The sequence below is a fragment of the Epinephelus fuscoguttatus genome, linkage group LG22 (genome assembly GCF_011397635.1).
Source record: "Epinephelus fuscoguttatus linkage group LG22, E.fuscoguttatus.final_Chr_v1".
Classification (NCBI taxonomy): Eukaryota; Metazoa; Chordata; class Actinopteri; order Perciformes; family Serranidae; genus Epinephelus; species Epinephelus fuscoguttatus.
The window spans coordinates 23,637,215-23,708,694 of NC_064773.1; the positions used below are offsets into that span (position 1 = coordinate 23,637,215).

The window sequence follows — 71,480 nt, forward strand, 5'->3', positions numbered from 1 at the left end:
ATATGACGCTGAGAAAAGTGGCATTTGCCGGAGAAAGAGTAGGTGTGATGGAATACGAAAGAATATGTCAACCTCATATGTCCTCTGGCAATGCAGGGACTCAAACTTGAAATGACAGATCAACAGTGTGCATGTTGTAACAAGTGAGCTCACACTTGAGATGGGAATGAATGTTTATAAAAACTAGAATTGCCGCCTTGTTGTTGTATGCCTCCGCCAACCAGCCAAGTTACAGTTTACATCAATGTCTGTCCAGGTGCAGATGTAGCCATGACCATAGACAATGCTTAAAATGTAGACTTTGCTGCAAAGAAGCTACATATTCTAAAGTATTGAAGTTTCAACTTTAAGTGCTACACTGTTGGCAAATGGACTTGCTTGAATTTCTTGAAGACGTTCCACCTCTCATCCAAGATGCTTCCTCAGTTCTAACGAAGTAGTGTGTAGTTGCAGGTTTTAAACTTTGTGTGGGTGTGAACCGTTACAGAGTCGTTGAGGTCACATGTGAGCTCTGAGTTTCAGAGTCCTTAAGGGCACATGTGAGTCTTTGATCCACCCGGCCATCATGTGTTGTTAGGGTTAGATGGGTCCAGGCGTGAAGGGTGTTAAGTCGTCTGGGGAGGGATCTCAAGACTGCATTACAGGTGGGTGATAAGTGGTGTCGTAGGCCACCCCCTCTGTTTAACAATGGTCATTTCAATTTGACGTAAATGGGTTCTTTCATGCCTCTTTAAAACGATCTGTCTTCTCTGCCCAAGATGTGCACATTGCTGTCCTCGACTGTCCCTTGTCCTTTAGATGTAAATGGGCTGAGTCTTGACCTGAGGAGCTGGCTCTCCGGTGCTGTGCTGTGCCATGCGCTTGTGAGTTATGACCAAAAACATGTTTTGTGAGGTCATGGTGACTGTGGTGATTAGTTCATTCTTGAGCCCATGTGGACGTTTGTGCGAAATTTGAGGAAATTCCCTCAAGGCCTTCTTGAAATATCAGGTTCACAGCAATGAAATGGGTGCAAGGTAGCACTGACCTTCAACCTTTGACCAATAAAATCCAATGAGTTCATCCTTGAGTCCAAGTGAACATATCTGCCAAATACAAAGAAATTCCCTAAAGGTGTTCTTGAGACATGGCGTTCACGAGAATGGTGCAGATGTCAGTACACACAGACAACCCGAGAACATAATGCCTTCGGCCACGGTTATGGCTGGCACAGAGGCTTAAAGTAAAGAAGAAGAAAAAAACAGTGTCAAGAAGAGGTCTAATAAGTGATGGTCATATGTGCAATTTCCACACATATAGTCTTAGGGTCTTTCAGACCTAGAGTAGCTTGCTTTGGTCTGAATCAGGGACTACTTTAGTTACAAAGTTGCATAATTACCCAGAGTTGGTTTGTGTTCTTACGGCAGCATTTACAAGCGGACCAGATAAAATGACTTGCGTGAGAAAGCTGCTCTTGCACAGGCACGCAGGTTGATTTTACCGCTGCTCACCGTGGACTATATTGCTGTCATTGTTCATTTTAGTCAAACCATACAGTTTGAAAACGAGGCACGGCTCCAACTAGAAAACAATGTTTTGATGCACTGGATGTGCTGAATGTGCATATTAAGGCAGTACAGGAGGAGGCACACATTAATAATCCTCCAGGACTGTAACATGCTCATGTTTAACCCAAACAATGTGTCATGTGACTGCAGTTGGTTTGGATCCAGGTCCCAACATGTTCTCACCACAAATGAACCGCACCAGAGTTCGTATGTAACCGGACGGAGACCACCTCTTCAAGAAGGTCTCAGTCTGGTTGTTTTGGAGCACACCTGAGTGCGATTGCTGTGTTCACACCTGCCCAAACAAACCGCACTCAGGGGGCAAACGCACTTGAGTTTGATTGAGCCGAACCAAGCAGGGCAGGTGTGAAAGCACCCTTGGTCTTAACTTGATAAAGAAAGTAGTGCAAAGGTAACCAACTTCAATTACCAGAACAGTGTCGTCAGGACTATCTTTGTATTTAAAGCTGATTTAAATTCTGAACTTGTGCAACTATAAATTCTAATAAAAGTAAGGCTTGTTATTCTGATATTTACTATATTAAAGGCAGCAGGAGCAGCTGAGCATGATGATATACAATAAGTACACAGTGTTTAAATAGATGGAGAAGTTTAAGAAAGGAGGCAACAAGAGGGAGTCAGCCTGCAGCTAAATGAATGCGTCACAGTGCTCTACCTATTAATTAAGGTTTAGATCTAAAAAACTCTTGTGGGAATCTTGCCCAATAAACCATTTTAAATTATCAGGGCGATGTTGTGGCGTGCATTGCCCTTAGCAGGAATCAAACTCAGAACCTTGTGACCCAAGTCCTGATTGGGGTGATTAGACATGTGGCTACATTTTTAGGGTTACATTTTCTTGTCAAGTGAAGCCCGTGGAGCCGGGAGCAGTTAAGGACATGTTTTCTGATCTAGAAAAACACTGATTTACATTAGTTGATCACATCGCTGATGAACTTTCTTTACGGCTGTAAAAACAAGTCACTTTTTACTTAAACTGCTCCAAAACTGTAACAGTAATCAAGACCCTGATTACAACTTTGAAAGGTTAAAGTGTCGCAAGCTTTTTAAGTTTGAAAGGTTTCTGTGGCTGCACGTATGTCAAAGCAGCTTACACTCAAAACTGAATCACATTTTTCTGCTCATGAACTTCCATTATAACATCATATCTTCAAAACTTCAGATAAAATTGCTGGAATACTGCAGAAGCCCATATTACATACCTGGCAACGTATAAGACACAATTAGCTGTTTAAGTGGATAATCATCAGCTGAGGAGATGAGCAGGGTACAGTGCCATATGGCTGATAGGTTGAATTAGTCTGCCCTCTGCCAACCATGAAGGAGGTTCAGTCCTTTTGAGGAGAATTGGAGTCCTTGTGCCCAAGATGAGTCTAAAAATGTAAATTTAATGACAAATTAAATTAGAATTTTTTTTTTTTCATTTTAGTTACTTTAGCAGTGAGTTTGTGGATGTTTTGCACATTTATCTAAACCAAACCATGTGGCTCTGGAGCCCCTTTCCAAAACTCTTATGACAATGAATACATTTTTATTTATCATTGTTGGAGAGCCTAAATAAATTCATACATTCTTCAGTTCTATCAATGTGTAGCCTATTCACTGAATACAAAAAAAAGTTTTAACATTTCATCAGCTAAAATGTGCATCATACATCTAGCCTGGCACCTTAACAGCAGTGGCTAGTCTTGAGCTTCCCTGAGCTAGTCAATGGATTCCAAATCAGAAAAAGTAAAACTGTCTGAGGGAAAAAGAGAATTTAATAGTGCATGGACAGATTTGTTTGTTTTCATTGTAAATGTTGCAAAGTTAAAGTAGTACTAGGCTATGTTACCAAAAGGCTCAAGTATGTTTTTCGGCTCCAGGCATTTTTGGTAAAAAAAAAAAAAAAAAAGGCTCTATTGATAATTAAGGTTGCTGACCCCTGATCTAAACCATAGAGAGGAAGGTGAAGAATTAAGTAGCTACGAGATTGCCTGAAGAAAATGCAAAACATACAAAATGACAAAATTCTGACCAATTTTTGTACTGGAATGGAATTTATTTATTTACAAAGAGTGATTGCTCCTTCAGGTGACAAACTGATGTTTTAAGGTTATTTCCATTGCCTGCCTATAGTTTTAATATGGATAGAATTCAAAGTTCAAATTCAGTTTTTGAGACACAATTCTGAAATCCACGACTACATCAACCAAGACTTTAAATTTTGTCAGTTTTTTCATTAACTGTGGACATTTACTTCATGAGGATTTGCAGTAGCTGTTTACAATACTGTTTACACAAAAACATAGTGATGCACTATGCCCAGCTGGCAAAAATGACCTGGCCCAGCAGTGGCCTGAACTCGGCACGCAGGAAGAAGCGTGATTCCAGCTGTTGACAATGCCATCACTAGGTGGGCTCAATTTTTAATATTTTCAAAAATCTGATTTATTGAAAGCTGCAAAGTGGTAGCACATACAAGTGATTTGTTACGAATTTTTAAGTGTGAAACTTAAGATGGTTGCTGTAGCGCCACCATGAGGACTACTGGCCCAAAATTTTCATCAAGAAACTTTGGCACAGGACCGGACCTATGTGCAAAGTTTGGTTTACTTTCATGCATGGGAAGGCAGATTTTATGGTGGGAGGCCATTCAAACGTAATTCCCATTGATTATCAATGTAGATTTTAACATTTTGAAAATTATATAAAATTGAACAGATGTGAAAATTGGATGCTGCACATTAAACCTGGTCTTTCTTTCTTTGTTTAAGGTGAATTTATGTCCTTTTGAGTTATTTCATTTGTTATTGATTATTTTGACCCTTGTTTCTAAAGTGGTTAGAGTTTCATTAAAACACACGGCAACATTCTGGTTCATATGGAGTTCAGTTTCTTTTTTGTTTTAGTTTCTTTATGTTCATACCTATATTTATATTTACTTTATCGGTCCATTTTAGCTTCTGTATTACACATTGTGACACACTTTTATGTTACATTCTGCTGTAAATGACCGATGAAAGACCTGGCAAGATAGGGCTGGACCCTGAAGTAACTAAAAAGATAATAATAATAAAAAATATATATATATATAAAATCACGGAATGATGTTAGAATAAAGACGAAGTAAAAACATACATCTCCTGACAAAGTTTCTTGGACAAACAGTACACGAGCAGTTAAACGCCAGAAAACAGCTACTTAAAGACTAATAATGAAAAAGAAAACAATATTATTGTATTATATTGTAAAAGTGTGAGTCCTGCACTTGTCACCGAGATACCACATTAAAAAACAAAGCACGTGTTCATATTTGTATCTTTTATTTTTTTGCTAGAAAAAAAACAGTCCCAGCAATATTTCATATGACCTGATTAAAAAAACTACTACAGTTAAGTACAAAATGAAATATACCAAAACTACCCAATGCTACCCAGAAAAAAATAGGCAATAGTATAAAATGAAATGTCTTGAAGTCTACAACTACAAAAAAAGTTAGAAAAAGATTACTTAAAAAGAAGGCAAGTTTCCACCACAAAATGTGCCACTTTACCACAATCAGTTTGTACGTCTTTCCTTGGATATAAAGTAATGCAAATACTTTACAATAAGTTACTGCAGGCACGTCTCCCTACGACTACAGCAAAACCAAGTAACAGTCAGATGTATCACATAAAAATACACTTTACTTTTTTTTCTTTTTTGTATTCTTTTTTTGGCAACAATTTCACACGTCACACAGAAATAAATGAATCAGCAAAAAACTTCTGGGTAGCAACATTTTTGGTTTCTTGAGAACAATATACGTTCTGGGTCCACAACATCAGACTGCCTGTATGAGCTTCAGAGACTTACATACTGGATAACCGTGTATTCAAATCATATAAATATATATGAACAAAAATATACTAAAACTATTTTTAATACAAAAAGGATTAATGCCAAATGGAAGCTTATGATTATAAACTTCAATAACTTAAAAAAAGAAGGGAATACTTTCATACTTTTCAGAAACACGACATTTTTAGCCCTAATCTCATTAATACTAAGGCTTTTGCACCTTTTTTTTTTAATTCTTCTTGTTCATACAGCACTGTCAAAATAGCACTCACATGTTAGTGCCGAGAATGCATCAAGTATAAATACTAAGAAAACTCCTGTACAGTACCCATTGATGTCAAAACTACAAAATAAGTTAGTGTCAGGCAGCTGTACAGATTATTTACAGTTTAAATACAAAGGAAGGTATTTTCAAATGGAGAGGACCAGGATGCAAATGTGACCTTAACATAACGTAAGCTTTGGTTACAACTGAAAAGCCTTCACACGGGGCAAGAAATGTTGGTTTTTGTCCACATCAGTTAATTCAACAGCTGCTAGATACTTCTTTTTTTAATAACGTATAACAGAAATGACGATCAGCTACCTGCCAAAATAACGGACTGGTTAGCTACAGCCAAAATTTAACAGTCAGTGTTGAGGTGGCAGTTCACCCCAAAATCAAAAATACATGTTTCCTCTTACCCATAGTGCTACTTATCAGTCTAGATTGTATTTCTATTGTTACATATATGCTCAGTAACTTAGGTGTTTGTCCATTTGCGTATTTTCTTCCATTAATTTTGCCATTACCAACGGTTGTTTATATTCTGTGTTATCTGTTGTTTGCACGGCTAATGGGCTTTAAAAAAAATGGCGGTTGCCAGTGCTGCATTGGATGCGTTCAACCAATCAATGTATGTCGTCTGGACCAATACCTGTCCACTCATGTTGATCATGGTTCCTAAAGTGCCTACTCTAAGAGCTAAAAAAAAGTCCCTCAAAGCAGCGTTTCAAAAACTACGATCATTCCTAATTCTTGTGATACCGACACTACAAAAAGGGGGGTTCTTTGAAGAATGAAAAAGTTCCTGTGGTCCTGAAACACCCAATGTCTCTTGCCAGAAATTAGGACCTGGATACTCAAGGTAATGTAGGAACTATTTTCTTTCTACCAAATTACATCAGCTAACCGAGGCGTGCATCTACAGCACACTTCCTTCTGCCATAAATGTCAACATCTCATCCACGAGTAGATGCACACTTCCTTCTGCGCAGTTTGGTAGAAAGAAAATAGTCCCTACACGAAACTGCTCACAACAAGTTCAGTGGATTATCTTGAGCAACTGGGTCATGATTTCTGGAAAGAGACATTGCTGAGATTTTCAAATTTATTTTTGCCGCTTTTTGAGGACCAAACGCAGAGTGCCATTTAGTTCTGTTCAGTGTTGGGCAGTCGTAGTGTCGAGGTAGTTGGACTAAAACTCTTTCCACTGCGAAAAACACGTCCTCAAACCTCCGATCTGAAACACCTTAGCTACTGCAACCGAGAACACAACAACGTAACAGTTGGCTGTAGTCCTGCTCTGGCTAAACAACAACTAGATTTTACTTGTGGACAGCTGTAGCTAGGAAGAAGTAATGAAGCTTGTGGTGGATGAAATGTTGCTCTCTAGCCTTAGCTACACTTAACGGCAATTACCCTGACAATCACACCGAGGTACAATTTTGGGTAGATATGCAATTACCAATTTTATGGGGCGTAACGGAAAAGTATTATAACGAGTAGTGTTACGAATTACTGTTGTCAGGGAGTAATAAGTGACGTGATATTATTACTTACGAGTAACGGGCGCAACACTGGTCCCGTTATACTGTAGAGTAGGCAGACATCTCTACAGCTGATACCTTCAACACTCACAACGAAACGATCTAGACTGATAAATAGCACTACAGATAAGAGGTAACATCTGTATTTATTTCTTGTTCTACTACAAAGTCCTGATGCTATGACACCTTTGGTAAGGCTACCAAAATATATGAAATCAATCACTAACGTTTTTGCCTTGAAAAGATGAATGAAAACGACAGTCATGATTGGTGGAGTGAGTGAAGGAGGAAGGACATAAAGAGCAGTCTCTAAGCACAGTTACAAGCCTGGAGGTGGAGACGAGAGATAGACACATTCATTTCAGCAGCAGCCGTATCCCATCGGCACGTGGTAGGAGTGTGTGCGAGTAGGAATGGATGAGGAAGAGACACCACCTGTTACAGCAGGTGCCCGGTAAACATTTGAGTCTCCTGCAGAGACAGAGAGAGTGTTGGGGGGGGGGGGGCAGAGGAAGGTATTTGGTACAGGAGAGGTACAAGTTTGTGAGTTAGGAGAGAGAAAGTCAGCAAGTGTTATCAGTCCACGTCGCTGAGGTCGCTGACTGGCTCGTCCTGCACTATGCTCAGGTGGTTCATGGCACGGCTGAAGGCGATCTGGACAGCCTTACGAATGCTGGATGTGCGCCCCTCCATCATTTTGATTTTATCTATGGTCTTGTCCATTCCCAGAGGAACCATCTTGGATCTAGGAAGCCACTGCCTGAAGGGGGAAAGACAGAATCTAAGTTACAACACCTGAACAGTAGCTTGGATTGAATGTTTCTCTTGTCACCATCTAGAAGTATTGCTTTCCAGGAAATATCTCTCTCCTCACAAGAAAACTGGGATTTCTTTCAGTAAATTAAGTTTGATTTCTAAACAAAGAGCGACAGATAATTGGTCTGTATGCTCATGTTTGTTATTCTTTCATTTGAGGTGGGAAATCACAATGACAATCACCTTAAGTGTTACTATCCTGCTAACAGATTCTGCACTCAGCTTTGTTTTTGCTAAACAATTGTTTTTGTGTTAAATTGAAACGGAGGAAACCACTGCAGCTGACAAGATGATCCACTTATGACACCACAATAATGGTATTGTAGGTAGAGCTGCAAGGTTAGTTAGTTATCAACTAAATTAATACCCAACTAATTTCTTTTTTTTTTACGAAAGAAAAGTCAAAATTCTCTGATAACAGCTTCTTAAATGTGAGTATTTCCTAGTTTCTTTATTCCTCTATGACAATAAACTGAGCATCTTTGGGTTGCACACTCAAATGTAGCAGCCACAGAAGACAAAACAAGTCATTTTGGGCTTTGGGAAACACTGACATTTTATAGACCAAACAACAAGTCAAATAGCCGAGGAAATAATTATCAGATTAATAGACAGTTAGGATAATAGTAAGTTGCAACCCTGATATTAAGGTCTGACTTTATTAGATATTTAACTGCTATAGTTTTTTTTGGAATTTTACTGTCAATATCGATGTAGCTGTCAATTATTTTTTGGATAGTTTTGACTACAAAATCTGATGTCTTCCAAATGCTTATTTTGTTTGACCAATAGTCCTTAACCCAAATATATTCAATTTACAACAATATAAAACAGAGAAAAGCAGCTAATCCTCACATTTGAAAAGCTGGAATCAGCAACTGTTTGGAATTTCTCCTTGATAAATGACAATTGTGACATTTCCTGTCAAGTGCTTGTTTCAAAGCTTGTTCAGAGAAGAACGCTTCGTATGTGTTCATGAACACACAGGTGCACAAACACTCAAGCTACGTCTAATCAAGCTAATCACAGGTTTTCTGCAGGGAAATGGGAGAAAACTGGCAAACGTCACAGCCTCAGCTCCTGGTATTTAGCTTTCCCAATAGCAAAAATAACAAAAGTCCAAAAACACTACTATTGCTACTGCGGCTGCTACATTTAAGTGTGTGCAGTAGTCTACAGGACGGAAAACGGGGAAGATGAAAGATGTGTGTGCCAAGACAAACAAAAAGAACTAAAGAATATTTAATCAACTGATTGTTGGTGGTGGAGAAGGAAAAAAAAAAGCTTTATATACACTTGATTTCAATTATCTAACCCTACAACATGTAATTTTCTGCCACTAATGATTTCTAAATCAAAACAGCACAGATCATCATTGCAGTCAGTTTCTCCTGGTTAGACTTTCTTCAGTGTTAATCGTTCAGGAGGTTTTTATCAGGAGCCGAATTATCTACAGAGGTCTTGTCCTCTCTAAAACAAATGGACCCGGTGATTTAAACCTGCAGAAACACTGAATGAAGCAGTTTTATGTTAAAAATCAGTGTTTTTCCAATGCTGTTTGGCTTGTTACAGAGGGGTTGCTAGCCAGGATCCTGCTAATGAGCTCTCCTTTTTCTCAAATAACTAAAGATTCAGATGACCAGGAGGTTTTTTCCTTTAGCCGAATTATCCGCTCAGGTCTCCTCCTTTCCAAAACAAACAGACCAGGTGATTTAAACTGGTAAAAACACTACATAAAGCATTTTCACGGTAAAAATCTGTGTTTCTTTAATGCTGTTTGGTACAGCAGGGGCTTGGGCTGAGCTGCTGCTACATTTGCTCAGCTTCTTTAGGATCCAGACATCTGATAACTAAAATCCTTCACGATTGAAACGTTTGAGATATTATAAGTACAAGACTCAACAAAATATATAACACTGGCATTTTAATGTGTACGGTTAAATATTATATCTTTAGGTCATGATATGATTTATAGGTGTGATCAGCTATATTTTTGACTTTTCTTTTTATAATATTTTGTTACTTTCAGGTTTAAAGTGGTCACTCATAGATGTGTTATCGTCATTCAAAGTGGCAGACAGAAAGCTAGTTCCCACTGTGACAAAAGGCTACAGCACCATCATCACTGTTAAAGACTGAAAAACATTTTCCCACTGATGGGACTCCAGGTGAGATTCTCAAATGCCTCTTGTTGCCTCTTGTTCTCTCCCGACAATTGATGTGACGCAGCCACAAGAGAATAATGATCAGCTGACGGACATGTTGACAGGTTTACCCTTGTAGAGGCCTGCATCAGCTTAAATCATCCCCACAGATAACAACGGCGGCGGCGGCGGCGACACTCACCAGCTGCGCTTGTTGTCGAAGAAGAGGACGAGGTAGAGTTTCTCTTCGGCTTTGTACTGCATCTGTTCTCCAATGCGGAGCACGTCCATGGGGGGCATGGGGATGGACACCCCGTTGTGCTGGCAGCCCACGCGCGGCATGTGGGGGTCGATGATCTGCGCACAGCAGGGAGAGGCCAGGCCGTTACACACAGATGCTCATGAATGCAAAGGCATGGCAAACATACATCCGCCCACAGAATCACTCAAGCATAAAGTAAAGATGTCTCTACTGTATAAAAACACACAAATGCATGCACACTACCAGTTTGTGGCAATAAGATTCCTTTCCTCATTTGTCCTTTCATGCTAAGGTCAAATTGAACTGGTTAACAGTGAAAGGCTGCCACCTAGAGGAAGAAGAGGGAATTGTTCCCCCAACTGTCACACCTAAAAGAACAGCTGTAGTAAAACTATTACTTCATCCTGTGGGACAAGAGTGAAGAGAAGACAAGAAAACTTGAGAGTAAAACAGACTTCAGTCGGTGATTGCCGTGCTGTCTCTCCCACAAACACTCACCAAGGCAGGGTAGGAAGGGTATCCACTACATTTGGCCCAAACTAGCTTTAGGGGTTCCAATGCAACTGTTGCAGCACTAGCGGGCATCCAAATATTGCTGTTGCCAACCTCTATGGAAGCGGGAACAACACCAAACAAGTCACATGTGGGTTTGAAACACAGAAACACATTTTCAAAGCCGTGCTGTAAGTGCAAGAGCACACAGCGACAACAACAAAGACAACAAAAAATAAATAAATCAGGGTGGGAAATTAACTTTTCCCTTTTAAGAGCCACAATGAAGGACAGATATTAAAATTTACCAGCCACTTCTCGTGTTTTATCAGCCAAACATGAATTCTAGATGAGGAAAGAATCTCCAGCTGCTGACTGGTCACATGCCATGATGGCAGGAGGAGCATAAAGACTCACCGGTCACTGCCAAATGTCACAAGAAGCTGGCTGGTAGCTGCTGTTAATTTCCAACCCTGCTTTTTATGTGTGTATGAATACCAGGCATCCACAAGTTCTACTGAGTTAAACTTTTAGAAGCAAATATAAAGGCCAATCTTCGGTTCAGTGGGAAAACTTTAAGACATTATCAGCTTTTACAGCACCTGCAGACATCCAGGAATATACACAACTACTAAGTGTAATGTATTACCTCCTGGACACACTGATGTCTGGACAAGACTGACTCCAATGGGCTACAATGACTTTTGTGTTTTGTCTTAAATGTATTGATGATGTAGAGACGTCTGTCCTCTCTTGAATAAAATGAAATTAGATGGCATTCAGCCTGTGGTGCTCAAAGCACCAAATAAATACACCTGAAACACTCAACAGCAATGTCTCTTTCCAGAAGTCATGGCCCGGTTACTCAAGATAATCCAGAGAACCTGTTGTGAGCAGTTTCATGTAGGAACTATTTTGTTGAATCACAGTGCAGAAGGAAGTGTGCATCTACTCATGTACAAGACTAAAGAGGCTAGCTCAGTGATGCTAGATGAGCTAGCGGTAGATGCACACTTCCTTCAGCATGGTGATGCCTTTACGGGTGTAGTTCAGTAGAAAGAAACAGTTCCTACATGAAACTGCTCACAACAAGGTCTGTAGATTATTGAGTAACCAGGTCATGATTTCTGGAAAGAGACATTGCTGTTGAGTTTTTCAAATGTAATTTTTTGGCGCATTGAGCAGCACAACCTGAGTGCCATCTAGTTCCATTATACTGGAGAGAAGGCAAAGATCTCTATGGCTGGTATCTCCAACACTCTGCAACTCACACCAAAAAAAAACTAGATTGATAAATAGCACTACAGGTAAGAGGAAAAATATGTATTTTCTATTTCAGGGTGAACTGTCCCTTTAACATGTCATTATTGGTGTACATTTTGGCTCATACGCTTGAAGAAATTGCAGCACACAATTGTTATTTAACCTGCATTCTAATGTAAATTTTATCCTAATTTATATTAACTGAAAGTCCAGTGAGATTTTTTAATTTTAGATGTACAGTTTTTTTTCATACTTACTATTTTCTTTGACAAAATTACAATATTATACTTATTGATAGATCTTATTAATAATAAATTTGAGGGAATTTAGGTTCTCTTATTTATTTTCTGTTTACAAAAACAATAATGTGAAGTGAGACCAATTAAATATCAATATTTCACTGGAAAAATCCTGCATATTTATTTGAAATAGTGACTAAAACAGGTAGTCTGTATACATAATGTAAAGACCCTTACACATGCACGCAGAGTCTTTAGACACATAAAGCAGCCGACTCACCTGCAGCAATCCGTGCAGCTTTTGCAAAATTCCCGGTTTCGATGCAGGCGATTAATTCGCTCTTATCGTCCACAGTGTTTCTCCGGACCAAGGCGGGTTTCCCTTTCCCACATTTTGGAAGACTGAGAATTGTGCTGTACACAAAGAAAAACACACACCATAGTCAACTTTAGAAACTAAACATCTGGTGCTCTGACGACCAGCTAACTGAACAGAAGGATGGGAGAACAGACAGAGCAGCTTAAATTCACATAAGTATCTGACGGACTACCTGGTGCTTCCTGGCAGACTGCTACATGAGGAGATGGAGGACTCAGAGGCACAGCGTCTTCGTGGCTCCACAGGTCTACTGGCTCTACTAGAGTCTTCTAGCTCCTTCTCCTCTTCCTCCTCCAGAAAACCGCTCGACAATCCTGAATAGACACAAAACAATAGAATGCAAAAAGATTTAAAACTCATCTTGAAAATTTTTTAGTACAAATACTCCAGTGTTAAAGTGTCTGCATTGGTTACAGTTTGTTTAATCAGCCTCTGATGGAACAGAGTATACAAGTGTCTGTTGTTAGTTACCGCTGTGCTGTTTTGACTGTGATGACTTGTAAGTAGTGTAACAGCTAATTGCAATGTTTGAACTGCCAGTTTCAGGGCTTGGCAGCAGAGCTAAATGCTGCTGTACTAATTTAATCAGAGCCTTGAAGAAATGCCATTCAAATTCTGACATATGGTAACTCAAAGAAATGCAGACAACTGGGAAAATCTGCAACATACTGTGAGATGACGAAAATACTGATGGCACCAACCAGACACTGAGAATTTAGAATTACTCAACTAGACAATGCTTCAAATCTGGTTGTTGCAAAGAAGTGACACATTCTAAAATGTGGATGCTTCACACACATCTCAGACCCATCCTGCACAGACAGACATCAGTTTAGTCACGCAACACATGCTTGCTCGAGGAGGAGAAGGGGGCCGTCATTAGAGGCTGGCTGTGACTGGCGAGACCTCACCAATACCCCGTCTGTGGAGGCGACTGGGGCGCTTTTTCGGCTCGGCATACGTCAGTGTGGTTAAACTGACTAAGGAAACGAAAATCAACGAGTCATGGTTTGATTTGCCAAAGTTGCAATGGGAAAGCCCTGGTTCGCCTGTACTTGAATCAGATAGGGTTTGCTCCAATTTCCAAGTGTTTTGTTTGTTTGTTTTAATGTAGACCTTATAGTGTGTGTAAATGTTATAAATGTTTTTATAATTTAAAAATGTATTTTTTATAGTGGGAATTCTGGTTTTTAATTGAGGTCAGGCTCAAAACCGATGCTATGGTTTGGATCTTAACAGAAACTATGCAGGTTCATGTAGTGTTGGGACTGATTTCTGGGTCTTATCATAGCTCTACTTCATCCTTGAGTCCAGGTGGACGTTTGTGCCAAACTGAAAAAAGATATCCCCTCAAGGCATTAGTGAGATATTGCGTTTATGAGAATAGGACGGACAATCTGAAAACATAATGCCCCAGGCCGCGGCTGTCGCTGGCACAGAGGCATAAATATCACAGCCCACTTTTCTGTGTACACTTCTTACCAGTGTCAAGTCGTTTCACAGGGGACTCTCCCTCCTCTTCATGCTCCCCCTCTCCTCCCCCCTCCTCCTCGCTGTCTCTGCTGCCACTGTGCTTCCTCTTCTTGCTGTGAAGGAGCGTCTCCAGCCTGGGAATGACCACTGACAGGAAGGATTTGGAGCCCAGCTGTGCACCGTCTTCATCCTCCTCCGCCTTGCTCTCTTTTCTGTCAGCTCCTTCTGCCCCCTCATCTCCGCTCCTCGGGGGCTTGCGCGGGCTGGCGGCCTTCGACTTGCGGAAGAGCACGGCCGTCCGGCGGTTAACTGTGCCTGTGGGCTCCGCGAGGGTCGACGTGGCCACCACGCTCACGTCCCCGTCCAGCAGCGAGCTCTGGAGGCTGTCGTGGGAGTGGCCGTTGAGGCGCGGAGCGGAGGAGAGCAGGTCTGGTATGTCGCCGTCGAACTTGACACGCTTGCTGGGGTGCTTGTCTTCACAGTCAGGGGCGGCGTCAATTGGTTTGAGGGTGGGGGGCTCGGAGTCTGCGTCTGAGTGGATGAGAGGGGGAATGGAGTCTGAGGGCTCCAGTTTGGGAGGAAGAGACTTGTCTCCTGCAGGGGAGAAGAAGAAGAAGATAGAGACTGTTACTAATGACCACACAGCCAACATTAACTGCAACCACTATGGCCAACACATATTATTCATGCTATGGATCCAGTTATTGCAAAGTTTTTGATAATTATGCACCACAGTTTGTTTTCTTTGGGTTCTAGGTGCAGTGCATCCGTTTCTTTCAGTTTTATTATTTACATTAATGTATTTTTTCCTCTCTCTTCCATCCTCATTATAATTTCCTGGTGGTGCTGTAGAGATAGAATATTACACATTTTATTGTGGCAAATGATTAGCTATGCAGAAGAGCATAATGAAATCCCTGGCACACTATTTTGGAAGAACAACACCAACAAAAAAACTATTTATAATAAGTAAAACCATAAACAATACAACAAAAGCGCAGCCATGACAAAGACATAAAATACGACCTGTAGTATAATGCTATTACTAACAGTAAAGCGCTGCAACACCCACACTTTGTCCTTGTGTTTGCAGAAATGCTGACACCGCACACTATCGTATGGCTTTTGGGTTTATCATAAAAGTAAAACAAGGCGCTGTTTTGCATAACACAGAGGCACTTTTATAAATAAAAAATGAGTGCAAAATGACTTTTTCCTTTCTTTTTTTTCCCCCACTAGCTCATCATAATGCTATCTTCACCAGAGTTAATGTGACTCAGCAAGTGTGCTGCGAGTTAAAGCGACCGCAGTGACACAGCGTGATACTGTATTATGACCTTGTTTACACATTTTTTCCGTAGCGTATTCTAGTCTGGTGATGCGGACGATATTGGTTCTGAGCCCTAGGTGCACTCCCATTCAGGGATCAGTTAAACAGAGAGCCTGTTTACACTGCGTTAAAATGTGTTGTGTTAATCTGAACACAAGTGGACGGCCGAGACAAACCGCCATTCACACCTCTGTCTATCATGCGTCCCCAGCTGACCACTTAAGTTCAGATTTCTTACTGCACACGTCACTAAAGCTTGAGGGTCACGGCTTATTGTGTCCACACTCTCACTAGCTGGTCACTAGTGACATCAGGGGTTGTGTTGCTGGTCAGCAGAATTCAATACGTCTCCTTCCGCAGGGCAAAACGAGGAGCGGTCACGCAACACTTAATCCAGCTCATCGTAAAATGGTCAAGTTGTACAGTGTAAGCACACAGTCACCAAAACAGCCACCATGACCTGCACTGGTGACGTGTTTCCTGTAAACTACTTCTTGGGGACGCTTCAGGACGCATTGGCGTTTATACTTCAACAGATATGTGGTCAAAAATGTCGCAGACCACTTAAGCAGGTGGTTTGAGGGATCAGATCACGATCAGATCACAATATATCTTGGTGGTCGTTTATACTCTTTTTTAAGAATGTCTTGTTTAGACGTAAGAATGTTGTTGTTGCTAGTTGCTTGGAACAGTTTTCAGTCATACTGAAACTATGTGACTAATCTAGGAGGAGTTGTTACTCTGAGCTGAACTCCAGATTGTTATGACACATTCTCTGTGAGAAAGATAAAACTTACTGGTGCAATAAATATTCTTAAGTGTGACAATATCCCTAAAACTTTGTATTACACATTATGAAACAATATTACCAGTAATTATTCTTTAGACATTCAAAGGTTTTATCAGTTATCTGAGTTTTAGGACATCAAGGTTGATGTTCACAGCCATGAGCTCTGCTTTTCTTTCGATACTTCTATCATGTGTTTAGCAAATTTCCCTGAAATGGCAGACAGATCCACACCTCAACACAAACAGTACAGGCTTTATAATGACTATATGTTATAGCTGTCTTATAATCAGACTTAACTGCCATTTTGTTTTCTTTGAATCGCTTTAAAAAGTCTCTGCTGCAGGAGGCAATTTAGAGGTCTGGATGATAGCTTGTGTTGTAGTACTGAAATCGGGGAAGATGATTATAGCCGTGTTTCCATTAAACACTTTCAGTATAGTATCCTTAAAACTCTTAGGTACTCGTATCTAAACCCTTGATATGTCTCGTGTTTTCACCGCAAACAGTTCTATTATGTAAGCAGGGTTGTTAGTGGATGGTAACAGACATATCTCTGCTCCCATCCAGCTTTCACTGTATTTCCTTTTCACTGGTGATGCAGAGGAACGTCTGCAGCTCGCTGACGCGGACGCACGCCGAGATTTTCAGAACAAAATGAACAGGCTGGTTTGTGCATTGAGTCCTTGTGAAGCAAGAGTGATGATTCTCTACTGACCATTCGGCTGACTGCTGTGTTTCTAGCTACACCTTTCAGTATCAGATCAGTGTGCCAGGTGCTTCAACAGAGTGGTGACAAAAACAGGACAGAACAGAGTGGTTCTGTTGGTGCCATCCATGACTTTTGACTTCGAAAACACAAAAATTACTTTGAAGGTGTTATAAAGTGAACAGAACAGGACTGCGTGGGGTAAACAAGGCTTATACAACCAAGTTTCAGACACACTAGGTACGGAGAGCACCATGTGATTGCTCTGTGAGGCTATGTTTTGGGTTGAGGGCCTAATCCCTGACCTCTGACCTGTGCTTCAGGATATTAAGAACATGTGACTGTCTTTAAAATCCCAGGGCACAGCATCAAACAGATTATTAGCTTTCTAATAAAGCCAGATCCATACATACCCTCATCATCTGGAAAATGTCCATTGGGCTTCAAACTCTCTTCTTTAGCTTGACTAATCTCTGGTTGGGAGGCAGCTGCTGAAGATGAAGTTGAGGGAGCTGTGGAGGAGGAAGAGTGGTGGTGATGGTGGTGGTGGGAGGGTAGGACTCTCTTTAGGCTCATTTCGTTGCGCACGTCGTTGATGGTCTTTTTGAGCAGCTTCATGCGCTTGCTGCGGGAGGGGCTGGACTTCATGGCGCAGGTCAGGTCGAACTTTTCCAGTAGCTGCTGCAGCTGCTTGTCCAGAGACAGATGCCCCCGATTGGCTGGCACTAGTAGGCGGTCCACTGTGGAGAGAATTAAAATAATCAGTAGGAGACTGAGACATGTTTTGCTCAACACATTCTCATCCACTTGGCCTGACTCTGATGTCACAGACGCATGTGTCTGTGCTGCTAACGCCCTTACCGTCCTCCCAAGAAAAGGATGCTGGTGTTTTGATTTCAGGAGCTTCGGCCAGATGCATGCCGCTTTCCGAGTCGAAGCCGATTTTCTCCACGTCTCGCCGGGCCTTCCTGAGCAGGGACCCGCCCTGGTCTCGGAGGCGAACGGCAGCCCGGTAGAAATAGGTGTCCTTTGAGTTATATTTCATGCAGTTATCAACAATGAGGTTGAAGTCACTCTCAAACTGCTCAAAGTTGTTGTAGGCCTGTGCGTCAATGCGCTGCCGCATGGTGGAGAAGTCCATCGGGTGCTTGATGTGGTCGAGGTAGTCAGGCACCTACAGGAAACAGCAGATGAAATGAATTGTTTTCTGATTTATTTCACAATGTTTTTGAAAATATGAAGCAAATATCATTGGATGTTGCATGTCAAATCAGCATTCTTAATCAAAGATAACTATTTTATGGCGACTTACATCATTATGGTCGGCATGACTTTAAAGAAGATCTTTAAAGTCTCTTAGAGACTGTGAACAACATCAACACTGATCACTACTAAGTCTTAACACTTGGAAGCCTCAATGCCAGTAACACACTTAAAACACATGCTCGGTAGCCAGGACAATCTGCTAACACTATACAAGACTCCAGAGTCAAAAGCTGCGCCCAACGTGGGGCTCGAACCCACGACCCTGAGATTAAGAGTCTCATGCTCTACCGACTGAGCTAGCCGGGCTTGCACAGAGAGCAACCATCCACCTTTTTCGGACGTCACCATCTGCCAGTGGACCTTAATCTCAAGTTACACATTCCGCCTAACAGGAAGTCACATTGCTCAATACTATCCACACATGAGGTGGAGGTGGAGGGGGGGGGTGTTCATTTACAACCTGAGTCACTGAGCAGAGTGTGTGACATGGAGTGAGCAGTTGCAGAGCTGGCTGCTGTCTCTGCGGTGTGTTCAAGTGAAACTGTTTTAACACGTGGCGAGGAACGGGAAAGCAAAGGCTCTAACTACTCTTGCTTATAAGTGGTAGTTCTTTAGGTCTTCTTGGGGTGTCAGGGCTCTTATTATTTACTTGATATTTAACAAGATCACACTCTGTGTTGTCCTGTCCTAGATGCCAACATAGAAACCGCTATGAAGAAGCAGAAAAAGAGTTCAAATTAGGTAGCCTACTTGTTTATTTCAACACCACTGAAGCAGTTATCTGACAAACAGGTAGAAAAACAGGAACAACACTGTTTGGCTGTTAGTAGGCTTTTATCTTGACAATAGGACAAAAGCAAAATGCAAAGTCTTGTGCTGGAGTGTGAACCAGTAAGTCCAGTTTGGAGCCTTATCAGACAGGAAGTCTCTAAAAGACAGTGTAAGTCCTCGTACTTATTTAAAGCAGGACTGTAAACCTCTTAAAGGGACAGTTCACCCAAAAATCCAATCCGATCAAAAATATTTTTCCTTGTGCGTGTAGTGCTGTTTATCAGTCTAGATTGTTTTGGTGTGAGTTGCCGAGTGTTAGAGATATCAGCCGTAGAGATGTCTGCCTTCTCTTGAATATAATGGAACTAGATGGCACTCAGCTTGTGGTGCTCAAAGCACCAAAAAGATATGTTTGACAAACTCAACAGCAATGTCTCTTTCCAGAAATCATGACCTGGTTACTCAAGATAAGCCACAGGCCTTGTTGTGAGCAGTTTCATGTAGGAACTATTTTCTTTCTACTGAACTACACCCACCAACTGAATCACCGTGCAGAAGGAAGTGTGCATCTACTCATGTCAAAGAGGCTTGTGCTTGTTACAGCATGAGATGTAAAAATTAATGGCGTCCTCTTGGCGGAGCTGTGATGTTAGCTAGCTCAGTAATGCTAGGTGAGCTAGCAGTAGATGCACTCTTCCTTCTATGCGGTGATACAGCTGGAGGGTGTAACTTGGTAGAAAAAAATGTTCACATCAAGATCTGTGGATTATACTGAGTTACCGGGTCTTGATAACTAGAAAGAGACATTGGTGTTGAGATTTTCAAATGTATTTTTTTTTAGCTTTAAGAACCACAAGCTAAGTGTCATGTGGTTCCATTATATTCAAGAGAAGGCAGACATCTCTACGGCTGACATCTCCAACATTCGGCAACTCACCCCAAAATAATCTAGATTGATAAATAGCACAACAGGCACAAGGTAAAATATTTTGATATTGGGGTCTCTTGAAAAAGTTTGTCATGGCTGCAGTTACTTTCTTTCCTAACTCCCTGCCTGAGAGTCAAACAACAAATCGACAGAATCAGCTTTGTGCAGCACTATCTGTGTTTTCTTGGTGGAACCCCCACAATGAGCCCCCTGCTACAGTGCTCCACTTTTCCACTATTGCACAATAAATAAAATAACAGCACCACAGACTGAGATAAAGCACATCTTCAAAACAACAAACAAATCATTCCTCAAGAAATGTAAGAAATAAGACTGTACTACAGCATATTGTGCTATAGTATTAAACTTCTTCCAAAGGTAAAACATTAGGGTGAAAGTGTTGCATCCAACGAAAAAACAAACAATATAATAGTTCGTGTGCGGACAAACCCAACAACAGAACTTTAAAAAAGTGACCAAATATAAACTAAAATTCACCTCATTGACATCAACCGGCTGGGTGAAGATCTTGGCCTGGTCTTTCGTCTGGAGCTGGTCCAAGAGAGCTCGGAGCAAAATACTGAAGGGACTCAACTGTATCTCCAGGAGGGCCTCCTGCAGTTTAATCTACAACACAGCACAGAGGGAAACCATTAGAAGATCAAATTGTTTCATTTATCTGACCGCACTTTAAGTCACAAGTCTATCCACTGATCCCTCCGCTCCCTACCTCCTCCCTCTTGAGCTTCTCCCTCTTGCGGATTAGCTCCAGCAGCAGCCGGGCTCTCTCCAGGTCGTGTCGGAGACGATGCCATTCCTTCAGCTGTTCCTTCAGTGCCCTGCTCTCCTCCTCGCTCTGCCTCTGGAGAGAAAAATGAAATAAAAATACAATAATTACAGAACAGGACCGATAATAATCAGCTGGCTTTATGGCTTTATGGGTTTAGCAGGAAACTAGCATGTATACACACAGCGTTAGCAGCAGTAAAAAGATGCTGTAAAGCATACTAGGCGTATTATATTTAAATGTAAAAAAGCTTAAAGGTCCAGTGTTTAGGATTTATGGGGATAGATATGGTAGAATTGAATATAATACGTATGTTTTCCTCAGTGTATCATCACCTGAAAGTAGGAATCGTTGTGTTTTCGTTAACTTAAAATGAGCCATTTATTTGTACATAGATAAAAGGACTTCGTCCATAATGTCCTTCAAGTTGCACCACCATATTTCTACAATTGCCCAGAAAAAACAAACCGAACACTGGTTCTAGACAGGGCCATTCGCCATTTCCAATCGGGAACCACAAGCCCTTTTTAGATAGGAATTGTGCAAATTTGCAGGAAAGCCCAATCAGTCTTTTTTCAGCATTGGCAGTATAAAAACAAAATCGGGGAGTGCGGCAAAATGCCGCCTACCTACTTTTGTTTATACAGAATGCGCCTTTTTCAGGGCAATGGGGGGTGTGAGCAAGTAACAAAACGTATAGCTCAGTGTGTGACATAAACAGTGATGTGGGAGGGAAGCTGCGGTCAATCCTTCCCTCTTGTAAGTTGGCCCATTCTTCACCGTCTCGCCAATCCAGCTGTGTGTGTCTAAACCAAGGGTAGGCAACCTGTGGCTCCGGAGCCACATGTGGCTCTTTAGCCCCTGTCCAGTGGCTCCTTGAGCCTTTGAGAAAAGAAGTCTATGGAAATTCATTCTATGAATCCAAATGTTGCTGAACTTCGATAGCAGTGGCTGGTTAGCTATGGATGCCAAATCCAAAAAAGTAAATTGAATAAAATAGTGAATGTAGTAGTGCGTGGACAGATTTGTTTGCTCTCACTGCCAGCTCTGCAAAATTTAAGTACCAGATAATTATTAATAGTGCCCTGCACAGTGGCCATCTTGTGGTAAAACATATTAACAAATGCTTATTTAGACCATAAGTATACGCTAATTTAGACTTAATAGGCTATTTACCTTGATTATAAGGCTCAAACATGTTTTGCGGCTCCACACAGATTTTTTCAAATTATTTTTGGTCAAAAATGGCTCTTTTAATGGCAAAGGTTGCAGACCCCTGGTCTAAACACTCGCAACTTGCCGGCAAAACGGCCCAACATTCGCGTAAAATCTGGCAGTATAAAAGGGGCTACAGTTAGCAAACCTCCACGATAAGCAGTGTTTGAAAAACACTGATTTTTTTTAACATAAAACTGCTTTATACAGTGATTTTGCTGGGTTTAATCACCGGTTCTATTTGTTTTGGAGGGGAAGAGACCTCTGTGGATAATTCAGCTGCCAGTAAAAACCTCCTGAGCATCTGGATCTTAAGTTATCAAAAAGGTGAGCATAGAAACTGTCAAATATTTTTTAGCGCATGCCATTTTTGGCTTTTGTCTGTACGTAAATTCTTAGTATGGATCCTACACACTGTTTTATAGATGAGACCCCTGGTCTGTTGGTTTTTGAGAGGAGTTGCAGCTGCTTGGAATCTGCGATCCTAAGTGCTAGGTGCCACTAAATCCCCCTAAATATTACACACTGCTCCTTTAAGAAAATGTACGTAAATGACTGGCTGTGTGAAAAACATATTTCAAGTTCTAAAATCTTCTGGTGCTCTGGTAAAATCCTAACTAAATACTGAAAGTCTGCTGTGGTTGAATGACAGATAAACAAACCGGTTGTGCATGCTTCTGAGACTGTATGCTTGTCTGAAGCCGTCTGATGAGGGGAAGCCCATTCCTGGATTGCCTCTTCAGTGTCCAGTAATTTAGGACCAGCTCCACAAATGCTTTCTTCTTCTGGACTGACACCTGGTTCAGAATGGTTTGTAACCTGTGGGAGGCAGGGAGACGGGTGTGGGAACAGTGGCAGGTTACATGCGGTTGTGGTTTTCAGAGTAATATTACAACGAGCAGACACAGACAAACTTTAACCAGCAGCTGAGTGGCATTTAAAGCAGACCAAAATGCAGCCAGGCAAATCACTGAAGCTTGTGTTTGTAAAAGGCAAACATTCACCAGTGTCACAGGCGCAAACCCTGTAGACGTCGGTGTTTATAATCAACAACCGAATGTCCTTTCAGTGTCCTTCAGAAAGACAGGAAACCCCTCTCTGTACCACCACCCACATGCCAAACATCAATGCATTACAAACACTACCTCCCATCGTTAACACAACTCGTACCTGTGAGAAGGAAACGTAGGCACAGTAGCAGGGGTCGCAGCTTCACTTTCAGGTTCTGGTTCAGGTTCAGGTTTCTTACTCTTACTCTTCTTCTTTCCTTTTGACTGTCCTTTACCTCTTCCCTTGTCCACTTTCTTACATAGTCCATTTTTGGGTTTGGCATCATCGTATATTGCAACAGGCCTCCTCACACACCCGTTAGGTGTGTGAGCTCCACAGTAGGCCGTCTTTTTCACAGAGAACGTGGGTTCCCCGGTGTCCGTTACCTCTTTGATCGGCTCCATCTTCATATGGAGACCAGCCTTTTGGGCGCAGCTGACGTGGAAGGCGGTGTAACAGTTGGCCTTGTGGCACTGGATGCACGCCCCCACGCCTTTCTCCTTGCAGAGGTAGCAGGTGAGCTTCCAGCGGGCTGGAGGAATGTGGCTGACACCATCGATGGGTTCGATAAAGGTGGTGTTGGAGAAGCCGACCTCGGGGACCCAGAGGGCGCACACCACGTGACCCCAGCGGTCATCGTCTGTCTTTTTCACTGCCCCACCCTTGTTAGGACAAAGGATGCAGTCTGCAGGCTGGTTGGGTGACTGGAGGCAGTGTCTGCATAGCCACTGGCCCTCAGGAATGTAGGGCACACCGTAACATTCCTGGTGAACGGCCACATTACACATGTCACAAAACAGGATGGCATTGCTGTTGTGACACTCTCCGTCCATGCAGATGCAGCAGGCGGCGTCCTCATCGATGGGAGCTTGCTTTTCGCTACTTTGATCCAGACTCTCCAGGTGCAACTCCTTCTCAAAGCGGTCAATAAGGAACTCAAAGACGTTGTGAGAGACCTGACTGACCCCTTCGCTTCTCCGCTTTTCGTTCACCAATTCCAGCCAGGCATAATCTTCCTCATCCATGTCATACTCAGTTTCCTCGTCCAGCTCTTCCTCCGTTTTCTCCGTGTATTTGTAAAAGGCAGATGAGCGTTTGGGAACTGCTGGAAGGTTATACTCCACTGTACGAAATTTAGGTTCTTGAAGTTTTGGACCGGGATTACCCGCAGCCTGATGTCCACTTCCCTCTCCATGACTGGTGATGCCCAGCGCAGCGTTTCTCTTCTCCTGGTTGTTTTTTAGCCTGACGGACCTCAGGAGGACCTGCTGTGGTTTCTCAGTATTCTCCTTATTGCTGGTGCATTCCATCATCTCCTGCATCAAGGGGTCATCATCCGAGATCACGTCCAGCCTGTCGTATATGCTGATTCGATGGAGGCGGCCATCGACATCGAACTCCACCATGCGCTGCGCCTGGGCGTAAGTCAGGATCTGCTTGTTGGGGGAAGGCTTGATAGGAGAGGGCGGCCTCTGCTGCACCGCAACACGGTGCTGCCGAGCTTTCTTTTTCATCTTGGCGCTCCGTGTTGCTGTGGAGACACAGGGTAAACTGTTAGAGCTCGGCATGTAATTCACTGGGATGAAGAAGGAGGAGCTTTCCTTTCAGGGGTCAGTAAAAACGAAGACCATGATAATGTACTCATCCATTGACTTGACATGACTCAAATGACTTTAAATCAAGTCTGAGTGGAGACACAAATTCGATAACTTTGAGGATTTGATTTGACAAAATCAAAAAAGACTTCCCACTTGAACCTTTGACATGAAAATACTTGATACCTTCCCCCAAGCCCAAAGATCAAGAGTATATTATTTAATGAGTGCGCAATTAATCAATTTATTTCCCTTCATTTCCTGAATCGACTAATGTTAACCCTATTAATTCCTTGCAAGTCTAAACTCAATTCCCCAGATCCACTTAGTTTGAACCAATCTGACAGCAGTCAATTAAGTTGCAGGAGAGAACCATGAAGAACTAATTTTATGTTACCGGGCGCAACATGGAAGACATTACACTCAAGATAATAAAGAAAAAAGAAGGGAATGTCACACTGGATCAAGACACTGTGTCACTTAAAGGTCTGATCCAAAAATGCATCCGAGGCCCTCTGATTGACATGTTGTTCTATCCATGAATTAATATAGAATTTTTTACCTCCATCAGCCTACCTTGGATGCATTTTGGACTGGCTGGCCCGTACCATGGACTTTCATACTAAGTAAGCTGACCTGTCACTGCCTTGTATCCTGATAAAACCAAAGATAATTTCATTTGCATCCAAAAACTATGCAGTGAACAAAAAAAAACAGCAGAATGCAAAACGTGCAGGTTGAAAATTACCGACAGAGACTAAACAACTTCCAACAAACTTATTTTAGCAAATAAATACAATTAATTCAACTTTATAAACTTAATGCAATATAACTCTGATGTTAAAATGACATTACATTTAATAAAGAGTGCATTATCATGTTTAGGATTTGTAGCTCAAAGTAGAGGATCTAGGACTTGCATGCAAACTAAAAATGTATCTTTCTCACAAGCTTTTAGTTAGGGTTTTTTTTAATGATTTTTTTGGTTTGTTTGTTTTAGGAATTAGTATTATTATGGTTAGTATCTCCCCTCTTTTAAGAATGACGATAATAATAACAACTTATTTTGTTTGTTTTTATCATGTCCTGCTTGTTTAATGTATGACGCTTGTTGTATGAAATGTGCTATATAAATAAAGCTATGACTTGTGAATCTTGACTATGGATTTTATTTGGGACTTGTCTGTCTTGGGGACTTGGATCAGGACTCAAGCACACACACTTCTAACTTGCAAAACAGTGACTTGGTCCCACCTCTGCTGACTGCTATGATAATGTACCTGCATTACACTGAAAGATAAGGTCCTGTAATTTAACCCAATGTCTCCTGGATCACTACACACGGAAAGTTTAACTGTGTTAGATTTTAATGCATTTCACTTTAATAACTTTAAAGTTAACCTGGTGACCATGAAAGCAAAGTAAAGGTGGTTCATTGATGCTTTACACTGCAGACACTATCAGTGTAGTAAATTGATAAGGGTTGCAGCCAGCTGTACGTTACAGTTTGTCAATGAGCTGGTGCATTTAAATGCAGTGGGAGGCGGCCACACAGGCCACTATCAACATGACTGCGCAGGAGTTAGCACTTGCCCATTTGGTGCAGAGATGAAATTCCCTTTAACGACTCCCAGTCAAAGTAGCCAAGTTGCTAACAATAACATTAGCTCGCCTGCTAACTAGCTAAACGAGCTAGCCACCCCCTATACGGAGCAAATGGCGTCAAACAAGACAAGAGCGCCTTATAATTCAAACCAAATGTGTAAAATTAAACACACATTTTGCACATGCACTGAACGCTTTCTCTTCCGTCACCACACAAAGCACAGAAAACCAAACAAAGCCAAAGAACATACCTCGGGTTCACGCACAGTTTTGCTAGTTGAGGAAGACGGTAGCTACCCAGCAGCCGTACAAAGCAATGGCGATATGGCCTGCTAAGTGGCTCTAATTCCGTACACAGTGTTCTCATCCAACGGGCGATACTGGGCTCTGTTCAGCTACTAGTAAAATAAGAAACAGGCCAGCTTGGTGCCCGTGAAGTTTCGGTTTTGGATTCAACAGAGAACACACGGTTATCTGCTTTGTGGACCATTCATAGGCTAGAGTCGCTGGCTAGCCACAGCCGACCAGGAGCACTCAGCAGCGCGAGCAGCACGGACGGCTCATCCCCCAACACAACAATGCGTTTCAGCAGACAACTCCCACCCGTACGCACTACTCTACGTGTGACGCTGGAGGTCATGTTGGTGGTGAGTCGTAGATTTCACACAAAAGCCCATCTGTCACAATCAATGCGTTGCCTTTTGTCGACCCTTACTAGCTGTACGCAGGCAAAGCTCCGTACAAAGCGCAAGTAGCAGTGTCTGGGTGAAAGCTGAGAGACACAACTATCTCGGATCGGGAAATGAGTTTCAGACTGGTCTGACTGTCTGTCATGCTCCGGGCTATTGATTCAGCATTTCTCGTCTCGTCACAGAGGATTGTCACGGGACACAGGCAGAGCAACAACAAACCAGTATGCCCCACCCTGGTGACCAGTTCGCCCCAAACGCTATTCTTAAGGTCACGAGAGCCGTCGGTTAGAGCAGTTTAACGAACTGTGGTGATACAATCATATAATTACTATGCTGCTGTTTCCTGTTCCAGAGTGACCGTGAATGCAACACACAGCAGCAGTAACTGAGTCAGTGAGCAGTAATTACTCTGTAGTAACAAGCTGCATTATGGGATGTCGATTTTTATTGTTTTAAATAAACAAATAATCATCACTTAAGTTATTTTTTTGTTACGTTCCCTAATATTTCTAATAATAATAATAATAACAATAATAATTATTAGTAGTACAATTATTATCATTATTAACTGTTAATAATAATAATTATTATTATTACAATCATCATTATAAACTGTTACTACTACTACTACTACTACTAATAATAATAATAATAATTATTATTATTATTATTATGCTTCAAGCACGTAATTTCATGCTTTTTAAATATTTTTTATGCAACAATTTATTTCTTTTCTGTATCAATTTATGGTGTATATATCTCTAATGTTCTGTTTCTTTGTTTGCTAAGAATATGACTGTATATTAATAATAATAACAATTATTATTCTATATTTTTAGTGAACGTAACTATTATGCTTCAAGGGTGTAATTTCATGCTTTCTAGAAATTTTTTATGCACCAATTTATTTCTTTTCTGCATCAATTTATGGTGTAAATGACTCTAATTTTGTCAAAATAAAATTCCTGTGTGACTCTCGTGTTTACATGTTTGTTTGGTTTTTCTTTTGTTTGTTTTTTTTGGGTGGGCAAGTGGGGGAGTACACTGTTATAGGCTATAACATTTGTTACTTGTTAAAGTAACAAATCACAATAGACCAATTGGTCTTGTCAGGTCAGTAATTCTGATCTTATGAGTGAAAAGTCAAAGTAATGCACCATTTCATGTAGCATAATGCTTTATTTACACAATGAAAATAAAAAAATGTACATAAAAAGATGAAGAGATAAAAAATAATGGGCAAACATAAATTCAATTCAATGTAGTAGAACTTAATTTATCCTGAAGGAAATTCTTGTGCCAAAGAATGCTTTAAATTACAGTAACACTAAGTATGATAAGCACAGTTTAACGTTCACAACCAGTAACAACCGGACAACCATGGGGTTCCCTGGGTCAGGGTCACTCACTGGGCCCAGTTTTAGAACAATAGAGTATTAAATATGTGGCAAAATATACAATATAAGAAGTGTTTTCAAGGAGCAAAAGCAAAAACCAGCGCCTTATAGAGTAATAATAGGAGTAACATACGTAGAGGAGTTACTAAAAATGAACTAAAACAGAATGCACCCGATAATCAATGTTATATTGAATTTGATATAACAATCAGAAGTAGCATTGTATTATATATAAACAACATTAAAATAAATTAATTGCAAATCAAACTCATTACATGAGGCTATAGTCTTCACAGATTTTGAGTCTTATATTTTTATCTATAAAGCAATATTGGATAAACTTCCTGCCTACTTCTGCACCCTTCTGTGTATCAGCTCTGGTAGTTTCCAGCTACGCTCCTCCAGGTGGATGCTTTTTAATGTACCCAGGTTTTAACAGATCTGGGGAAAACTGCTACTCTGCACCATAAACATGGAACAATCTCCAAATGCATCTCAAATAAGAAACACTTATATCCATTGATGAATTTAAGGGCATCATAAAAAATGTGGTGATAGAGACATGTGCTTGTGTTTCTTGAGAGGCCACTATGTTTGAATAGTTGTTGTTTTATTGTGGGTTTTTGCGTTGTATGTTGTATATGCTGGATTTAAAATGTGTTCTTCTGATTGGCCTCGACCAGGTCTCTCTTGTAAAAGAGATTTTCAATCTCAGTGGGACTGTCTAGTTACGTAAGTAAGTAAATAAATACATAAATAAATGAATAAATAAATACAAATAAAGTAAATTAAATTTTGTTGTATCAAATGTGAGCATCTCATTTTCTTAAAAAAATAAATAATAATGATAATAATAAACAGGTCATACCCCCAAAAAGGTCTGACTAAAGGTACATTCTCCAAATAAATAAATAAACTAATCAAGTGAATTAAATTTTGTTGTATCAAATGCGAGTATTTCATTCTCTGTGAACTACTACTACTACTACTACAACTACTACTACTATTACTAATAATAATAATACTAGTAAGAAACAGGTGAACCCCCAGAAAGTCTGACTAATGGTACAGTCTCCAAAAAGATGACTTGTCTTTCCTCTGTTGTGGCATATGGAACAAAAATAGTCAATATTTAGCTTAAAAATTGTAAATTTTTAAGGTAAATTCAATTGTGTTGTATCTAATGTGAGCATTTCATTTGATGTTAAAAAAAATAAATAAAAAAATAAATATTACTAACATTAATAATAATAAATAGGTCATACCCAAAAAAAAGTCTAACTAAAGGTACATTCTCCAAAAATAAATAAATTAATAAAATAAATAAAATAAAATAATGACGTAAATTAAATTTTGTTGTATATAATATGAGCCTTTTATTTTCTGTAACAAAAAATAAAATAAATTAAAATTATAATAAAAATGACATTAATAATAATAATAATAATAAACATGTCATACCCCCCAAAAAAGTCTGACTAAGGGCACATTCTCAAAAAATAAATAAATACATAAAATAATGAAGTAAATTAGATTTTGTTGTATCAAATGTGAGCATCTCATTTTCTTAAAAAAATAAATAATAATGATAATAATAAACAGGTCATACCCCCATAAAAGTCTGACTAAAGGTACATTCTCCAAATAAATAAATACATTAATTAATTAATGAAGTGAATTGAATTTTGTTGTATCAAATTTGAGTATTTCATTCTCTGTGAACTACTACTACTACTACTATTACTAATGATAATAATACTAGTAAGAAACAGGTGAACCCCCAAAAAGTCTGACTAAAGGTACAGTCTCCAAAAAGATGATTTGTCTTTTCTCTGTTGTGGCATATGGAACTAAAACCGTCAACATTTAGCTTAAAAAGTAAGTAAATTCAATTGTTGTATCTAATGTGAGCATTTCATTTTATGTTAAAAAATAAATAAAAAAATAAATAAAATAATAATAATAATAATAATAATAAATAGGTCATACCCCCAAAAAGTCTGACTAAAGGTACACTCTCTAAAAATAAGTAAATTAATAAAATAAATAAAATAAAATAATGAGGTAAATTAAAATTTGTTGTATATAATATGAGCCTTTTATTTTCTGTAACAAAAAGAAAATAAATTAAAATTAAAATAAAAAATGGTTATAATAATAATAATAATAATCATAATAAACATACCCCCCAAAAAAGTCTGACTAAAGGCACATTCTCAAAAAATAAATAAATACATAAAATAATGAAGTAAATTAGATTTTGTTGTATCAGATGTAAGTATTTCATTTTCTGTCCAAATAAATAAATAAATAATAATAATTAATAATATTAATAATTATTATTAATTAATAATAACAATGACACCTATGTGAAACAAAAAAGAAAATCCTGGTTAATAATACCCATGTTTTTCCCCACACTATACCAATATACAAAATATTCCAAACAAAAATAGAAGCAGATTTACCAATCGTGGCCCTCTGTATTGATTCTCTTATCCATGTATTATTAGTTTTTATAGTAAAGAAACAAGGATGTGTGGGGACACATCCTCCCCGTCACCATGCTGAGGACCCTGCGCCCAGTGACATCATTAAAACATGTTCCTTCCGTCCGACGCTGTGTGGAGCTGCTCCGGCCGAACGTGAACTGCTAGCTAACCAGGAGACAAAAGCAACAAAGTGAACCCCCCCTCCGGATCAATCAAATGTGTCATATTTAACTGTTTAGGAGCCGAAACCCTGCGATCCCACCGTCGCACTTCACAGTAAGTACACCGAGCACATGTACGTGTCCGAGGCGGCTTTAATGTGGTCGGGTCGTCGTGGTGAGAGCTGGTCTGATTCGGATCCCGTGTGGTTCGTGTGTTGCCACGGCTGGGTTCTGCCTCGCCAGGTTAGCTAGTGTGTCCTGTGTGTGGCCTAGCTGGCAGCTAACCAGCTAGCAGTCGTGCTGTGGTCCGAAATGAACCCAAACTGGACATTGAAACGTTACTTGGATAGTTATAGAAGTTGAATTGTCTCGAATATTTACGCTAAGAATCCATGTGACAGAAGTGTTGAAGCCCGTGTGTTGTTTTTGTGTGTTTATTTGCTTTGCGGCTAACCCAGTTAGCACCAGGATAGCCACCGTGGTGTTTACTGATGATGTAGCGTAACTGCCAACAATGTCTAATTGTAACGTTAAATATTAATTGCTGTGAAGGTCGCACAGCTTTGGGGGGTTTTGTAGCTGTTATTCAACGAGGGTAAAGCGAAAGCCGGTGTGTAGGTGACCGTTTACAACTTGTGTGTCATGTGAAGATGAAAGCTAGTGAGCGTTGGCTATTTTCTGCTGTCCTCTCGCATCTTCCTGACTAGCACTTAAGCCAAACCCGGAAAACTGCTCTCTTAGGAAATGGCTCCACGCTACTGAGTGCCTGTTTAAATGAAATACTGTTTTAATACTAAAGAATTAAGTTAGATATGGCGGCCACATTCATGCTGATAGATTAAAATGAATGACTTTTTTTTATAGTTATTTATTAGTACAAGCCAGTCTGCAGTTGGGTGTAATTGTGTGTTTAGGCTAATATTCCCAGAGCTAATGTGTCTTGTATGTACACATTCTGTATATTGAGCAATGTTAACCCCCTTGTAGGGCTTGCCTGTGTTGTTTGTTCTTGTATTGTAAAGGTTAGGCTAGATGTTGTTGTTGAAAAGGAGTCTCCATATATTCCCTTACTTATTTTATCCTGTATGTACAAAAGGCTTGGTTGTAACTGCATTGGTTTGAAGTAACACAATACTTCCTGACATAAAGAAAATAATTGTACGTAGACTTAACATTGAGTGCTGAGTGAGGCACCGGTCATTTGACCTGATCCCACAGCCAGTGGTGTACCTGCGATCAAGGTACAAAGAGATTTGTTAACAAAATACACAACATAGTCGCCTAGTTACCAGTGTGTTTTGTACACCTAGTTAAAACTAATGTGGGCTAGTTCAACAGCCCTGTCATAAAGACTACTTTTATGACGATTACAATGTCTTTTTTTATATTCAACTCAGTGGTCATTGTGGAGGCTGTAGATTGTGGTGCTGTTATACTGTTTTGCATTACATTTAGGTGTTTTTAATATTTGAACACTGCATTTGTATCAGTGAGGGTCGACAAATATTAACAAGACCTCGCTATAGCAGAGTATTTTAATCTTCATTATGGCAGTGTTTATGAAAGGGTTGTTGTAAATGGATTACTACAGCGAGGTGGAACTAATGATCTGGCATCTGAATATATGATTTTGGCACATTTCACTGTGTGTATTGATAAACGTTGTAACAAGGTGCCGATAATGCACTAATAGTCTAATAGGTAGAGTGATATAAATATGCCAATATTGGCCTATCACAGATCTATAATAGTAGTAGGGCTGCAACTAATGATTATTTTCATTGTCAGCTAATCTGTCCATTATTTCTTTGATAAGTCAACTAATCATTTTATCCAAAAATGTGATAAAATGTTGTTCTGTCTCTCCCAAGCCCCAAAATCATGTCATCTAATGTCTTGTTTTGTACTCACACCAAAGGGTTTTAGTTCACCATCATGGGAGAGTGTGTAAAGCTGCCAATATTTGAACGTAAGAAGCTGCAATAAGAGTATTTTGGGGTACTTTTACAGTACTTTCATATATTATTTTAATAGTCGATTAGTCGACTGATTGTTGCAGCCCTAAATGGTAGCGGTGAATATGTTGTCCGATACGCACCGTTGTGAAAGAAAAAGCTGCTTTGGATAATTTAGAATTAACAAATCCCCAATTAAGTTTATTGTTTCAGTGAACTCATGTCGTTTTTAACAGTTAACCTTAGTGTTACACTGTAAAAATTCCTGCCTCCATTACATATCTTTGTCATGTGTTTGATTGCAAAAGAAAACATGTTTTGCATATATTTAGATAATGTACACGTAATATAGGCCGACTTGTCAATATCGATGGTGACCCCAAAAACTCAGTAAAGGTTGGGCCTTACTAGTAAGATCTTAATGTTACGGCAAAACATAGCAGACTGCCTCTGCAAATATGAGTCACTACTGCAGGTTGCTTCTTTTTCAAACAGATGCTATTGCCTAAGACGTGCTAATCAGTGCGATCAGCTGCTGAACTGTTATGGTGTTTTACTGTGGTTCATTTTCAGTTGTGCATAGATCTGCTGTTCATGAGGCAGTTAAACATAACGGAATGTTACAGTTACAGCATACAGATAAAATCTCAAAACTGAAAATTCTAAATTAACAGTATAAAAATTGATTATTTCTGTGGTAAGCATGACTGTTGCAGTACACAGGAAACAATTTGCATACCATTTGAAGAGGAGTAAAGATAGAGCATTAAATACGTGATGATAAGTGGAGGCTGTAATTAGTCAGAAGGCTTACCCATTGAGCAACAGTTCCATGGAAGACGCTTGGAGAGGTATTCCAGCTCTTGATGGATGGGCCTGATTTGCACATCTAAGCTGTGAGCCAGATCCTGGAGAAACCCACGAAGGTGGGGGACCTGAAAGCTGGGCTGAATATGTACATGTAAATGAGACTGTAGCCTCATAATGACTACTTAATACTGTGTTCAGGCGGTGCTTGACAACTTGTTAACATGGCCATGTTTGTTATTACCAAAATTAGAGTTGTCAGTAAGGGCATTTTACGGAACATGATTTTAGAGCAGGAGTTGTCACTTTAAACGCACCTCATCATTTGTTGTTGCCAAACCTCGTATAAACAACCTGTTCAACCAGTTTGGAAAATAAGAAGGAAAGTAAAATGTCATGTACAGGACTTCTGTGTAATTGCAAAATACTTGTATCACCTTGTTGTGGAGTCTTGTTATTTCCAAAGAATACACTTTGATATATTCTCTCTGTCTCTCTAGGTTGTGTGCTGAGAGGTGGGACTACTTCAGTCATAAATGGGGAGGGACAAGCAGGCACCCTGTGTCCCAGAGAGCCACACACTCACCACAACACCTGCTTGAGAGTTGCAGAATTGATGACTACACCTAAAAAAGCTGATCACATTTGACAACGCAGACCTGACTATTCTACAGAAACCCTTGGGCTGCTGCCATGGATGGGGAGGAAGAGGTGTCTCACATGAGTGAGGATATGGTCAGTGAACCTAATGGCTCCATAGAAAGTAAAAAAAGAGAAGCGAAAGGGACCTGCCTGAAAATTGAGGGCCAGGATGGCTACGTGTTCAAATCTTACAGCATTAACCCTCACGATGATGCAAAGTCACCTGCTTGTTCCTCAATAACACTGGATAAAGACTCTCCCCCTTCTCTCCATTTATCTCCTCAGGATGACAAACAGTTGGAATCAGACAAAGCAAGTGAGGCTGATCCAGCTTCTCCCGCTCTTTCAAACAAATGCCTAAACACTGATACTGAGGGAAATGCGGAGAATGAAAACTACGAAAATGGGAATGAAGAAAGTGAACATATCAAAGAGGAGACTGTGGATGCAAATGGAATGGAGGATGAAACCCAGGATGATGAAAGGCTAACATTTGGTAGCTCAGTTGGCCCTTTTGCGACTAGAGATGTTGATGAGTACAGTAACATACTAAGTGGATACACAAGCACCCTTTATGATGTTGCCATGGACGCTGTCACTCAGAGCCTTCTGTCGTCTATGAGGAGTAACACCAACCCGAGGAAAAAATCTCCTGCATGGAATCATTTCTGCATATCACCACGAGACAGTACCAAAGCAATCTGTTTATACTGCATGAAAGAGTTCAGCCGGGGTAAGAATGAGAAAGACCTCAGTACAAGTTGCTTAATGAGGCACGTACGAAGGGCTCACCCCACTGTGCTTTTACAAGACGGAGCAGACGCGTCCTCGAATAATCTGGCTGGCTCCCTCGCCTCATCTTTGATACCTCCATCCCCAAACTCACCAAAAAACGGAGACTTGACAAATAACGTTATTTCTTCTGCCTCAAAGAACACTTCACCGTCCACCTCCTCAGCTGAGAATTCAGATCTGTCATCCAAAGAAGTGTTACCCAAAGTCGAACCAAAACTAGAACTGTATGCCAACGCTGACACAGTTAGCAGCACGCTCTCATCTTCACATTCCAATGACAACAACCTTGAAGACATGTCAGACGGTGGGCCCGAGCGCCTCCCTGGGACCCCAAAAGGCTCGAGTTCCCGCCGGAGATCAGCTGTATGGAAACACTTCTACCTGTCACCTGCTGACAATTCCAAAGCAGTATGTATCCATTGCATGAATGAATTCAGTCGGGGTAAAAATGGGAAGGATTTAGGGACAAGCTGTCTTATTCGTCACATGTGGAGGGCCCACAAAGAAGTTGTCATTGAGGAAAATGGACAGGGCAATCACATTCCCCCACCCTACACAAACCCGCCCTCTCTACTGCCCCGCACACAACTACAGGATCCACTGGAAGTTAAAAAAGAATCACCCCTTCTTCCATCCTCCCCAGAAACCATATCAGATGACTTACCCCAAAGCATGGAGGAAAGCATGGATATAAAAGATGAATCTGATGAGGTGATGCATCTATCAGGGCCAGAATCCTCTCTAAATCTCTCCTTCAAAACTCAGGGGGAGGATACACCCCTAACTTCCTCACCATGCGACCTCTCTGAGGGCCCCAGCCTCAATCAGGATCACTCAGTTTTCCAGCAAAACAAGAGGATCATGAAACGGGTGAAATCTGAAGTGTGGCACCATTTCATAGTGTCGCCAGTTGACCAGTTAAAAGCACTGTGCCGTTACTGTCCATGCGTCATCAGTCGGGGGAAACGAGGTGACTTTGGTACAAGCTGTCTGATGCGGCATCTGATGAGACGCCACCCAGACGTCCTCAAAAACCAAAAAAGCACAGATGAGAAGGAATCCTCCCCTCATCCCTACACCAGTCTCACCGCAACGGACGCAGTTTCAACCAAAGAAACTGAGAGCCCTGCCAGTGAGAAAAAGCCACAAACACTGCCCGTTTTCAGTAAAAAGACGTCAAAACTGTGGAACCATTTCTCTATTTCACCCGCTGACCCCACAAAAGTGGTTTGTTTGCACTGTGGCCGCACAATTAGCAGAGGCAAAAAGACCACAAACCTTGGCACAAGCTGCCTCTTCAGGCACATGCAGAGATTTCACGGTCATGTTCTTGAAAGTAACAATACTATCTCAGGTGATGTGCCGTCTGCTGAAATTCATGTTAAACAAGAGCTCATGGACACTTCTGTTTATGAAACGGAACAGAACCGTGAGAGGTTTGATGAACACCACCCGGTTGCCAAAAAAATCACCAAACTTATTGCAGAAATGCTCGCACTGGATCTTCAGCCATCAGCTATGGTGGAGAATGCTGGACTGAACAGACTACTAGAGTACCTCCAGCCTCAGTATTCTCTACCACCTTCTTCTTACTTTACCAGCACTGCCATACCGGATATGTACGAAAGGGTGAAGGACGTTGTGCTGACCCATCTGAAAGAGGCTGAAGGTGGTGTCGTCCACTTCACAACTAGTATTTGGGTCAATAGCCAGACAAGGGAATACCTGACCCTAACTGCCCACTGGGCGACTTATGAGTCAAGTGTCAGACCCCAGGGTCAGGACTTTCACTGCTCCGCTCTCCTAAGTGTCTCACAAATAGACTGTGATCATGATATGCATGACATCCCAAAGCAGCTCGAGTATCTGTGGGATTCTTGGATCACCTCATCAGGGCTGAAAAAGGGGTTCACTGTAACTGATAACAACACCATCAGAAACACCTTGGAGGACCATGGCCATGTCACCATGCAGTGTTTCGGACACACTATAGACCTCATTGTTAGCGAAGCCATAAAGAGCCAGAGAATGGTTCAGAACCTTCTGAGTATTGCACGAAAGATCTGTGAACGTGTGCACCGCTCAGCAAAGGCCAAGGAGAAGCTGGCTGAGCTTCAGAGGGTCCACCAGCTGCCGGAGAACCAACTGATACAGGATGTTCCTTCCAAATGGAGGACCTCCTTTTTCATGTTGGAGCGGCTGGTGGAACAGAAGAAAGCCATCGATGAGATGTCGATCGAGTGCAATTTCAGGGAAATGATAAGCTGCGATCAGTGGGAGGTAATGCTGTCGGTCTGCAATGCACTGAAACCTTTCGAAGTCGCCTGCAGGGAGATGAGCAACCGCACTGCCACTCTGGGACAAGTGATACCACTCATTCACATTCTCAACAGAAAGATAGACCTGCTGTTTGACGAAACCGTGGGCATCGACAATATGCTCAAGTCACTAAAGGAAGCCATGGTGAGCAAAATGTCCACAACTCTGCACGACCAACGATACACCTGGGCAACCATGCTGGACCCACGGTACAAGACTTCGTTGTTCACAGAAGAAGAAGCTGAGAGATGTAAGCAAGATCTGATCCGGGAGCTGGATTTGTCCTCTTCTACCTCAGTTGCAGTTAAGCCTCCGCTGCCCAATGGCTGCAATGAGGCCCCCGTTTCCTCCAACACCTCCCACTCAAACAAGGACAACCTCTGGTCCCTGATGGCTGACATCCGACAAAAGATAAAACACGAGGAGAAGCCAAAGTCCTCAGAGCTGGCAGTGCTGGAGTACCTTGAGGAAGACATACTTGATCAAAGCTGTGACCCCCTTGACTATTGGAACCTGAAAAAGTTCCTGTGGCCCGATCTTGCCAAAGTAGCCGCCCGTTACGTGGGCTGCCCTCCCAGCATCGTCCCAGCAGAGACACTGTTCAGCACAGCTAGCGTCAACTGTGCCCTGAATCAGCCCAGGCCTTTACTGGAAAACATGGAGGGTCTGCTGTTCCTCAAGGTCAACCTCCCTTTGATTTACTTTCAGTACTGATCATTGTTGAGCATTAACTTGAAAACCCTTTATCAAGGACCAAGTTGCATAGCTGTGAAATGGGGGATTTCTGTCGGGCAAAATGTAAAATAACGATTTATACACTGATTGATTCTCACTGCAAAGGCCAGATTTGGAGGTTTTATTTTATTCTGTGTACTACTGTCAAACACTTTGGAGCTGTTGTGATGAAAAGTCTCAGTCAAAAGTGTATCAGGGAGGGAGGGTTTTTCTAGCTGTAGGGGTTGGTGATAACGTGTGTGCTTGTAAATCAATGTTTTTTTGTTTTCTGTGTCTACTCTCTCCTTGTGCCTTATCCAAAACTACTTCAGGTCAAAAATGCTGTAAATATTTTTTGTTAAATTGCGCAAATCACGTCAGGATGCTTTTTTTTTTTTTTTGATTATTATGTATTAAAGATAGATGCAGAGTTGTTTTCCGAATGAAAACATGGCCCAAAAATAAATGCTGTGACTGAAAGATGTTTTAAGTTAATGTTATTTAATTTTCATTGTGAATTTGTGGCTCATGGTACTGTCAGTTAGAAATAGACTGTTTTTTGTTTTCTTTTCTTTTTTTACTTGAGGAAATGTTTTTAATAAGATCATGTATAATATTGCTGTATTTTCAGAATAAGCAGTTTGTTTGGAATATACAATTTGTCTCTTAAGCACAATTTAAGTTTATGTCCAGGGGATTAAATTATGGGTTTATTATTGAGTAAAACAATGTACTGTACATTTTTATATTAAATGACTTCTGAACCTAATTTGATAAATGTTTTAGCATTGAGACTGGAACCATGCAAATTTTGTGGTCATTTTTAAATAAAGGTTTTCCTTATGCAATATTGTAGCGGCTTTTCTTCAGTTAGCGATTAGAGAGATGTTTTAATGTACAGACCAGAGATCTGTCATGTGCAGGCTTGAAACAAATGTCCAGTTTAGGAAACTGGTTTCCTCCTTCAGTTACAGTTTTATTCATCTATGAAATATATCTACAAAATGTACAAATAACAGCCTGAGGTAAAAAATATAACATTGTCTGTAGTTGCCTTGTCTGCAGGAAACAGTTTCTTCCTATAATTATTCATGAGAAATTCATTACACATCAGCATGAGAGTAGAGAAACATTCAGGATTCCCACAGTCATTGAAAACACATGGAATTTCACAATGTTGTTTCCAAGCCTGGGGAAGTCATGGAATTTGTTTTTAAAACAGTCATTGAATTTAGTTCGTTTCTATATCTATGTTATGTCTGGCAGTTACTTTGAAATTGTACTGGATTTTTGAGATGGAGCAATGTGAATGGTCATGAAAATGTTGGAAAAGTTTCAAAGTTTTGTCCACAAAAATGTGTGGGAATTCTTTTTAACATCAGGAAAGATGTGACAGTTCAATTCAACATACTAATCTACTTACGCAGCATACATCAGCAGTCAACCTGTAATGGTAGACATGCAACAGACCTGTGTTATTCTCTTTGTACCATCTATCCCACCATAGCCTTCAAGAACACTCATTTTGGTCACCTTTGGTCTTATTTTCTGGTCTCTAAGAAACACCTTAATCCAACACATTCCTTTTAAAGTCACTCTTTGTGTTGCCTGGTTGCAGTCTTTCTCTCCATGAGCACAGTTTTCCTCTCTAATCGCACACTGACAGGTGGGAAGTGAAACATGTTGAAGGCAATGTTGCTGTAACCTTCCACGAAGGCCAGAGGCTGATGAGTGTCTTGGAGCTGCTGTATCTTTGTGACGTTAGCCTCCATCAGTAGGTGCGAGTACATTTTGATGTCAGGATGCGAGAGACTCAGGTCCTCACGTTTGTCGTATCTGTTAAAAATTTGTAAAAAGGATTGCATTACAAAGGTAATATTAGATAAATCCCACATAAGTTATGGAATTACAGCAGTTTTCCAGGCCTGGAAATGGTTTGGAAGTAATGGAATGCTTTGGAAAAGTTTTGATTATACATTGTTTTTGGGTGTTAAATTAAAATCACAAAACATGTCTAACATTAACATGAAATACATTAATTTTATCACTAATTTAGAATCTCTATTCTTGCATTATAATACAAGATGATTATAACGGGTACATTATTTTTGGACACATTTTACTTCAGAACAATGAAAAAAAGCACTCACCTCCAGTTTCTGTTCTGCTCTAGGAAGCGAGATACTCCAGTTTCAGCAGCGTAGGTGTCAATATGCACAAAGACATCTGAGGGGACAAAGGCACTGAGTAAAAATGTGTTCTCCAAACAAACTTCTTATGCACAAATTTGTCTTATACACAATTAATAGAGTTAATCATACTAATATGGCTCGCATACATGCACACATAAATTCAGTTTAGCTGACGTACTTGCTTGACACCATTACACAAACTTCAAAAGAGAGCAAAAGGGACAGGGAACACATGAACGCGCTGTTTTTAAAGTCACATGCATTTCAATTCTTAGATCTGGTCAAATTTAAAACTGCAAGAATCATGTTAAAAGCGAGAAACAATTCACTCCTGGGCAACATTCAAAAAATGTTTTATGACAGGGAGGAGGGGGTATAATTCAAGAGGAGAATTTAACTTTAAAAAACAATGTCCATACAACTGAGAAGAGTCTGTGTATCTCAGTGTATGGTGTGGACTATAAATCAATCAATAAAAAATAAAAAGGTATAAATCAATAAACAGGTATTTTTGGCAGATACATAGATGAGGAAAGGTTGTGTCAGGGGAGTGCATATTTATTTTGTAACACTGAGATATACTTGGACTGTAAATAAACTGGGATTATTACTTATGTACTTAATTGGGTGGTCAATAGACTGGGGATATTAGTTGTAAATAAATTTGGGAATTTGTTGAAATAATGTATGAATTAAAAAAGGAAATGTAGGAAAGACACACATATACATAGACATGTAAGTTTTACTTCTACCTACTTGTTTTCGGACACTTATCTTGTTCTCGTTTGTTTTTTTATTATGTCTTTTACCCCTAAACTCACACACTACATGCACATTTGATCAAGTTTCTCCATACTTTCAATTGTTAAATCTTCAATATGTATAAAGTTATTAGCTCCTCTCAAAGGTGGCAAGCATTAAACTCCCTGCAAATAAAAATGTGCTGAAGAGACACTGACCTGCTGTGACTGGCAGCAGCCTGTGTAGTTCCTGCATTCCTTGGCCGCCCGGGTAGTTGTGGTGGGACACGTAGAGACTAATACCAGAGTATGTGGCATTGGTCAGCAGCTGGCCAACCACAACCGCAGAGCCCAGTTTGTACATCCAAGATTTCTGGTAGTTGCACAAACTGAAGCACAGAGGAAAAGAAGAGCAATAGCTTTTGCAGTCTATAATGTGAAAGAGCAGCCATGACATAAACCCACATTGACGCAAGTCCTTCTTATGATGGCACTGGTATCAATATCTGGAAAATAGCTGCTCTGTATCTATTTTAAGAGCGAGGAATAATCAACATCCACCAGCCAAGTCTAATGTACAGAATGCAGCAGCTGGTCGTGCACTCCAAACTGCCCTTTTAGCATCGTAACTTTCTCATCTTTCAAATTATTTCTGTACTCCATGGGTCATATTCAGCTTATAAAGCAAAGAGTGTCTGGTTTGTATTGGTGTCTATCAGACATTAGATAAAGTGTCAATTTCCGAGCATTTGGATTAATATTTTTTTACTTACATGAAAGAACAGCCTCGGGCAGCCACCAAGCTGAGCACAGGGAACGTGTATATGATGAAGCGCAGCTCCTTGTGGGGCAGCAGCGAGTAGATGAGGATGAAGCCGACGGTGGGTAGCAGCAGCAGCCTCATCCGCCTGTCGAGGAGGCCGAAGGGGACGAAGAGCAGCGTGCAGCCCAGGGCGCGGGGCACGGCGGAGTAGAAGTACCACAGAAAGGGAGAGGTTTACTGGGGAGAAGAGAGTCAAGGAGAACTGCAGGGTGGAGATTCACAAACAGTTAACAAATGTGTAAAGGAAAATTCATACACATAAGTGGGAGAGTACTCGAGTAAATCAAAAGGATATTCCCCAGTTGGAACTTTTGTTGAGAACAGTGTTGTACCACAAAACCTGACCTTCAGGCCACAAAAGCTTCCTCCAAAAGAAGGTGTCAACGGCCACAGTCAGAGCTGTGAAACACAACCGAAATCAAAACTCGTTTGGACAATTTATCGAGTATGTACTTATCATACACTGTACATTCACTACTCACCGAGCGACAAGATCCCAGCAGGAACAGCATAGTACAGCAGCTGCAGCAGTCCCAGCTTCCTGCTCAGCAGTGATATCAGTAACATGAGTCCCAAGAAAATGCAGAGCTCTGACCGGAACACAATGATGACCAAAGCAGAGAGGCTGACGAATCGGCCGTATTTCTGAGCCATCCAAGATGTGAATGCAACCAGAACTGGGAAGGAAAATGTATAATGTCATCATGTAGATACAGAGTATCTGTTTTATGATGATTATCACCCATGTGTCTTACCTATTGGCAGTGCAAATACATTAGGGAGCGTCCTAGTGCTGTAGAACATCAGGTGAAACTGAGAAGCACACGTCAGACAGAAAAGACTTGCAACCGTGGAGCCAAACTGCTTCCTCACCTCCTTCTGCATGTGCCACAGTGCACCGACAACACACACTCCCAGGGAGGCTCGGACTGCACACAACACATCAACAGAATGGATTTGTTTAAATTGTTTGAACAGGCAACAACGTTTATAGAGCTGCAACTAACAATTATTTTCATTAACAATTAATCTGCCCACTATTTTCTCAATTAACTGTTTTATAGTGAAACATGTCCTGTATAATTTCCCATAACCCAAGGTGACATCATCAAATGGTATGCTTTATCCAGCCAACAGTCCAGCGATCCACAGCTGATCAGTTTATAATCATGTTTGACAATGACAAGCATCAAATTCTCACATTTAGGAGGCATGAAAAAAGAAAGAAGACATTGAATTTGTGAAAAAAGAAGCATATTAAGTATTTCTGATTGTTAAACATTTTAAAGATAGATGAGTTAGACGGAAGATTGTATTAAAAGCTTGTTTTACACAAACTTCTGCAATTATTACGTTCACTATTTGAGTTAATTGTACAGTTTATCAGTTTGTTTGTACAGTTATTGTTATGCATTGACTATAATATCAAATATCCATAAATATGTCACTCGGTCAGGGGTTGTCATTTTACTTAATGATAGAAAACGAGTTCTTTGAGGACAAAGGTTGGAATTCACTGGGCTAATCGATGAATCAACTATAATCAACTATTGCAGTTCTAATTGTTTTGAACATATAGGTAGAGGGCAAAAGTACCAGTTAGTTCGACAGTAGCGATTTACCTATCAGCTGTGAGTAGAATTTTGGTGTGTCCAGCAGAGACGACAGAAACACAACAGGGCAGCTGAGAATGGAGAGGAACAGGGGGCCGAGGAAAGTCCGTGGCACCACACCAGGGAACTCATGATGGTCATACTGAAAGACAACACAGATACACTCAGACCTTATTACAGAAAATGTTATTTTTACTTGAATTCATTGCTGACCTTGGAAACAACAGTTGGCAAAATATTTTCATGTCAAGATCTATTTAGGAGTCAATCTGAAGATCTCAATCACATCACATGGTTTTAAATAGCAGATGGAGGACGTGTAGATGTTGAAATTTCTATGTTCCTCTCATAGCCCCGATTATGAGTCACACATGACATGGTTACTAATGGCTGGTGGCTCCAAACTGTCTTGCATAGAAGGGACTAGAGAGAGTGTTTGGTTTAACTCCATTTGATTAGTCTTTATACTCATCTGATTGTATGTGTTTTTGTTTTTTTGTTTTGTTAATTTTTTTCTTATTATCTAATCTTACTGAAATACTGTCAATACATCAAGTCTGATTTCTTTTATTTATGGCCTCATTTTTTATTATTTTTTTTATGTGCTGTATGGCTGTCTGGGGTATGTATGTTGCTCTGTCTGTTTAAACTCAATGAAAAGTATTAAAAAAAAACTTCTTTTTTTTTTTATCTCCATCTATGGATGAAGATTGAAAACTCTTCAGAACAGCTACTAAATTGATCTGGTGCTGGGATTGTTTTGACAACTGTTTCTCAATTATTGAACTGGTATTGTGTGCATAATTATGGTCTATATTTACATGTTTTTGAGAACAAATACAAGATGTATGTATCAGCACACACTGCAATGTAATGTATTTTTATGACTTGGCTACACAAGTAAAGCTGAAACAACATTTTGTTTCGAATATAAAAGGTACCTAATTTAATCTAATATGATAAAGATAAAGCATACTTCTTATGAAAGCAGTAAGATTACATTTAAAAGTTCAGCAGATACAATACAGCATTCATTTATCCACATAATACTTCTGTAAACAGTACAAAAACATGATATTCACTAATAACAAGAGCAGTCCATCTCAAAGTAAGAAGACAGGGCATGCTTAAACATACCAGGTGTTGAAATGAATCTAATATCAACAGGCAAATTATTGCAGTCTGTTGGGGCTTTAAACATAAAAGCTCTTTTGCCCACTGTTTTCTTACAAGGGACAGTGCCACATTTGATAATATGAAGCAAAAGGTACAAGATACTGTTGTAAATAGTGAGGACAGGTGAATTAAAAACATGTAAATATAAGCTGAAGCCAGTGAATGCGTCTTCTTACATTTAAAGATGGCGTATTCACAGACGTTTAATATTTCTGATAATTATTTAATTCACTGGTGTTGTGCAAAGTTAGCTTGTTAGCACATAGAACAGTATGGGAGGACATATAACGCCTGCTTACCTTGTCAAAGTTAAGTCTGTGATACAAAATGTCGTGCGCTGCTTGTAAATTAAAGCTTTCCTCAACTTTAGTGAACGGACAAATAAATAAATGCAAAAGACACACTGCTGTGAGTAAAAACAGCAGTGGCAGCCCTGAAACAGTCCTTTTTTCAGCCATGACAGCTGAGTGACTTTATCACTTCCTGTCAAGACAGGAAGCGAACTATTCATGCTTTCATCTCGCTGAAAAATATTTTTATTGTAATGTGACAAAGATATTTTTTAGAAATTACCTCTAACACGTCACCAAAAGGGAAAAAAATAATTATTTTACATAATATAATTATATTCCCGAATTTTCCACGTGGGGAAGCAGCGGTTTGTCCCGCGCGTGGCGGCTTGTGATTGGTTGTACATTTGTTTGACAGGCCATCCGAGCCAATCAGCGCAAGCCACAATTCGATCAAGAAGCTGACGCGGAAATCCGAACCCGCAGCGTTTTTTTTCTTCAGCCGGCATGTAAATACTACTTTGTTGCGCTTTGCATAGATAACGCAGACTTAGATTTAATGTTAGGAACGGCTCATTTAGATGTGTTCGACCCGTGCAGCGCTTTACTAGCTTGTGTGTGGCTTCAGCGTGTGTCCTGATATGAAAGTGTGTCTGAATTGATCGGCTGAGATGCTGTCCACCGGTCCAGAGCTGCGGCTATTGTCTTGTTTAATTGTTGTTTTACTTTTTCAAGCCACTGGCGCCAAGAGGGACTTAAAAAGCGCCTGTTCTACCTGTCAGCAAATCACTGATAACTTCAACAAGGTAGGAAAACACTACTTTTGTTTGTTGTGACATTATAATATATTGCTCAAGTATTGTTAATGATTCCTGTATATTCAGTGACACTGTTTTGTGTTTAGGGCTATGACAGAACAGCAAAGCAGAACTTTGGGGGAGGCAACACAGCCTGGGAGGAGAGAAAACTGTCCAAATATGAGACAAGGTGAGACAGTGCATCCTGTCCTGTCCAGGTCACCCTGCCACAGGGGCCGGTCATCACACCTGTGTTTGCTTTGCACCAGAGCTGCAGGCAGTTGTACAGCAGGAAGCTTATCTTAACTTCTAGACAAACAGGATGTATTTGAATACATAGCAGACTGCATGGTGTTAATTTGCCACGACAAGCAACAGTTTCCTTTCCCAGCTTTACACAAAACCATGCAACAAGCACTTCCTCATATCAAACAGTTTATGTGACATCCATTCATCTTGTCGCTTCCTTTACAGCGAGATCCGTCTGATGGAGATCATTGAAGGGCTGTGCGACAGCAGCAGCTTCGAGTGCAACCGCATGTTAGAGGAGCACGAGGACCATTTCGAGACTTGGTGGTTCAAGAGGTGGGTGCTGGTTATGTAAATGTTGTCAAACTTTGATGCCAGCATGGTCAGCGACAATTGCAACTATCAGTTTCACAACATCAAGACGTCACACAGCTTGTGTAAAGTAAAAGACTTGCAGTGTTATTTGTGTATAAAATGATTGGTTCACAGCTCACCTCTTCCTGTTTTGTTTCCTGTTGCAATGCAGGAAAACGAAACACCCCGATCTGCATAAATGGTTCTGCATTGAAACTATCAAAGTGTGCTGTCCGAAGGGAACGTTTGGACCGGACTGCAATGGTGAGGAAAATCCTTTCAGCATTTAGTGTCCATGTTGGTTCTATTTCTGGCAGACAAGACATGTATGTATCTCAGCGTGTGGCAGTAGCATGGATGTTAAAATTGTTAACTATTTCCTGATTTTATTTGTGAAGCCTGCGTTGGGGGCTCTGACACTCCATGTCACGGAAATGGAAACTGTGATGGCGACGGGACGCGCGGTGGGAACGGAAAGTGCAGCTGTGACCATGGCTACGAGGGGGAGTTCTGCCTAGACTGCATCGACGGCTACTTCAACGAAGTGAGGAACGACACCTTCTCTCTGTGCACAGGTACACGTCGACACAGAGAAAGTGTTGCACCACCAGCTTTTTCAGTGACATGTCTACATACGTATATGTATATATGGTAAGTGTTCTGAATTCTGAATGCAAGCTTCCCCTCTCCCTACAGAATGCCACTCCTCCTGTAAAACCTGCACTGGAGCGAGCAGTCAGGACTGTGACGAGTGCAAAGACGGCTGGGAGGAGGACGACCAGGAAGCTTGTGTTGGTAATGCTTACCATGCATGAGTAGACTTTGAAAAGACTTTAAAAGTACTTTTAAAACAGTAAACTCTGACACCCTGTGATATGTTGAGAGTGTGAGGTTTTAGTCACACACTATAAATAGATTTTGCAAGGACCAGGGATCTTGCAGGGTCACTATTTGCAAGACTACAACTGGATTTTCCTTTTGAGGTTATTTTCCATCCTGCTCCTGGTGGAAAACATTACGCCAAACTCCCTTTAAGAAATGTGACATTTTAACTATTCCTCATGTGTACACAAAACACATAACTCTAGAAACACAGGATAAAAGACATCATATCTTGACAGTATTCTTGTCAATTCGGCATCAATATAATCCATAAAGATAAACTGCATTTGTGTACAAACATTACATATGTGGATTTTAATGCCTCAACTTGCTACCAGTCTCTGTGCTATTTTAGTCAGAGGATAGCCATTTTCAAAATTAAGATTTCTCACTAAAATAAGTGCTGGTTGGTGGATAAGATACACAATGAAGTAAACTCCAACTCTTGTTCACTCCACAACTCCACCAGTTCTCCTCCTACTCCACAGTCCCAAAAGATCAGAGACTTGTTTATGCCTCCCCAGAGTCCCCTCCATGTTTACGGTCTACGCGGTTTGCTGCTTCTTGTTTGGTGCCGGAGAGAGTGCAGCTATTGGTTGTTGACTATGTTCACGTTATTGAACTTCACTATTTACACGAGCCAAGACTGAAAAGTGTCTATAATATTGAACATGTTTGATTTTGTTGAAATGTCAAGACAAGAAACAGACATAAGACAGCTCAGGCTGAGTTTTAAGACCACCTTACACCAAACTAACAAGATCACTGGGGCACACACCAACTGAGGTAAAACTCTCGTGACGATCCCGGCACTAGAAATTTTCATATTTTCATATCTGTCTGCGACAGTCAAATTGCTGAAAAGTAGTTTGGTGCAAGGTTGGCATAGGAGCACCGGTGTAAAGTCTCCATGTTGTACACGGGGGAAAAAATGGCAAAAATATACGTTCTATGTGCACCACTGTCGACCTCACTGCAGTCTATCTTACAGATGTGAACGAGTGCTCCAAAGATCCGTCTCCATGTGGAGAAGATCAATACTGCGTTAACTCCGAAGGCTCCTACTCCTGCAGGGGTAATTACTCACAACATCAGGGCACAACAGTATCTGCTGCTTGTTTTACTTTGGTTGGGGAGAAATTATTTACCAGTGGTATACGAAGCAATTCCATAAAGTGTTTGATAACACGTCATGATGATTTCACATATTTACAGCCTGTTTACATCAAACAGGAAAATAATTTTCTCTTTCTTCATGGGAATATTTTTAGTGACATTCATCTAATAGTAAGGTTTTTTTATGTATTTGTCCTTCCTAGCCTGTGACAACGTGTGCTCTGGCTGCACTGGGGCCGGGCCTGATAACTGCAAGGCTTGTGCCAGCGGGTACCAAGACACAGAGGGCACCTGCACAGGTAAGATGTGAATAATTCACTATATGAAGGGTTTACACTCTTAAGGTCAGAGGAAGGTTCGTTTAGGTCTTCAGTGCTTTAGTAACATTAGCCTTGTACTGTTTATGTGTTATTTGTGATGAAAGCTTTCTGTCCGACCTCATCAGAAGAGAAAACTGTGTTTCAGTCAGGTCGGTGTATCAGTGTCACATTGTGTTTTCCAGATGTCGACGAGTGTTCCCAGCCAGAGCCAGTGTGCACCAAGGAGCACAAGGAGTGTGTCAACACTAAAGGCAGCCATGTGTGCATCTGCTCAAGTGGCTATGAGGAGCGAGATGGCGAGTGCGTCCAAACGCAACAGCCAGCTGAGGGTTAGTGTTGCTTTAAAGCTGTAGCAAAAACCGTCGAGCAAAGACCAAGCACCACCCACTGTCCTCTGCAAACTTTCTCATTTAACAGCTAAACAGTGCACTAAAATGTGTTTCTGAAAACATCTGAGGAGAATCTTAATTCTTATTTGATCAGCGCTGCCTAGTGAGACAGACGGCAGTTTACAAGGAGTGATTGACATGATTGACAGCTGCTTTAGAGACTCCTTGGCTCTGATTGGTTGTTTTCGTTCAGCCACAGTTTCCAGCAAACGCCATTAGAAGCACTACAAGGAGGAAAAGGAGCAGAATTTTTTTCACAGACCATTTGTCTCATGTCCAACTGTGAGGATGTGACAGCTATAGCAAATATGACAAAAAGTACCTTTATTCAAGTTACCAATTGGAGCTTTTAGGACTCTCTTCATATCATTTGTGCTGTACAGTTTGTGTGTATTACCTGTATTCACCTTCTATCTGAGACGCTCGTTTTAGGGACGTTCACATCTGCACTCTCAGTGTCTCTGCACCATCATTGCAGCTGAGGAATGACTGTAACAGCACTGTAGTGGCAGTTTTTGTCTTTCTATAGAACAGTTGTGACATCACAAGTTCATGGAAGTTCTGATGGCTCATTAAAAGCCCCCATTTTTGAAGGTGGATTGAGTGTTTTGATACTTTCACAGTATTTATAAAGCACTAATACCTTTTTTTTATTACAAAAAAAGACATGGAAATCTGACCTTTTTTTTTTTTTTTTTTTTTTTTACAAAATGGGACCTTTAAGTTTCATGATCGTTTTATGAATATCAAAAGTGAATATATTATCATTTGTATTATTAATTCATGTTTCCATTCTCATCAGAAAAAGAAGAGGAGTCAGAAGCATCAGAGACAACCGCAAGCTCGCACGGGGAGCTTTGACGTAAAAACTAGGAACAATGGGAGCGAATTCAGAAGATCAGTCTGAACTAATGCACATCTGAAGCCGCCCATTTTTAGATCATTGACTACACGCACTTAATGTACCAGCTGCACCTAGAATCAACAAAAGCTGGCAAGACAGTGTTTTCCAGCAGTGGACCATGGATTAAAAAGAGACATTTATGCTGTACGCTGGTTATTGTTGCTTTTCTCTGGTGTGATCAAACTACCACTTGTTGTCTTTATTTGTTGTATGGTTTTAAATTGAAGTTGTTTCAATAAAGGTTAATTATGTTGGATTTAAGATAAACATGTCAGCAAAATGCGTATTTTTTTTACTTTTTATTATTCTTGAGGAGGAAATGTAGTGCAGTTAAGTAAACAGGTGGAAGTTAGATTGTGTTGCAGTGATATAAAATGGCCACACGATGGCAGTGTAGCCATATGAAATAAAGATGCTCACTGCTGTGTGAAGAATGAGTGCCTTTCCTAGACTGATCTAATAAAGACCACATAGTGTGTCACTGTTTTCCCTTAAGTCTTACCTTTTTATCTCAGCCATTTTGATACAAGTTCATATTCAAGTGTTTTACCACAGGGAATCATACTCTATAGTGTATTTCTTCATACCTACATGTTCTATATCCTCAGTCTTGGATTATTTTCTCATGCAGCCTGGACTTCACCAAAGCCTTTCTATCACTGACTTGAAAGTCTGCAGCGCCGTCACCACTCAGGTGTTAGGAAGCTTTTTGGAAAGACCTTCCCGTGGCCCCGTCTGGATCAAAGCATATTTTTCTAACCCAAGTCTCACCTTGCAATAAGGCTTCCCGGCTTCCTGCGGGATGATGTCAGCTGTTTGGACTCACAGGCTTGCCAAGGTGGAGGTAGCAGCCAGTTGAGACCTGTCTGAGCTGGTGATGAGGGAGCAGAGCCGCAATCATACCGCAGACTCCCCTCCCAGCCACCCCTACACTTTTCACCCCTGGATGTTGACTCCACTCTGTGGAAAGGTTTTTATCAGGGAGGATGGAAACAGGTTCTTTCCCAGATGTACAGGGTTATCAATTTTCTGGAAAAGATGGAAAAACCAAGACTGGAAATCTTTGACATTATTTAGGCCCAATAAATCACATTTGCTTATCCCCCTCACAAACTCTATTTTTTTTTGTCAGACATATATTATTGTGGTCAAGTGTATCTTTATACATACGCATGAAACCATACAGTAGAAACATAACCAAAATGATTTAACAAAAGCAGAATAAGACAGTTTTTAGAATTGTGCTGGTTCAATTTCTTTCCACAAGTTAGATGAGAATATTGATAGTAGCCTACTCTCATGTCTGTACAACAAGGGTGCGCTTGCCCTGTTGTTCAAAGAAATGGAGCGTTGTAGAAAGCACCCTAAATATGAAGCTACAGAAAAAAAACAGTTAGCTTAGCATAAAGACCAAAAAACGGAAACAGCTAGCCTAACTCAATCAGCTGGCCTCAATCAATCTTTATATCTACTGTATGTCAAAGAAAGATAGCAACCATATTTCCCAAAATATTGAACTGCTCTTAAGTTTCTTTATACCTTAGCTTAACATGAAGACTAAAAACAGAGAAACAGCTAACAGGTAACAAAATCCACCTACCAAACACCTTTAACACTAAATTAATTAATACACTGCATTTTTTGTTTATGTATGAATTTAACAAAGAAGACTGGGCAAAGCCAAGCTAGATGTTTTCCTGTTTCCAATCTATGTGCTAAGCTAAGCATCTGCTACCTGTACTTGACTGCTTAGTGTACAAATAACCATATTTCCCCAAATATAAAAGTGTTTCTTTATTTTCTTTAAAGCTTTAGCTTAGCTTAGCTTAAGTTAGCTTAGCTTAGTTTACCTTAGCTTAGCTTAGCTTAGCTGAACTTAGTTTAGTTTACCTGTTTCCAGTTTTTGGGCTAAGCTAACCGTCTGCTAGCGATACATTGATATTTAGCGCACAGACATGAAACTAGTATCAATAATCTTATCTAACTCTTAGAAAGATAGCATTTAAGCATATTTTCCAAAATCTCAAAGTATTTCTTTAAGTGTCTTTATAGCTTAGCTTAGCTAAGCATAGCTTAGCATAAAGACTACAAACAGATAAAAGGCTAGCCTGGCTCTGTCTCAAGGTAACAGAATTAATTTACCAAACACCCCTAACGCTCACTCATTAACACACTGCACCCGATTTTCGGTACAGATTAAATAAGCAAGATCTATAAGTTACCTTTGGACAGAGCCAAGCCAGATTTTTTCCCGTTTCCATTCGGTCTGCTAAGCTAACTGTCTGCTAGCCACACTTGCTAGCTGTACATTTGTAAATAACCATATTTCCAAAATATCTAAGTATTTCTTTAAAGTGTGTTTACCACCACACAGTGTGTAGAACAGCAGCCAGCGATGAGGTTACAAATTACAACCACTGAAACCTCTCTTGTGTGCCAAGCATGTAGGAAAACTATGGTGGCACAGAAATGTGAAGATATGAATGGTTCTATCTAGAGCCAGAGTTTGGTTTGTCTGTTTTGGCTTACCGTAGAAACAACATAGTCGAGACTATGGTTGGGGACCCGCTCCTGAAGTAGATGTAAAGGGCTCATTCTAAGGTAACAGAACAGTTATTAGTTTCAGGTGATTATAAACTGATGAAAACATAGTTAATAATATTATATACCATTTTTACCAATATATCCTCCTGAAATCCTACAGACTGGACCTTTAATGCGACAATGTAATGAGTGCAGGAAACAGAGCAACAGTGCCAAAGGAACAAAATGAAAAACAACTCCCAAAGGCACCTGAAAAATATGTGTATTATCAGTAGCTCGAGGGAGAAAGTGTTTGTCTTTCTAAGAGATGATGAGAGTCCAAACAGCGGAAGAAGCAAGCGAGAGCATTAGCATGAGTCAGCATACTGACTAATGCATGACTCAGTGTACCTACTCCTGATGCTACAACACCCATCTAGGTGAATTTAGCTTTTATTGTAGCAGTGATAGAGAGGAGAAGTATTTCATATGATGCTTCATCCGAGCAAATGAGGTAGACTCTCCACTTGCACCACCTCGGTGATAGGAGCAGCTCAACCGGGAGAGTTTGTGATCATGTCGCAGCAAGCTGGTGCTGAGTGACTGCGTACCATGAGTAATCACTACACATTCACCTGGCTTTTTCTTCTCTTCAAAGGGCTTTTCTCTCATTTGCTACACACCCACACTGCAGCGGCAGAGATTTGGTGATTCAAGCCTGAATTAAGATAATATACTCCACCCGACTTATCAGCCTAAACCACAAAGTTGGCCAGCAATAGTGTTCTGTTTCATCTGGAGAAGCAGAGTCACTCTGTATGCCATGGTAACTTTTTGGAGTCAGGCATTTTAGACTTGGTTTTTTTTTTTTAGCATTCTAAGGTAATACGTGTGGGTTAAAATTTACAAGAAGAATTTTATATATATTCAAGTATTCAACTGGGATTTTGTTTACTCATAATTGTGGCCACTCTGTGATTTTGCAGTCATGTCTGCTTTAGAGATTTAGGAAACACATACTCCAGGAAGGCTCCCTGGAATAGATCCCTATTCAGTTACTTACGATAACCAATCAAGATGGTGACTTTCTGTGTTTACTTTTGGTCTGACTTGGACTGTAAATTACTTATTTGGATAGCTGTAGCTTCCCAAATCTCTATGTGGCAATTACCAACTCAGCATGCCCCATTAGCTACCATAGCTAACTCTGGTCGCTATTTTCTATGTTTATGTTCAGAGAGACTCAGAGACAAGTATTGCAAATTAGTCATGTAAAACTGATTCACTTTTTTTTTGGGGTAGTGTTTTTTTGTTTCTTGCCCTGATATGCTTGTTTTTCCAGAGTTATCATTTCTCAAGTCTCTACAAAGGAGGTAACAAGTGTTAAGTTAGCATGACTCATAATTGAAATGGACACAGTTATGAAAATAAGAGCCAGGCTGAAAAAATTCACCCTGAAATTTTCTTTAAGAGTTAAAACTAAGCAGAAATGAGCAGCTTCTGTTATTATTCAATCTTTTGTGTGTCTCATCAGTCTGGCATACAAACATCACCTAATGTTTGTAGACTCCCATTTTAAACACAGGTGTATAAAGAGAACTGGATACAGCGCTGGAGGCGGGGCCCCATTCATTCGTATGAAAGTTGCTCTGAGGTCAAGAAGCCAAAAAAGCTGAATTTCCATGGTATGAAATTACCTGTGTCTTCTGCATTGTGGGGCCCGTAGAACAGGTGCACTAGAGACTTAGAGTGGCCAAGTGTGGCTAAGCGTGGCAGAGCCGCTAAGTTCTGGTCTAGCACTCTGCTAACTGTAATGGGGGGGGAAATTATTTAATTGAGCTGCTCTTCTAGACTTTCAAAATCTTATTGGACCAAATGGATCAAATCGCAATAGTGGAAAGAATCATTTCAAGTTGTAACGCTCAAAAAAATGTATCCACTGATTTACAGAAATCTCTTTCACAATGTACGTCTATGGGAGAAAGTCTTTGAGTCAGGACCATTTTGGTCAAAGAAAACTTTATTTCCAGTTGAAGTATTGTATTTGGCAGTATGGCTCTGTTCTGGGGCCTCTCTGCCTTTCCTAGGCCTACACTGCAAGCTTAAGGCGGAGAGAGCACACCTGCCTTAGGCTTTCCATGTAGGCGCATGGAAGGGCAGGGAGCAGCAGCAAAGACCTCCCAGGAACAGAGCAGAGCAGCATCAATGACAAACAGAAATGACATTGAGAAGTCAGACACAACACGAAAAGGAGGAGCTGGGGTGGAGGCAGGTTGCAAAGCGGCTTGCAGAGGAAGCAACAACAGTAGACAGGCCAGAGCAGTTTAAATAGGGTGCCCTGAGCCTGATATCATGGTCTGCCAGAACTGTACGCTGTACTCAGTTTCAGGCACCATGGCATTACATGACGGACACGGTCATTGTAATTCCAGTTTTGGATACCAGTTTTTGTAACACTGAATTCAAAGCTTGGCACTGTTTCTGGAGGCTTGGTTTTAAAGCCTCAAGGTTGGCAATTTAACCATCGCCATCTTGGATATTTGGGAGCCAGAAGTGAGCATATTTGGACGAGAGGGTGGAGTTGTGGAAGAGCAGGGGGTGGATCTGACTGAGAGCCCAAGGACACTATGGGCAGACAGCTTGTTGTTCAGAGCCCTTAATTCTACATAACTTTAAGACTTGATAAAATTGAAACTGGTGAGTCATATAAATGTCCACCCCACCTACAGTTGTCATGAATAGGGTAATTAACTATAGAGACCAAAAATATTTTTGTACCAGGCTGTAAACATGTTTATTTCTGCTGTAAAGTGGGCATTTTAATATGAGGGTCTATGAGGATTGAATCTTTTTCCTGAGCCAGCCTCAAGTGGCCATTAGAAGTACTACAGTTTTTGGCACTTGGGCATTAGCTTCATATGTCACCACCAGGTTTATGCTTGTATAACATCAGCGACTGACTCTTTTAGTTAATTCCGATGAGGATGTGCACAGTTTATTGATTATATGGCACATGACAAATAGGTACTGAAGTTAAATTATCTGCAAAAAAAGGCTTTTTTTCACCAGTAAGTTAACTTGTGTAACATACTTTTAACTACATATGTAACTTAAGTGACATAACAAACGATACTTATTTTAACCAAAATTTTGATATTTTCGCTAAAACTATCCAAGTAGGTGCACCCTCTGGCCTTGCAGGCACAGTTTGCCACATTTTAAGGAGTTATAATGGAAGTGATCACAACTGATAATGGCCATTAAATGGACTGATATCATCTAAAATGGGCATGGGCCATTTTAAAATTGCAAGAAGATTTTACATTTAATAATGATAATAATAATAATAATAATAACTTCATTTAAATAACAGAGTTAAAAACAGAGTTTACAACATGCTTTTACAAGCAAAGCACAAGCAAAAACAGGGTGCTCAGAAGGCAATGTAACAACAGAAAGCCAAACAGTCCTACTAAACATAAGCAAAACAAAACTAGGGTGGAGTTAAGATTAAGTTAAAAAGAGGATGCAGTAAACAAAATGTCAATATAAATAAATATAAATAAAAAGATCAACAACAGCAAAAGCAATAAAATGACAAAAATACAAACAAAATAAAATAAATAAAGCATAAATAAAAGAAATAAAAAAGACAACATCACATTAAAGCAAGTCTATAAAAATTGGTTTTAAGAAGTGATTTAGAATATTTGCACTTACAAAATGAAAACAGAAACTTTAAGTTAGAGATATTCAGTGAGCAATGGGCAGACACGAAGGTTCTCCGGATCTTGGTTGGAACTTTCAGAGTTTTGAACTTGTGACCTTTGTGGGACAGACGGCTATTCTAACCACTGGGCTTGCCTGCTGTTGAAATTAGAGTATTGTTTATTCCACATGCTGTCCTTTCCTTTCGTGCAGCGTAGTGAAGCTTTGGTCGGATTCCACAAAACGTGCACCAAGAAGTGGATGGTGTTTATGCGTCCGCACATGCACTGCATCGCCCATGCGTGTTTACACACACTGGAGCAGCATGTGCGCGAGTACTCTGCGGTTGGAGGGGCACCCTGCTCTGTTCTCTTGACTTTGTGGTGGTTTCTTGTGCCAGTAAATCTCAGCTGTGGAGCACATGGTCCAGCTGTAGTGGGGTGACTACGAGGACACTGACAGGGTTACTGAGGAAACCCAGGAGCATGCAGAGCAAGAAAATGAAACTGAGCTGATAGCACTATAATCTCCTCCATTCAGAGATGGCTCTTACTCTAGCAGGTCAGGGCACCCTGCTACCTGGCATCAAACTGATTCTCCTCCGCATCCTCATTCATCACTGCTTAAATCTCAGGGCTGCTGTTTCCCGAACCTATCTTTAGACAACAATCCTCTTTGTTCCATTATAAGGCGGTGGGAACGAGATAATCATAGTGCTGAGGTACGCTGAGGGAAACTGCATGCTAAACTAGAAGCCAGATGTGGCACCATGTGCTTTTGTTCAGCTGTCAGTGGCCTGCCCCGCCTCTGATGTCAGGCACTCCTTAAACTTGCTGCCCTCTCTGATGCGGTTGTGTCTGCCTTCCTTTCACCCATCTGGACGCTCAACCGCCAACGATTAGGCCAGACAAATTGGAAACTCTGCAGAGTGGAACTCAAATATAGATTCTCAAGGTGCTGCTTGGGAATTTTCCCTCTCAAGTGCTTCGGTAGGTAGGGAGCGTCGGTGAATGAACTGACACCAGCACTGCTGCTCCAAGATGCTTTATAAAACACAGACTTTGGCGGGAAGTAAAAGCATTCGATGGAGAGCAGAGGAGCATCTGGGGCTGCATGTGTAGCTGTAGCTGCCCGCCTGAGGTTAAGGAGGGGAAATTGGAAATTTGTGTTGTGTGCAAAAGAGATATATAACGCAGTGACTTGCAGCCTATGTGACCTCTGAAACACAGATGAACCCGAATGATTGATTTCACCACAGAGGCGGTTTCTTGTCTTATCTAGTCTTTATCTGAGGCTACAGATAAGATCACATATGCACTTTTATATCTGCAGATGAAGTGAAATACAAGTCTGGGTCCACACAAGTGTGTGTTTTTTTTATCTCTATATGAACCGTTTTCTAGTTGTATCCTGGTTGTTTAGTGAGACAGTGGTTTACTATTCAACAACAAATTCAACATTAGCATTCAGTTTCAATTATGTTTTTGGCCTCTTATTAAATGTAGGTCCAATATTTCTGCTTCCATTAGCTCTGTTTTGGTCTCCACCAACTTCTAAGGGAAATATCTGGCTTCTTTAGCTGCTAATTGCTCCACTGTGTTCATCAACTAGCTTTAGCTTTCTTTGCTAACTCTGTCTGGGGTTCATGTCATTGGTTCGACAGCCCATTGGTTCGACATCCCATTAGTCCAACTGTCCGCGGTGCTGAACGGCTCGCGGCGGGCGTATGGTGCGCCGCGACCGGTTTGAGGCGGAGCAGGCTCACAGCTTATGTGTTTGTCACTTTCTTTTTCATTTTAACCCACACCATGATCTTTTCCTGACCCTAACCAAGTGGTTTTTGTGCCTAAACCTAACCAGACCTTAACCACAGGGCATCTTGATGATTTCGGAACGGACTTCGGAACAATGAGTTTAATATGGTCGGAACAATGGGAAGTCGAACCAATGGGCTGTCGAACTAATGGGCAGTTCCCCTCTGTCTGTCTGGTGCTAGAGAGGTAGCATACAGAGCTGAAAATAAAAAAAATTGGATTGACGAGAGCATTAAGAGTGAACCTAATCTTCAGGAACAGATATCTGTGTGTGCAGAATCTAGGCAATGGGACAAGATTTTGGAAATGGAAGGGTTCTGGTTTCCGTTTGTTGTTCATTAAAAGTCCGGGTAGCATCGACCAATCATGTTTACAGGGCAGGTAAAGAGTCCCTGCTAAGAGCAGAAGAGGCAGCACGTATTTGACGAAATGCAGCCTAGGAATATATTGGCTATTACATTCACCAAAATGAGTGGCACACGCAAGAGGAAGTCTTGCCTGGATAACCACTGGCTTTACTGGAACCCCCGAAATATTGGCCATTGCTTCCAGAAGCTATACTGTCATCCGACCAATGTAGCTGATGGGTTCTAAGATTGGAGTGAACCTAATCTGTGACAGTGTGGGCCAGAAAATGAAAACAATGAGCTACAGTGCTTGCTGCCTAAACCTAACCTCCGTAAATTTACGTTAATTCTGTAAGTGTACGTTAAGGACATGATGTCGTTCCTGGGGCTAAATTAGTAGGTTATCATATAAACTGTTGTGCATGTATTTTTTGTAGGATATCATTCGAACAGTTCTATAGGAATATGTTCACATGTACAACCAACTAAATTATCTGTAACCATATCTGTACATGGAATGGGCAGAATTTAAACCAGAAAATAGTTTTGCTTAACTCAAAAATGGGTGGGAACGGGTTATTTGAGGCCTGAAATTGATATGTATTGATCAGAAGTTGCTACATTTATTATTGATTTGAAAAATATTTACAGAACAGCCTCAAAATTGAGCTTCAGATCGTATTTGATCACAAGATATTGAACTCTCCTACCCAAATGAGGATTATACTTCATCACAAGTACAGATATTGACACATTTTACGCATATGATAGTTGTACTCATAAAAAATGCATTATCTGTACGGGATACTCGTTTCATCCAAGTATTTGGCTCAATCCTAGTATTTTATATGCCTCTCCTGTATAAAATCATCATAGCGTTTAATAGTGAGGAGAAATTGTATGAGAAATTTTAAATTGTGCTATTGAAAAATCACAATCACAACTGTTATTTCCAAAAGCAGGTATGTTGTTCATGTTGTGTGCTGTAACTACAGACCCTCTTGCAATTTTAAAAACTAGACTATGGCTGTTTCGCTCCATTGAATCAAGCAGCGCTGCATTTACTGAGCATGTTTTTGGATTTGTGATCCGTCTATAAGATTTTCAGTTGACTTCTGGTAGGAGCAAACAGGGAAACATAACGTGAATCTGAATTATTTACATCATGAGGCTATGATGCTTTTTTTTTTCACAACTAGGTGGTCAAGCTGCGCCTGGGCCTGAGGCAGGAGAGAAATAATGTATTAGCAAAACATTCAATAACACCAATGTTTTCCTCTCATGTGTGAAAATGATATTCTGCCTGGGACTATTCTGTTCGATAAGAGTGTTAAACCAATCCAAACATTTTTAATTATTCAGCATGTGATGTGACCCTGATGGTTCGTTGTGCTGGGAATGAAAAGTGTTGTTTTTTTCTTGTGAACAGACGTCAACATGAAAGGCTCAAAGTGTGTACTTTAACTGGAAATGTTGATACTGTATAGACATACAATTACTGTTTGTATGAAAGTGAATGTGACAGAAGAACATCAGAGACTTTTGCACTCATTGGCTTTTTTCTTTTATTAAAAGTGCGATGCTAGTTTCATTTCAGTCTTCAGATATTCCCTTGGAACAATGCACCGGCTCAATCCTGTTTCTGAGTTGTATTTCTCAGTGAAGCAGGAGGAAGAGGAGGAGGAGGAAGAGGAGGGGTGGGTGCAGGAGACAGGGAGTGGCCTGGTGCTAGCTGGCACGCTCTCTGCTGTACAGAGATCTCACAGACAGGTAGGATGTATTCATGTTACCCACCTTCGTTTGATCTCAGAGCCAGCGCCTATGTCTGTGTGTGCCTGTCTGCATGTGAAGGCATATGTGTGTACGCCTGCATGACAGTATGATGATGAGATTTGGCACGCGTGTGTGTGTGTGTGTGTGTGTGTGTGTGTGTGTGTGTGCAGCTTCACAGCGCGACTGCATCGTCTGGCCTCTGGTCTCATACACCCATCAGGAATGAAAGGAGACAGAGAGGGCGACTTTGATCTCCCTCTGAAGAGATGCTGCAGTCCTCGCTCCTGAAGTCTTGTGTTTTGTTTTTTTTTAAGATGCTAAGATGGGGAAGTCAAAGGAGATAGCTCTTGAATAGATTGTCGGGCATTGTTAGATTTGTTTATACCACAGTTTAAATGACATACACTTGATTTTCCTAGTAAAATTTCTTTGCAACTAGTTCCACTGAAAAAGTTTCAAGCAAGCTTACCACAAAACCAAATACATAAATAATAAAAATTAAATAAAGCAGCATAAAAAGCAGCAATTTTATGTTCATTCATTCAGTCATTTTCCATATCCTGTTAGGGGTTGCGGAGGAGCTGAAGCCTATCCCAGCTGACACTGGATGAAAGGCAGGGTACACCCTTGACAGGACGCCAGACTATCACAGGGCTGACACATAAGCCCTTTTTAGACAGGAGTTGTGCAAATTTGCAGGAAAGCCCAATCAGTCTTTTTCAGCATTGGCAGTATATAAACAAAATCGGGGAGTGCAGCAAAATGCCGCCTACCTACTTTTGTTTATACAGAATGCGCCTTTTTCGGGGCAATGGGGGGCGTGAGCAAGTAACAAAACATGTAGCTCAGCATGTCATGTAAACAGTGACGTACTCCGAGGGAAGCCGCGGCTAGTCAGTCCTTCGGCAATTCTCTCATAAGTTGGCCCGTTCCTCACCGTCCCCGTCATCTGACGGTTAATGGCCTCTTCGTTTGCGAGGGCAAGGAGGGCACGCAATTCCTTGTCTCCCCAGTTTCTCATCTTTACAGATCTGTCAGGTTTGTGTTTCCCTCTTGCTGCTAGCTGCTCATTCCTGCTATCAGCTGTTTCCTGTTTATCCACCACCAGTGGCTCACAATGCAGCGTCATCAACAGCTCCTCCCACAAGTCTTCAACAGCCCCTCCCGTGGTGAAAGGTGGCCTCACTCTGTTTAAACGAAAAAGGTTCCGCCAATATGACTACCCTACGAGGTGGAAAATTGGGCACCTCGGATCAACCTCTTAAAGGACTTAGACGCTGACACCCATATGTAGGTAACTTTAAATTTTTTAGTTAGCCTTTTAAACTATACTACGAGTATTCATGAAGGCTGTTGTTAGGGTTAATAAGGACGTGATTTGGCTAGATTTTCATAATAAACTGATGATGAGCAATGATTGAGCAGCCCAGTTGTCAGAAAAAATGTTGGCATTGTGCATTTCTGCAAACCAGATACGTTTCATTTCCATGTACCATATGTATTATCTCAACATTTCTAGAGTGAGTGAGTGAGTTCAGATTGCAGGTATATGAGCTGAGCTTCTCATCAGGAGGAGGAGGGGATGGTGTATATGGCCAGCCCTTTTAACATTTAATCAGTAGCAGAAATAGCAATTGTAGACATCAGCAATGGCTTTTAGACTGGGTAGAATACGAAGCCAACATAATGTAATTTTAAATAGTAGCACATTCTAATTAAATATATCTACAGTTATTTTCTCACTAGTCAAAATGTTAATGCTCGATATCAACAATTATTTTCTTGCTAGTGGAATGTTCATTGTAGATATTTGTAATCTAGTCAGCTCTGTTGATTATATGTTAAAAGGGTTTGCCATACGGTGTATGTTGTGACATCTTGGTGAATTGGCTGCTGAGCACTGTTCGAGACCCACAAACAACAAAAGTGGGTATTTTTTAATGACATGTTGGGACATGTCCAGCTGTGTTTGTGGCAAACAACATTACCTTTTTCTATCCTTAACCAAGTTTTATCTGGGCCTAAACCTAACCACACATTAAGCACAGCGTTGACATAACAAAAATTAGATGTAAATTTTTAACATATTTGCTATGTACGAAACATACAAATGTATCGAAATGTACAAATGCAAAATATCCAGGGTTTGCAGAAATGTACAATGCCAACATTTATTCTGACGATAGTGATAGGGTTGGAAGATGATACATAGACTCACTACATCTCCTTCTCCATAGTCAGTTTTTGTTGGAAAAACATTAGCTACTTTTTAGCCATGCCGGCAGCACTGCTATAGAGATGGCAAAGTCGGTTTGTCTGTTCATTGGTTTGTCAGTTGGTCCACCATTTTGTTCCACATTGAAATATCTCAACAACGATTTGATGGGTTGTCATCAAATTTGGTACAGACGTTCATGGTTCCCAGAGGATGAAGTATAATGACTAAAGTAATACCCTGACTTTTCATGTAGTATCACTGACAGGTTATAGTTTTCACTCATCCTGTATAATAGTTCATCATCCACTCAATGGACTGACAAAATTTTGCCCATTCATTGTTTCCAGATGACATGTCCTGACTGATGTTGCCTCTAGTGCCACCATGAGGTTGGCATTTCTGGTTTTAAGCGAAATGAATCAACAACTATTGGATGGATTCCCATGAAATTTGATACAGATGTGCATGACCCCTTCAGGATGAATCATAATAACTTCCTCTGACTTTTCATCTCGTGCCATCATCAGGTCAAGTTTGTTCAGTACTTCATTTCATGGCCAGCGACTTTCAAAACAAATTACATCAGCCTCATCTGTACTTTGTGTCTTGTGCTAATTGGCAAATGTTAGCATGCTAAGATGCTAGATTAAGAAGATGAACATGGTAAACATTACACCTGGTAAAAATCAGCATGCTAATTAACAAACTCTGGTACATGGTGTCCCCACAGGATAAAGGATCTTGTGAGATACAATTTAATGAATAAAAACAAGGTGCATGTTCCTCAAAACAAGTAGTTATAAACAGAGTTACATAAAATTGTTCTATGAAATTAAAAAGCCACATGAATTGGTGTACAGTTTCAGCAGCTGCAGTTGTGGCTCTTTTGAGTTGCCATAAACTCATCATATTTCCTGTGTGAACATGCTGAATTTAAATTAATTTGGAGTAGGACTGCAGCTGCAGCAACACACACATCTGCGGCATGGATCAAGCCTGTGGTCTTTCAGTTGCAGAACCATATCCACCCTGTCACATCGTAACTAACCAGCCAGATGCTGATGCTCAACAGATTCTGTGATTTGAAATCTGGATGCCAGGACCCAAAAGATTTGTCTTCAGATATCCTCGGAGCTCTACTCAAGCAGAGTAACCCTGACAGGTCTAGGCAGATGTTCAACACCTGGTTAGATAAACCCTGGTGTCAGGACCCGAAATCAAATATGGCCTCACAGCTGAAGGTTACATACCATGTCTACATTTTTCTTCATAGTCCTATGTGTATTTTAAAGTTTAAATTAGGAGTTTAAACCTAAAAACCAAACCCTAAAATAGGTGTGTTGTCATTGTGTAGGTGTTAGTATGACCTACTTCACACTGGGGTTGTAAAACTGTATGTTTTGCTATGAATAGGCACTATTTTGTATAGTTAACCTTTGTGAAACACCTGCGGTAACATAAAACACTAGCTGGCTCCCCACATCAAAGGCACATTTCTCTCTCACACTGTTGGACACGACTTCAAAATGCGTTCCGTACCTTTCCTCCAAAAGCAGTTGTAAAACCCTGGTGGAAGCTGAGGCCCGATTCCTCGTAGCAGTGTGTGTGTTGCCATGGCGCTCAGGCGGTGTTGACACTGGAGGGTGTAAACAAACGTGAAGGAGAAGGAACAAGGTGGTGGTGTGTAAGGGATAGAGGAGGTCACACACAGGCACAGACTGACAACACAGTCTGGGCGGCAGGGGGGATTAGTGTTTAGTGAGACAGGAAGGTCACAGGTTTGAATCTGTGTGTACCTTAACTGTAAGCCGTGTTATCATTCAGCTAAATCCACACTCAAACACTGTTAGGAAACTGACTTAAATTTGTGTAATGCATTTTTCTGTTGAGCAATCCCAACATTTTTCCACTGTCATTTTGAACAAACAACTAAATAAGAGTTCATGAATAGGCCATTTAAAGCTCCATTAATTGATTTCTTAACTCAATATTAACAGCACCTTATAAAGTTGTTACGGCTACCATGTTAACAGTTGGCTTTTTTAAGACATCCAGCAGACACGGTGACATTAGCATTCATTATTTGGAGTCATGTCTCTGGACAACTGACAGATGTAGTGTTGCGTTGTGTTATTTGTGCTAGTTTGATCATTAGAATATTTTGCGTTGACTTGCTTCATTCATGCGAGTAACTCACATCATAGGCATTTGAAAATGCTGAGTTGTTGGATGAACTTCCACCAGTATGTCCTTGGTGTCATACATGATGGTGGTGTGAATTGGTCGCTGAAGTTCAGATTTTTCAACTCTAGTGAATAAGCATATGATGCACTACTTGCGTCATTCGTGCTGCTTAATTCGTGTGGCATCCATCGAGTCCATCGCGCTGCCTAGCAGAAATTTGCATCTGATCACAGTGTGAACACAATTTAAGTCCAATACTCCTCTTTTATCTCTGTTTTTGGTCTCCACCACCTCCCAAAATTATACGTGGCTCTTTAGAAGCTATAGAGAGCTGCAGGTATGATGTTTTTTTGTGCCGGCCTGGATGTTAGCGTCGCCCTGAATCCCTTGTCAAAAAGCCTATGGGATTTTTCCATTGGATTTTGAAGTATTGCAGAAATTAAGCTTTGTGCAAACAAACATTTATGACACTCGCGCGTTTTCTTCAGTAAGATAATCTTCACAAATGAACACTGCTTTTATGATTTATGAAGTGTAACTGCAATCACCACAAGTAAAAAGCTAATGTTAGCCTATAAATGAACCACCACGGTTGCATGACTTCAACATGGCCACCACAACAAGACTAAAGCCGTGCTAGCCGTGATGACGTTCTGTGGTCTGTTTTAGCCACGTTAGCAACTGCCTTTTTAAGACACGGAAAAGCTTCAAAATTCATGAGTCATGTATTATATTTTGTAGAACTTAAACGTGCAAATCTCTAAATGCCCTGATACACCGAGCTGAGAGTCGGCTGTTGGTCCATTTTGGGCTGTCAGTGAGCATCTGTCACCATAGTCTGTTGGCACTTGTCGGCCATTGTCACCTGTCTCTTGGCTGATACATTTCTAATCAGCGTCAGAGCCTGTCATGAGAGAAATCATTCTGATTGGTGGTTCAGCTCCGTACATGAGAAGAGAGGTAAAGAGGACATAAGACCAAAATAAACTTGTTATCTTTGGTAAAATTATTTATTCAGCCATTGAGCTATGTAGCAGCAATGGTTTGTAATTGTTTGTGTTATTGTTTGCTAGCGCATGGCAAATATCCTTTGGTCTTTGAATATCTGGTAGTGTTGTTAATGTGCTAACTGGCTAGCTAGCGTCTTGAATCCATCCTGTCGGTCTGTTTTGGTTTCCTCTTTAAATGACAAATTCAGACTAACAACACCTGTTCGTGTGGAGTTATTTCTCTTACACAGGTGCAGACAAGTGCAACTTTTTGACTGAGACATGATGCAAGGAAGAGGAGGTCAGTGCAACAGTTGACCTTCATCACCATTAGTTCTTTGATGTCAGTTTGGTGCGTCCCAGCCTTTAAACTTATTTAAGGCTTTTAACAAAAAAAACACTGACTTCGAGACGAGGCAACCAGAAGTGCAGAACTGTTAATTTCCAAGTTTTAGGACTCATTCCTGCACCACTCTTTTTATTTGCTCAGCTACGTTCACTGACTTGCTGAGAACAAGCAGCATATAGTGGCAGGAAAACAAGGATGATAAACGTAATGAGACTGAACCAAAACAATGAGCTACAAGACACTAAAATGCTCACGTGAATGGGAAAAATACTAGTAATGTGAGATTTTTTTGTTTTATTTACCCAAAATAAAGTATAGTGTCCAAATCCTATTATTGTAAATGCAATAACTGGAGCAAAGTGTGACATACTGAAATGGGTCCATGCACAGAAGGCACTGTACATAAAGAATACCAGATTTTTTTAAGTTTTAAAGAGGCCGGATGTGTGTGAGACTGCAACCCTGTCGCCTAGTCGGAGACTGTGACAGACTTGCATGCTGTTCCGGGGGTAGCAGTGGAAGACTGGCTCTTGGCTGATGAGTGGGTTGCAAATAACTACACATGTATATATAACTTGACTCCGTGAGCCTAAGTGCTCAATTTGCAACATAGTCTGGTCTTAAATGTCAGACACAGTATTTTTTCAATCTCTTTTTTGTCAGCTGCACAGTCAAAATACAGCCTACTACTCCTGGGTCATCATAACATTCTCACATCTTGATCCAGCTTCCTCAACGTGACTCGCTCTGATCCACGTTTTATTGGGTAGTTTAGTGGATGTGTTTCATTGCAATGTAATAAGAGAGGACATGAGTCTCTTATGAACCTTCAAAGCCACACGGCCACATGAAAGCAAAGAGCGGCCTATCACAACAACAGGCATCAATTCCATTTTCCCCCTTATTATAATCGACTGGATATGAAACAGGCCTGGGCTTCTGTGTCATTCTCCATGGAACTCATTTCCTGGCTGTTATCAGTTCATATGGCTTTGTTTTTTCTGGATGGGAACTGTAGAGAAGAGAGAGCCACGATCACAGGAGGGCTCAGCAGCTTAGCCACACTGACCACCCCACCAATGGCGGTTATGCAACTGACAGGGCTACTTTCGGTCAGAGCAAGGGGTGATTCACGTTCACAACAACCTCAGGGTAAAGAAAAAAAAAATTCTTTGTGATGGGAGATTTTGAAATGGCACATACTTTAGTTTTTGAAGTTTGGTGGAAATTAACGCCAATCAAACCTGCTTTTTTATTGCAAAGTGCGGATCAGACAGTCAGGTTTCCAGGAAAGAGAGTGCATTTTGTATTGAAGGCTGCTGATGAGTCTGCAGTCAGACAGAGTGAGGGGGAGAGAGTGCAACACTGCTGGGTCAGCTAAGCCTTGCCTGTCACCTCTCTGTCAGCTCAGCACTTTTGGACATATATCTGCCATGTAGAGCCGCTGGGCCGGTGACATGCCACTCATTCCCCACTGCAGCCTGCTCTGCTAAAGCCTCGCACTTCCTACACCCCCACGATATAACTTTTCACAGCCACAAAACACTCAGAAATGTGTCCAATTAAACAAGCTCTGTATTGCATTATTTTAGGTTTATCACCACCTGATTTCACTCTAGAAAAACACCAATACCTTTGTGAGATCCTCAGAATTGCACCTATGAAACAACATTAAATGAGTTCAAACCGATTTAACGTTCTCTTCAAAATGGCAAAATTCAGTCCACTTCCTTTGGTGGCAGGTTAGAAGGGCTCTATGCAAAATTCAGAGCATATAAGCAGACACAGATTTCAACATGGACGTTGCTAGACTGCTGTATTAAAGCTCTGACTGTCGCATACAGCTCCTTTGTTTTTTTATTTGTCCTTTTTTTAACCCTTAATCCTTGCTTTTAGTTTTTTGTGTATGTGTTAAGGTTGGAATGTATATATGCAGGCTATACATGTATTTTGTTCTCAAGGTGGGATCTCAGTGGTTGAAGAGGAAATATCCTGACTTTTAGCCCCCAGCACAGGTCAAGTTCCGGAAAGTCTGGATCCTACGTTTCCCATAATGCAACTCAATAGCATCTTTCATTTGATCTTCATAGCCGTTTTAATACCAGTATCTTTAAAACTTCACACCACCTTAAAAGTGATCATTTTTAAGGGTCAACCTCAAACCAGCATGACCCTAATGGCCCAGATGACATCATCATACCATGATCAAGGGTTTTTGTCATGTTCACAAGTAAAATATCCCTTTATTGGCTGACAAAAGTTGCTAACTGGCATTTACTCCAAACTTTTGTTACACTGTTTATACTGTGTAGTTTCTTCCTATTTCTTTAAGGTGTTTCCATTATTTTGTCCACCCACCAGTATTTAAACCTACACAATCCAGCTATGGGGGGTGTTGTGTGTATGTGGTCGTAAGCTAATGTAGGAACACTGCAATGTAGTAAAAATAAAAAAAATAAAAAATGAATTAAAATTCCTGCATTTAAAATTTTACAAAAAAAGAAAAGAATATTAATAAAAATAACAATAATAATAGTAATAAAATAATAATATGAATATTAAGTAAAAGTACAGAAGTCTTATCAACAAAATTCATTTATAATATCAAGTAAAAGTACTTATAAAAATGGTTATGTCAGTGTTATATCATTGTATTTTTATGTTATATACTTCTATTTGTTTAATTTCTCTATTTATCTGTACTTATTTCTGTTATTGTGTTGCTGCCACACCCAAATTCCCCCTTTAGAGATCAGTAAAGACCTGTTTTATATTGTTGATGTGTTAATGTGTTGACAGTCAAGTAACTAGTAACTATAGCTGTCAAATATTTGTAGGGGAGTATAATATTTTCATCTTAAATGTAGTGAAGTTTAAAGCAGCATAAAGTGGAAGTGGACTAAAGCACAGCCTTTGAGTTAATGTACCTTATTACTTTCCACCACTGACACTATCAACACCACACTGGGTAGTACTGGCAGAGGTTATGTTACTGACGCCTCTCCTCCTGTCTTTACACCTCTGACCACTAGGTGGCGACCTTGACGTAAGAGGCAATCTCTCGGTTGTCCCACTGTGGCCCACACATGTACTGACTTAATAGCCAGAAACATCTGGACACACGAGCAATTCAAAGGCTGGACACAGCTGTAGACAGAAATCATCCAGCAGAGCGTTTTCCTCCAGGCGGCCTGTCTTTGTTTTACTGTTCTGAGCTGGTGCCTGCATGAGCGTCCTCGCCTCAGGACCTGAATCTCTTAGTTTACGACAGGCCGCTAAAAGACATTGCTCCTCACTGTAGTTACATAAACAACACCATGGCTTCCCATTATGTTCTCTTGTGGTAGGACATACCCTCAGGTGATGATCCGAAGACAGATAAGTCTTGTTTCAGTTTGTTTCAGATGGCACACTCTCAGGTCCCAAATCAGTCTTTAAGGTTGCAGGGTGTAGGTTGCTTGGCATGCACATTTCTGCATGAAGGGTGGTTGTTCAGTTGCTGTATGCAACTCCGGCCTCAGGTTCAACATTGTAGGTTGTTAGAGCTGACCAGTCGGGGTTAAATAATGGTGATGTAACACCCTCTGTCTTTGATCTGCAGACTGTTTCAGGTATTTCCCCTCTTTTCTTAAACTGCTGTCATTGCTAAAGTTGAAAAGAGAAGAGAGGAGAAGAGAAGAAGGGCTTCCGGTTTTTCATTCCATTGCTGAAAATGTAAATTAAGTGTGTGACCAAATGACTACACAGCTTGATCTGGCAGGTTTACATAATGCTGGAACTGAGTCGGTGTCCTGTGGCCAAGCAATAGCAGCTCCGGCTTGGCCTCCATCCTGTTTCTGGGACTCTTTAGTGATGGCTGTGAATGGCTCTGCTAGCAAACAGCGTGGAAGTGTCTCTGATTGCAGAGAGAATGGAAGGCAGTGAGCAGCCCACTCACCAGCCTGCCGCTGCCCCCGCACACACACGCACACACACGTACACATAAATACACTCATGCATAGTACAGGAACACTTGCATATTGGCATCAAGGATTGGTGCGCTGTCATTCTATTCAAACCTGCAGGTGGAAAAAAATAGAAATGACAAAATTTAATTCTGAAATTTGATTTAATCGATTGCATTAAAAGCGGATAAGGCCAATACACACACACACACCCCCAACGCTCACTCACACTCGTATACACACTCACGCACTTGACTCTTTCCATCTTGCTCTCGCCCACACACTGACACACTCTCACACATTTGTATGTGCCAATAGAGTACTCCCAGATGGACTACTACCAGAGCAGGAATTACGTAACAAAGGCCTTTTTCAAACTACAAACTTTCAACTTAAACAGAGAAACACAGCGAGTGGCTCTGTTCCATATGAATGTGTATATATTTGCCATCTTTTGATAGTGCTGGCTGGAGAATTACTATCAATGAGGTAGGTGTTATTGGATGAATGTGGTTAACTTCTGTCTTATATATGTGGTTTTGGCCACTTTATAACCATGAACATGACAATGTTGCACTTACCAAAGTCATTGCTGAGATTTGGGAACACTGACATCGTTAAAATGAAGTCTGACAAAGTAAAAAAACATGCAAAAATTAGATGGTGTAGACACGGTTGAAAGCAAGCTAACAACTTTGGTAGATTATTTAAACCACTTATATGAAGGTAAAACAAAAAGTAAGCACAACCAAAATGTTAATAATCCATCACAGCACATAAACAGTGCCGAAAATTAAAGCTAAACTAGGATGTTAGGTTTGTTAACCATGATGGGAGACTCTTGCTTGGCTAGCTCGATCACGTGAGCTAGCTAACTAATTAATGCTAGTAAGCAAATCTGTTAACTGCTGACTGACTTACAATGTTATCTTAAAGGTTTGATGTTGTTTTGTGAGTTTATATAAAGAAAATGTTACGATACATACATTTCGGAAGGACTTAATGGTTAAAAATTACGTTTGTTGAGTTTTTATTAACACAACACAGCTGTATTGAGCTGTGCATATCATCTTCCTCTCTATCATGGTTTTTACTTCTCAAAATGTTTGCAGATACTATCTTAAATGAAACATTTTCCCTTTGCTGATAATTTTACTTCAATTCTCTACAAATGGACAGTTTACATAGGCTGTAAATCTTCTCACAACACAAACTAGATAAGATTAACGTAGCCTACTGACGTTAGCTTACTTGTTGTAGCGGCCTCTTACAGTTCAGTGCGTAGGATTTAGTGGCATCTAGCAATGAGGTTGCAGAACTGAAGCTTCTCCCGTGTGCCAAGCATGTAGGACAACTACGGCTGACGCAAAAATACAAAACGCAGATGGCCCTATGTAGAGCTGCTGTTTTGTTGTTTGTCCATCTTGGGCTACTTTAAACAGCATGGTGAACTCTGAAAGAGGACCCCATACCCATAGATTTGAATAATATCTAGATAGTGG

General features: G+C 40.6%; 4 protein-coding genes and 1 non-coding gene across 6 annotated transcripts; 2 read left to right on the forward strand and 3 right to left on the reverse strand.

Annotated features, from left to right (window-relative positions):
- Positions 1 to 4,856: 4,856 nt before the first annotated feature.
- Positions 4,857 to 27,242, reverse strand: brd1a (bromodomain containing 1a). The gene is made up of 13 exons (XM_049566660.1): positions 26,562 to 27,242; positions 23,231 to 24,641; positions 22,723 to 22,879; positions 20,789 to 20,920; positions 20,557 to 20,685; positions 17,955 to 18,267; positions 17,507 to 17,833; positions 14,277 to 14,861; positions 12,967 to 13,108; positions 12,696 to 12,829; positions 10,920 to 11,029; positions 10,362 to 10,516; positions 4,857 to 7,959 (listed from the first exon to the last, which is right to left on the reverse strand). The coding sequence occupies exons 2-13, from the start codon at positions 24,622 to 24,624 to the stop codon at positions 7,776 to 7,778; spliced, it is 3,762 nt and encodes a 1,253-aa protein (XP_049422617.1). The 5' UTR covers positions 24,625 to 24,641; positions 26,562 to 27,242; the 3' UTR covers positions 4,857 to 7,775.
- On the reverse strand, positions 18,593 to 18,665 carry trnak-cuu (transfer RNA lysine (anticodon CUU)). The gene has a single exon. It is a non-coding gene; the product is annotated as a tRNA-Lys (tRNA).
- A 3,767-nt stretch (positions 27,243 to 31,009) lies between the features above and the next one.
- zbed4 (zinc finger, BED-type containing 4) lies at positions 31,010 to 39,132 on the forward strand. 2 transcript variants are annotated; one of them, XM_049566609.1, is made up of 3 exons: positions 31,010 to 31,167; positions 34,315 to 34,549; positions 34,742 to 39,132. In XM_049566609.1, the coding sequence occupies exons 2-3, from the start codon at positions 34,508 to 34,510 to the stop codon at positions 38,282 to 38,284; spliced, it is 3,585 nt and encodes a 1,194-aa protein (XP_049422566.1). In that variant the 5' UTR covers positions 31,010 to 31,167; positions 34,315 to 34,507; the 3' UTR covers positions 38,285 to 39,132. The 2 variants fall into 2 exon arrangements, with proteins under 2 accessions (XP_049422566.1, XP_049422565.1); XM_049566608.1 differs by having other exon boundaries at positions 34,315 to 39,132.
- An 89-nt stretch (positions 39,133 to 39,221) lies between these two features.
- alg12 (ALG12 alpha-1,6-mannosyltransferase) lies at positions 39,222 to 45,315 on the reverse strand. The gene is made up of 9 exons (XM_049566610.1): positions 45,128 to 45,315; positions 43,662 to 43,794; positions 42,795 to 42,968; positions 42,522 to 42,716; positions 42,334 to 42,438; positions 41,990 to 42,212; positions 41,436 to 41,605; positions 40,435 to 40,510; positions 39,222 to 40,120 (listed from the first exon to the last, which is right to left on the reverse strand). Exons 1-9 carry the CDS (start codon positions 45,284 to 45,286, stop codon positions 39,877 to 39,879), a joined length of 1,479 nt encoding a protein of 492 aa, XP_049422567.1. The 5' UTR covers positions 45,287 to 45,315; the 3' UTR covers positions 39,222 to 39,876.
- Positions 45,316 to 45,570: 255 nt separating this feature from the next.
- Positions 45,571 to 50,396, forward strand: creld2 (cysteine-rich with EGF-like domains 2). The gene is made up of 10 exons (XM_049567310.1): positions 45,571 to 45,924; positions 46,023 to 46,105; positions 46,390 to 46,500; positions 46,691 to 46,782; positions 46,917 to 47,093; positions 47,215 to 47,313; positions 48,392 to 48,475; positions 48,720 to 48,815; positions 49,019 to 49,165; positions 50,028 to 50,396. Exons 1-10 carry the CDS (start codon positions 45,790 to 45,792, stop codon positions 50,084 to 50,086), a joined length of 1,083 nt encoding a protein of 360 aa, XP_049423267.1. The 5' UTR covers positions 45,571 to 45,789; the 3' UTR covers positions 50,087 to 50,396.
- The last annotated feature ends 21,084 nt before the right edge of the window (positions 50,397 to 71,480 follow it).

Excerpts from the sequence above, each read along its gene's own strand:
- alg12 (XM_049566610.1), bottom strand. The coding sequence starts at position 45,286 with ATGGCTGAAAAAAGGACTGTTTCAGGGCTGCCACTGCTGTTTTTACTC. Across the intron at positions 42,717-42,794 it reads TGTATTTGCACTGCCAATAG|TTCTGGTTGCATTCACATCT; the intron begins GTAAGACACATG and ends TTTCCTTCCCAG. Across the intron at positions 42,213-42,333 it reads CAAAAGTTCCAACTGGGGAA|CCTCTCCCTTTCTGTGGTAC; the intron begins TATCCTTTTGAT and ends CTCCCCAGTAAA.
- creld2 (XM_049567310.1), top strand. The coding sequence starts at position 45,790 with ATGCTGTCCACCGGTCCAGAGCTGCGGCTATTGTCTTGTTTAATTGTT. Across the intron at positions 46,106-46,389 it reads CTGTCCAAATATGAGACAAG|CGAGATCCGTCTGATGGAGA; the intron begins GTGAGACAGTGC and ends CTTCCTTTACAG. Across the intron at positions 48,816-49,018 it reads CACAGAGGGCACCTGCACAG|ATGTCGACGAGTGTTCCCAG; the intron begins GTAAGATGTGAA and ends TGTGTTTTCCAG.
- brd1a (XM_049566660.1), bottom strand. The coding sequence starts at position 24,624 with ATGAAAAAGAAAGCTCGGCAGCACCGTGTTGCGGTGCAGCAGAGGCCG. Across the intron at positions 20,921-22,722 it reads CTCAGAAGCATGCACAACCG|AGGCAGAGCGAGGAGGAGAG; the intron begins GTTTGTTTATCT and ends TTTTCTCTCCAG. Across the intron at positions 17,834-17,954 it reads ATCCTTTTCTTGGGAGGACG|TGGACCGCCTACTAGTGCCA; the intron begins GTAAGGGCGTTA and ends TTCTCTCCACAG.
- zbed4 (XM_049566608.1), top strand. The coding sequence starts at position 34,508 with ATGGATGGGGAGGAAGAGGTGTCTCACATGAGTGAGGATATGGTCAGT.